This window comes from Thalassophryne amazonica, chromosome 1, assembly GCF_902500255.1.
Source record: "Thalassophryne amazonica chromosome 1, fThaAma1.1, whole genome shotgun sequence".
Taxonomy (NCBI): Eukaryota; Metazoa; Chordata; class Actinopteri; order Batrachoidiformes; family Batrachoididae; genus Thalassophryne; species Thalassophryne amazonica.
The window spans coordinates 172,365,784-172,436,644 of NC_047103.1; the positions used below are offsets into that span (position 1 = coordinate 172,365,784).

The following is a 70,861-nucleotide window of genomic DNA, read 5'->3' on the forward strand; positions in this document are numbered from 1 at the left end:
GGCACTAACACACCCCCATACCATCACAGATGCTGGCTTTTGAACTTTGTGCTGGTAACAGTCTGGATGGTCTTTTTTCCTCTTTTGTGCAGAGGACACAACATCCATGATTTCCAGAAACAATCTGAAATGTGGACTCATCAGACCACAGCACACTTTTCCACTTTGCGTCTGTCCATTTCAAATGAGCTCGGGCCCAGAGAAGGCGGCGGCGTTTCTGGATGTTGTTGATGTTTGACTTTCACTTTGCATGGTAGAGTTTTAACTTGCACTTGTAGATGTAGCGACAAACTGTGTTAACTGACAATGGTTTTCTGAAGTCCACTCAGTAAGATCCTTTACACAATGATGTTGGTTTTTAATGTAGTGCCACCTGAGGGATCAAAGGTCATGGGCATTCAATGTTGGTTTTCGGCCTTGCTGCTTACGTGTTGAAAGTTCTCCAGATTCTCTGAATCTTGATTATATTATGGACTGTAGATGATGGAATCCCTAAATTCCTTGCAATTGAACATTGAGAAACATTGTTCTTAAACGGTTAGGTATTTTTTAGGCAGTTGTTCACAAAGTGGTGACCCTCACCCCATCTTTGCTTGTGAACGGCTGAGCCTTTTGGGGATGCTCCTTTTATACCCAATCATGACACTCACCTGTTTCCAATTAACCTGTTCACCTGTGGAATGTTCCAAGCAGGTGTTCTTTGAGCATTCATCAACTTTCCCAGTCTTTTGTTCCACTGTCCCAGCTTTTCTGAAACGTGTTGCAGGCATCCATTTCAAAATGAACAAATATTTGCACAAAAACAATAAAGTTTATGAGTTTGAACATTAAATATCTTGTCTTTGTGGTGTTTTCAATTGAATATATGTTGAAGAGGATTTGCAAATCATTGTAATCTGTTTTTATTTACATTTTACACAACGTCCCAACTTCACTGGAATTGGGGTTGTAATTTAATTGTGTTTATTTGTTGGTGTTTTTGTCATTTATTTCATTCATCAAGTCATTTTTGTGGAATAAAAGTCGTCAGATTTGTGACTTGCTAGAGTTTTTCATCACTGCTGTAAACACATTACCTAGCAACAGTAACCATGGAAACAGAGTTTAGAATGTGAAATTCTCCAACCTTCATGTTTTAATGCGGCCTGCAGGTGATGAAACAAAGACGATAATAAACTGAACATTTCTTCAGGTGGAGGTCAAACGGGTCTGCAGACATTCAAGGAGGAGTTTATCATCTGGAAGTTCTCCATGAATCCTTCACCAGCTGCTTCTTTTAAAGCCTCACACAGAACTATCAGACTGCTCGCCAACATGGCGGCTGGGTGGCGACAAATCAGCGCCTGTTTGAATGTTGTGTTTCAGGAGTGACGGCGTGCAGCAGAGGCGCTGATTTAAGTGTCTGCAGAGCGTCACACGACACAGTCTGGTCCACCACGTGAAGGACGAACGCCACGAGGTCGACCACACTGAGGAACATGTCCAACCTCACAGCAGGACACTGTCAGCTGGGACACGCTGTCCATGTGAGGTGTCTGTCTGGACACGATCCAGCACATGGGCAGCTGATTGTCAATGACCTCAGCGGCTGGAGAAGGTCAACGACACACCCAAGTCTCACCAGGCTGCAGAATATAAATCGGTTGTCTGCTTCGGTGGTTGCCATCCAGGTCCCAGTGTAGCTCCCTGACCTGACGTGACCCCGCAGTCACAGCAGTTCGCATCAGACCATCAAGATGGTTGTGAACTAATCGAGTCCAGAGCTCCAGAGTACGTCTTCTCTTGGATCAGTTGCCTTCACAGTGTTTTCTCTGTACTGCCACCTGCTGGTTTGGAGAATATTGCATCAGGAAAGACATTTAAAGACAATTACAAGGGGACTGAAGTTGTGAGATGAGGAGTTCCTGGGTCCTGGAAGGAACTGGTAGGTCTGAACTGGTTTAGAGATACTGGGTGGCCTGAACGTCTTCGTCACACAGTGGAAACACATTAAGAAGACAAACGATGGCACAGACCCTGATGTTTATCCAGCAGGTTATTTAAAGAGAGAAGGGGGGGAGAGGGGAGGGAGAGATAGAGAGAAGGGAGAGAGAAAGGGGGAGAGAGAGAGGTGGGGAGGGGGAGAGAGAAGGGGAGAGAGAGAGGCGGGGAGGGAGTAGAGAGAGAGAAAGGGGGAGAGAGAGGTGGGGGGAGGGGGAGGGAGAGAGGAGAAAGAGAGGGGGATGTGTGCATGTATTCAGGGAACGCCAATAATTGGCTCATAAACCGATTTTGATTATCAAGGCCACTATTACTGGAGTTGCGCACAGAACTACGGTTGGCCCAGAGCGCAATACGGCGAGGAGCCAGGGATTGTCTGTGCCCATACAGGTGCTGCCCACACTGGGCTTCCTGGCAACAGGGGCATTCCAGGGCCGATCGGTCAGGAGTGTGCCAGTCAACTTTGAGCCGAGCTGAGCCAGCTGTGTGGAATGCAATCATCTGAATGTCAAATCAAATCAAATCAATTTTATTTATATTGTTGTGTGGGCCGCTGAAGAGGAGGTACTGCTGGCCCACCAACACCAGATGGCGCCCTGCTTGAAGTGTGGGCTTCAAGCATGAGAGGGCGTCATAGCAACCGGGAGTGACAGCTGTCACTCGTTATCAGCACCACCACCATAAAGGCCGGCCTGCAACTCCACCTCCCCGCCGAGAAATCAGCTACTATTCAGGTAACTTCTCTGCTGACTTAAAACTGAATAATAGTCTGAACTCTTTTGCAGCCGTTTTCCTGTGGTGTTTTCCTTATCTGTGGGATTGGCGTTTGGTGTGATCAGCGACGGCTTCGCTTCACACCCCAACCAGATAAGTGGTTAGACAGGAGCTGCACGAGTGTGTGATTGGAGGTGGAGGTGCTCCCTCCCAAAAGAACACAGACTGTGGGATTACTGAGTGTGCGAACTCGCACTCATCAATACTGTTTCTGTTCTCTCCCAGCAGTACCGGGTCTGACTGCTGAAGACAGTGGCCACCTGGGGCGCAGGGCTTGGCGGCTCCGGTGTTCTTCAGGTCCGTTGGTGGTGGAAGCTGTGTGGGATCCGGCTCTTCTCTCGCCAGACGTCTTCTATCTTCGAGCCTGCCCACACGTCACCTTGTGTATAATTGACATTCCACCATATTGTTATTGTCTGTACTTTATTGTGCAATTCACAACATTAAATTGTTACTTTTTGGCTTATCCATTGTCCGTTCATTACCGCCCCCTGTTGTGGGTCCGTGTCACGACACTTTCACAATATATATAGCGCCAAATCACAACAAACAGTTGCCCAAAGGCGCTTTATATTGTAAGGCAAAGCCTTACAATAATTACGGAAAACCCCAACGGTCAAAATGACCCCCTGTGAGCAAGCACTTGGCGACAGTGGGAAGGAAAAACTCCCTTTTAACAGGAAGAAACCTCCAGCAGAACCAGGCTCAGGGAGAGGCAGTCTTCTGCTGGGACTGGTTGGGGCTGAGGGAGAGAACCAGGAAAAAGACATGCTGTGGAGGGGAGCAGAGATCAATCACTAATGATTAAATGCAGAGTGGTGCATACAGAGCAAAAAGAGAAAGAAACACTCAGTGCATCATGGGAACCCCCCAGCAGTCTAAGTCTATAGCAGCATAACTAAGGGATGGTTCAGGGTCACCTGATCCAGCCCTAACTATAAGCTTTAGCAAAAAGGAAAGTTTTAAGCCTAATCTTAAAAGTAGAGAGGGTGTCTGTCTCCCTGATCTGAATTGGGAGCTGGTTCCACAGGAGAGGAGCCTGAAAGCTGAAGGCTCTGCCTCCCATTCTACTCTTACAAACCCTAGGAACTACAAGTAAGCCTGCAGTCTGAGAGCGAAGCGCTCTATTGGGGTGATATGGTACTACGAGGTCCCTAAGATAAGATGAGACCTGATTATTCAAAACCTTATAAGTAAGAAGAAGAATATTAAATTCTATTCTAGAATTAACAGGAAGCCAATGAAGAGAGGCCAATATGGGTGAGATATGCTCTCTCCTTCTAGTCCCCGTCAGTACTCTAGCTGCAGCATTTTGATTTAACTGAAGGCTTTTCAGGGAACTTTTAGGACAACCTGATAATAATGAATTACAATAGTCCAGCCTAGAGGAAATAAATGCATGAATTAGTTTTTCAGCATCACTCTGAGACAAGACCTAATTTTAGAGATATTGCGCAAATGCAAAAAAGCAGTCCTACATATTTGTTTAATATGCGCTTTGAATGACATATCCTGATCAAAAATGACTCCAAGATTTCTCACAGTATTACTAGAGGTCAGGGTAATGCCATCCAGAGTAAGGATCTGGTTAGACACCATGTTTCTAAGATTTGTGGGGCCAAGTACAATAACTTCAGTTTTATCTGAGTTTAAAAGCAGGAAATTAGAGGTCATCCATGTCTTTATGTCTGTAAGACAATCCTGCAGTTTAGCTAATTGGTGTGTGTCCTCTGGCTTCATGGATAGATAAAGCTGGGTATCATCTGCGTAACAATGAAAATTTAAGCAATACCGTCTAATAATACTGCCTAAGGGAAGCATGTATAAAGTGAATAAAATTGGTCCTAGCACAGAACCTTGTGGAACTCCATAATTAACTTTAGTCTGTGAAGAAGATTCCCCATTTACATGAACAAATTGTAATCTATTAGACAAATATGATTCAAACCACTGCAGCGCAGTGCCTTTAATACCTATGGCAATGACGCATTATGATTAATGTACATATTAAGTACTACCATAACTTAGCATATAGTAGTTGGCTAGCTAGCTGATGTTTAGCACAACCACTTACAATTATAAAATCAAAGTTATGTGAAAGGAGTATTTATCCTCCAAAATACTGTACTACATCTTACTGCAAAGTACATCTACATAAGCACATCTGTAGATGTGTTTTTAGAGCAGTTTATAGCTTGATACAGTATAAAATAGATTACAGATAATATGACAGGCACACATGGACAGGGATTTCCAAATCAAGTTATTTTTACTTTTGCTCCAATCAATTGTAATCTATTAGATAAATATGATTCAAACCACCGCAGCGCAGTGCCTTTAATACCTATGGCATGCTCTAATCTCTGTAATAAAATTTTATGGTCAACAGTATCAAAAGCTGCACTGAGGTCCAACAGAACAAGCACAGAGATGAGTCCACTGTCTGAGGCCATAAGAAGATCATTTGTAACCTTCACTAATGCTGTTTCTGTACTATGATGAATTCTAAAACCTGACTGAAACTCTTCAAATAGACCATTCCTCTGCAGATGATCAGTTAGCTGTTTTACAAGAATTTTTGAGAGAAAAGGAAGGTTGGAGATTGGCCTATACGAGGTCTGTTATAAAAGTATCCGACCTTATTATTTTTTCAAAAACCACATGGATTTGAATCACGTGTGATTACATCAGACATGTTTGAACCCTCGTGGGCATGTAAGAGTTTTTTCACGCCTGTCGGTTACGTCATTCGCCTGTGGGCAGTCTTTGAGTGAGGAGTCGCCCACCCGCTCGTCGTTTTTTTCATTGTTTAGGAATGGCTCAGAGACTGCTGCTTTGTTTGATAAAATTTTTTTCAAAACTGTAAGGCACAACTGAGTGGACACACATTCAAAAATTCAGCTGGTTTCGGTGAAAATTTTAACGGCTGATGAGAGATTTTGGTGTGTAAGTGTCGCTTTAAGGACGGCCCACAGCGCCTGACGGCAATCTGCGCTCTGAGGCGGCGTCATCTCGCTATTTCAAGCTGAAAACTTCCACATTTCAGGCTCTGTTCACCCAGGTCATCGTCAGAGAACAGAGAAGTTTCAGAAGAGGTCGGCATGAGGAGTTTATCCAGACATTCCACTGTTAAAGGAGATTTTGTAATGAAAGAACATGCGGGCAGATTCGCATGTCGGGCCAGACCCGACCGCGGGGGGTTGCGACAGGAAAAACACCTCCATTGGAAACATTAACGGACAAGCTGGAAAATGCCCAGCTGTTAAACAATTTCTCTGATACTCACTTGTTGAAAGCCATCAAAAGCCGCCTGAATTTTACAAATGGTTTTCAACACGGAGGTGTTTTTCCTGTCGCGGCGCAGACGGATTTGCGTCATCGTCACGGAACCGACTCAGCGAATTTGCCCGCATGTTCTTTCATTACAAAATCTCCTTTAACAGTGGAATGTCCGCATAAACTCCTCATGCCGACTTCTTCTGAAACTTCTCTGTTCTCTGACGACGTCCTGGGTGAACAGAGCCTTAAATTAGGATGTTTTCAGCTCGAAAGAGCCAGTCAGACGCCACCTCCGACCGCGCCGCGCCGATCCACTTTGTGAGCTGTCCTTAAAGCGAAAGAAACTCCACAACCTCTCATCAGCCGTTAAACTTTTCACCGAAAACCAGCAGAATTTCTCGAATAGTGTCCACTTGGATATCCCTCACAGGTCCTGAAAAAATTTTGATAAAGCAACGCGCGCCGTCTGCAGCAGCGTCTCAAAGGATTTCAGCCGAGGGGGCTGCACCAGTGCTCACTCAAAGCCTGCCCACAGGCGAATGACGTCACCGACACGCGTGAAAAAACTCACGCATGCACACGAGGGTTCAAGCATGTCTGGTGTAATCGCACGTGATTCAAATCCATATAGTTTTTTTTTTTTTATAAAACTGTCGGTTTCTTTTATAATAGACTTCGTAATTAGCTCTGAGCCCCCGCGCGCACACACACATACGCTCCCATTAACCTTTTTTACAGTTTCATGTTTATTCCATTTGGCAGGGAACCAAATAAACTATCCCAGCATGTCTCTCCATGTCTGTAGCTCACACTGTTTACTGTGTTCATGTTGACGGATCTGATGGAAGAGAATCCATAGCTCCCAGGGCCTATTTACATGAATTTGCATATTTAAATAGGGGCGTGGAAAGGGAGGAATTTGGTGTGTCTGCATGTCCGTTCAATTCCACGTTCAGTGGACTGTACAAACAGAACGTGCTTGGATCCATGCGTATGCACACTTTGATACATCTGGATGTTTTTGTGCCCCTGATCATCTCCCACTTGATGAAGTCATGCTAATTAACATTATTCCATGTTAACTAATGCTTCAGAATTATTTTTTGTTATAATTGTTTTCTGTGCTACCTAGTTGAAATAAATATGAAAATTAAGAGTTTTTCCAGAGGTGTTTTTATTGTCTGAGCTTTTAAAGAGTGTTTGAGGAACTGTTTGTTTGTTTGTTTTTGTGATCTGTCTTTTGCTCAAATGTGAATCTGGAGTCTGGAGGTGAATCGACTGTAGAAATATGAATGTCTTATTAAACAGTTCATGTTGCTGGATGTGTTATGTGTCGGACGCAGCTCGGAGAACCGACCAGCGTTTGAAGGACCCAGTATGAAATAAGCAGAGCACAGTACAAAGGCTAACTGAATTTAATACATAACAGTGATAATATAACAAAAAGGTGCGGTCTGGCGTGGTGCGCTCCCAGCAGCGCTAACGGTCCGGAGCCAGAAGCTGTTTCGGACCCAAGGACCCCGCCAACACCCCCCAGGTGGCCGCAACAACTGAGTCTGTGAAAGAAGGAACCATTATGTGAGTCCACACTCTACACACAGAACACTTAAAGGTGTACAAACAGCAAACACTTCCTGGCTTGATTACTGATCAGCTTCCAACCTGCAGGCATGGAACATCCCGTTCACAAAACTCCACCGCAGTGGAAGCTGATACATGACTAACAAACAGCTCAATACAATAAGGTGTGAGGGACACCACATTTACTGACTGTATAACTGTTAGTCACAAAATCTAACGTACCTCAGGAAGTGTGCTGACGAGCGTGAAACCTCACCCCCTCCTCTTTCACAGACTGTGCATCAAACCTGGACGTTCTCAGCGTCCGCTGCTGATGAGATGGCTCCCGAGACGACGATCTCACCCGTCTGGTCACAAGGTCAAGTCTCTGGCAAATACACACTGTGCACTCCAGTCTTAAATGCCAACATGCTCCAATCCATCCAGATGCACCTCAGCTGTGAGTCCTGACGAGTCGCAGGTGATCAGGGTGAGGTCCTGACAGCCTCAGCAACACAGCCACTCAGTCCCAAATGCACGCCACCTGGGAGGAAAACAAAAAGACAAACAAACCGGCAGCCAGGCCCCCCAGCCATATAACAGGATGTTCAACACATTTTTAACCCCTGATTGATTGATTGATTGATTGATTGATTGATTGATTCTCCAAGTTTCATTTCAATCGTGATGAAACACTGGCTGATGTGGGTTTTTTGTTTTTTTGTCTGTTCTCTTTTGTCCACATCAGTCTCCTGCTGTCTCCAAGGGATGTCAAAGGTCAGGCACTGACATTCCTAATAACTCTGAACAAACGCAGGAACAACAGACTGCAAAAAAGCAGAAAACAGTCTGATGTGTTTTGAACTTTGTTTATGAGCAATGAGAATAAAAACTGCAATTTAGCAACAGCAGTTAAGTTGTGAAGAAAAAATTATCTTAAAGGTAAAATTCATCTCACATTAATCTTGAGATCCCAGCGTGAAGATTTTGAAAGGATTAAACTAACTTAAAAAGGTTCATTTAACCTGACTTAAACTGACTTTCTTCATATCATTTTTCTCCTGATTCTCCACACAGTTAGATTACTGCATTATACATGGTTTTATAGTTGTGTTTAAAACATTCTGAATTGTCCAGTACAGTTTTAGTGTAAAGATAAATGTTCTTTGTTGTTATTTATTCTTCTGCATTAATGAAACAACAGGTCATGTGACCAGAATTGAACCATACTTGTGCAAGTTAGCAGTCATAAGAAAAACTGACGTCATATGACATAGTGACTCCTTCCCAAAAACATTTTTTACAAAGTGTTACTTATTTATTTCTTTTTCTTTTCTTTTTTGTCTAAAGTGTGTTTGCTGATGGAAACAGAAGAATCAGATGTGATTTTGTCATTATGTTCTGATGATGTTGAACCTTTTTCGTGGTTGCTGTCACCATGTGACTGTGACATTTGATGATATTGAGGAAGAAACCTTAAGCAGACAAAACTCAAAGGGGGGACCCTTTGCTTAGGTTAATCTAACAGTTACAAGGTTTTTACAGATTGTACAAGAGTTTCTTTACAAACAGAAAAAACAGAGTCTGTAATTGAAAAATTAAATTTATAAAGCAGTCCATCTTGGGTCTTTATCCTATGTGTGTCTGTGTCCAGTTCAGGTTACGTCCCGAAGACGTACGACTTCCAGTCACTAGTGCAACAGGTGTGGCATCCTGAGGTCAGTGTAGTGCCCTGGGGTGCAGGGCCAGGATCTGTCGAAGGTATCACCTAGTGCCTGTGACAGAGAGAAAAACAGCAGAATCAGTCGTCTGGAAAAACTTTGCCTAAGGTCTGAATTTACAGCAGCAAAACAGGAAAGCAGAGAAAATAGTAAGGTGATCGCGGCCGCTAGAACTGAGCTTCACTAACAGACCCAAAACTTAAAGCTGAGGCTGAGGCCTGTTCTGTACCTAATAAAATTAAGTTAAAAGGATAGGAAGCAGAGTGCCATACAATACCAGTATGCTAGCTGTACAAGTGGGAGAATGTGTCTAGTTTTACCCATTTGTCTCCTTTACTTTTTGCAGAAGTATTTTTTTTTTTTTCTTTTATTGTTGTTTATGCACCAATGACACCAGATCAAATTCCTTGCATCTGAGAACTTACTTGGCAATAAAAGTGACTGTGATTCTGATTTTTAAGTCGGTACTTGAAAGTCTCCACAGAATCTGACTGTTTTATTGATGCAGGGAGAGATCTGTGACCCGCAGACTTCTTATTCACCCGAGAGACACAAAGTAGTCCTGTACCCTGAGAACACAGAGCCTGGGCCGGTATGTAAAGTTTAATTAGGTCAGATTAAAGATTAAATAAACTTTATGCTTCATTGATTTGATGTTTGATTTTATGATTTTATGTGGTATGAAAGTCCAGGGAGGCGCACGGGGCGTCTCACCACAATCGGACGTGTCTCGCTCCCTCCAGACTTCCAGCTTTCACTCATACAGCCCCGCTGACCACTGGGGGACACAGGGGGGTTCACTGCCAGTCGGGCACGTGCCAGTCTGGGTGCCCGTGCCCTGCCTCGCTGGAGGAGTTCCATTCATCCAGGAACAGTTTAGGGGGAAATCCACACGTTGTGTGCGATTATGATTCAGGACTGAAGCGATTACACACACACACACACACACACACACACACAATAAATGTAAGTAAGTCCCTTCGGCTGCTCCCTTTTTTGTACTCGGGTCGCCACAGCAAATCCAGAGTGGAGCTGCATGTTGAATTGGCACAGGCTTTACGCCGGATGCCCTTCATGACGCAACTCCACATTACATGGAGAAATGTGGTAGGGGTGGGATTTGAACCGGGAACCACCCCCTACATACACACAATAAATGAATAAATAAAAAATAAAATAGCCTGATCTCGTAATTACGAAATCTTTTCTCATAATTACGAGATCAGCGGTCTGATTTTTTTTTTTAATCAAGTGAATGCAATACGCTTCCGTAGTAAATAATGACTATTTCTGGTACTTTTAATGTACTTGTACGTACAGAGCATAGACATTATGGAAGTGGCTATTTGCATGGCAACACTCTGGTGGTAAAACTTGGAACTACTTGTATAAACAAACATACTGCATCGGGGGCGGAGTTACCTATTTTCAGTGGTGCTCAAGCACCCCTAAAACTGGAAGTCTAAAATCGTCTCTGTACTACATTAAATGAGAGTTACGGACGCAGCCGCCGTTCGAATAGAGTCGGCCTTTTACCACCAGAGTCTTGCCGTCTATACGTAGACGCCTCATTGCTGCACGTAATCCAGCGTCGCCGCCATATTGGATGGGTCTCTTCACAACAGGCTCGCGCCAGTCAACCGGAGTCAATGGAGTGTGAACAAATTTGTTGGTATTTTATGCTGCTTACGGTTGCAATATCTGGCTCAGCACTCTGAGCAGGGTGGAGAAAGTAGTCCGGCGAGCTCAATCTGTGGGCGAGCAGCTATCCCACAATGCTAAAATAGCAGAGATGATCGGTCCAATGAGAGAGCGGTGTGCGTCACCGCCGCATATCGTCATCAGTTAGCTCCTCCCATCGCCAAACCTTTAAAGGACGTAAAGGTGCACGTGTGCAGTCATACAAACCGCGCGCACGGCCGTCAGGTGAAGCGGAAGTTGAACGTGACGTGGGGTCGTGGCGCGCGCTGCTCTCCCATCCGCCGGCAGCAACGCAAAGAAAAGTAAGTGTTTTAAGTTACATTTCTGTCTCGTTAAGTGTCTAAAAGGATAAAATGTAAAGTTCTGAGGTAAATTTATTTTTATATTCCTCTTGTTTTTCTCGATGTTCCAGTTTGACCGGTTGTTCCAGTTTCCAGGTGGTTTCGTCGCTGCTCAAAATAAACGTCCTGTTTATGTTACTGACCGGACTGACTACATACATCACGGGTGGTGCATGTTGTGCGAAACATGCGCAATTTGCAGTTTTGAGGCAGCCATGTTACATTTTGGGATGGTGTGAGTAGTTTGTGCAGTAAAAACTTCAAAATATTGATAGTTTGGATCAAATATTTAGCTGTGAAATTGGGATTTATCAGAAAGCTTTTCGAATTTGACCCAGTGTCGCCGACCGAAAGGTCCCCCCTAAAAATCGTCCACCCTGCCTTCACTGCGCGTGCGTCATTAGCTGCGGTTCACCGATTATCACCTGTTTCTGCTTCAAACTGCCTCCAGTCGTCATCTGTCTCAGCCATAGATATCTGAAGCTTTTCTACAACAATCCTTTCCACATAAATTCAGCATTATTTCAGAATAAAACTGTGGAAGTGATCAGAGCGCCGCAGCTACACGAGCTGGTAGCTGATGCATTCACTGCGCTCCATTTCAAAGTGTCACAGATTTTCACCTCCTTTCTGCTTAAAACCGACTTTAGAATCATTTAAGGGGTTTTGCTTTGTCATCTGATGGTTTATAATCACATTAATCCCTTTGATAGGTTTGGATGTAGAGAGTCTGACTCAGAGGAGCTGCTGTGGTTGCAAATGACACATGCACACTGAAGGCAGGGCGGACCAATTTTTAGGGGGGACCATTTGGCCTGCAACCCCGGACACGATAGGAAGTGATTGGCCGATAATATCAAACTGATATAAACATGTGACATGTTTTAAAAATAGATTTTGCTGATGTCACCATTTAGCATCTTAGTATTTTATAGTATTGGAGGCTGGGGCTGGTTTTTGACCTTCCTGTTTCATGGCTCTCCGAAGGCTTCGGTAGGTTTTTGAGTCTTGAATGTAGGCTCTCCGGAGGTTCCGGTAGGTTCTTGAGGATGTTCATATGGTCTTTTGGATCTGCATCAGTAAAACATGATTTAGCACTAAAGGCTGTAACTTTTCACTTGGTGTCTCTAAAATGTCTTCAAATAATGAACATGCCTTGCTAATGCTACCTGTTAGCTACATGGTGTTTCTTAGCATTGTGCTATGTGGCTAACAGAAGTCGGCTTTTTTTTTTTTTTAAGTTGGCTGCTTTTGCTACAATGGCTAAATGTCATAGCACTCGTCCGGGAGATGAACCATAAAACCTTGAAGCTGTTTTTAAAGACTGTAAAGAGGGTGTTTCATTTTGGGAAAAAATACGTTTCAGTGGGACTGAAGCAGATCTCATTTTAGCAGTCTGTTAAAGGAGCGCAGAGCGGTGACACGGCGGCTCACAGTGAGGAGGTCATGGCTTCGTTTAACCTTCCCAACAGTCCATGTCTGAAGACCTGCAGTCCGTCTGTGCACTGAGATGAACACAGAGGACATGTTCATTTTAACGTACAATGTCAGCCCGGATATTTACAAGGATGGTACACCGCAATACTTCAAATTTAAAAATGGAGCTGAGGGTACCAGCGGAGCCGTCTGTTATCTGATCAAAATGTATTTGTATTCCCTTTCTTGTGAATAGCTTATTTTTTATCTTTTAATGTTTTACTTGTCTTTTAATTGTGTATTTGAATTTTTTAATTTACTCATTCATTTTGATTTTGAACTGTTTGGTGTGAGGCGCCTTGAGGCAACTTTTGTTGTGATTTATGAATTGAGTAAATTAAATTAAATTTCTGTTCGTTTATTGCACCGGAAGCTGTCAAACACAAGAATCTGATCTCAACAGACTTTGATGCTTCCCGCATATCGACAGTTACACATCGCCCCCTCCTGTCAGTAAAGGAAATAGCGACTCCTAGTGACTGCGTGAGGTTGCGTTTGTAATGTAGTGACTCCTGTCACTGAGAAAAGTTGTAACATTGTTTCTTATTAACACTAGTGTTTCTTAACACCTGGGTGTTTTTTTGTTTTGTTTTAATAAAACCCCAATTCCAATGAAGTTGGGACGTTGTGTAAAATGTAAATAAAAACAGAAAACAATGATTTTCAAATCCTCTTCAACCTATATTCAATTGAATACACCACAAAGACAAGATATTTAATATTCAAGCTGATAAACTTTATTTTTGTGCAAATATTTGCTCATTTTGAATGGATGCCTGCAACACGTTTCAAAAAAGCTGGGACAGTGGTATGTTTACCAGTGTTACACACCAGGTGTGTGTCTGTGGGGTTTTTTTTTAGTAACGCCCATCCGTTAAGGTAAAATACATGTGAAGTTCGTCTGGTTTTCTGCATGTGGGTCATTTGAGCATGTTTTTGACTTTGTATTATGAAGATTTGTGGGCTTTTCTGCCAAACATATTTGATCCATGATTGAAATGTAATCCGTGTGTGGACTGCAAAAACAATTAAAATGTGACGAGAGGAAGGAGGGAAAACAGAAAAGTGACCAATCGCAGCCTTCGCGTATGGTGAGCCATGAACACCACAAATGCACCGCATTCACGCACATATCACCAAAACCCTGCCACAAAAAACTCAGTTTTGGTTATGTTTGGCTGTTTTTTGTACATGTACAACCCCTGGCAAAAATTATGGAATCACCGGCCTCGGAGGATGTTCATTCAGTTGTTTAATTTTGTAGAAAAAAAGCAGATCACAGACATGACACAAAACTAAGTCATTTCAAATGGCAACTTTGTCTTTAAGAAACACTAAGAAATCAGCAAAAAAAAATTGTGGCAGTCAGTAACGGTTACTTTTTTAGACCAAGCAGAGGAAAAAATATGGAATCACTCAATTCTAAGGAATAAATTATGGAATCATGAAAAACAAAAGAACGCTCCAACACATGACTAGTATTTTGTTGCACCACCTCTGGCTTTTCTAACAGCTTGCAGTCTCTGAGTCATGGACTTAATGAGTGACAAACAATACTCATCAATCTGGCTCCAACTTTCTCTGATTGCTGTTGCCAGATCAACTTTGCAGGTTGGAGCCTTGTCATGGACCATTTTCTTCAACTTCCACCAAAGATTTTCAATTGGATTAAGATCCGGACTATTTGCAGGCCATGACATTGACCCTATGTGTCTTTTTGCAAGGAATGTTTTCAGTTTTTGCTCTATGGCAAGATGCATTATCATCTTGAAAAATGATTTCATCATCCCCAAACATCCTTTCAATTGATGGGATAAGAAAGTGTCCAAAATATCAACGTAAACTTGTGCATTTATTGATGATGTAATGACAGCCATCTCCCCAGTGCCTTTACCTGACATGCAGCCCCATATCATCAATGACTGTGGAAATTTACATGTTCTCTTCAGGCAGTCATCTTTATAAATCTCATTGGAACGGCACCAAAAGTTCCAGCATCATCACCTTGCCCAATGCCGATTCGAGATTCATCACTGAATGACTTTCATCCACAGTCCACAATTACTTTTTCTTAGCCCATGTTTTTTTCTGTTTAGGTGTTAATGATGGCTTTCATGTAGCTTTTCTGTATGTAAATCCCATTTCCTTTAGGCGGTTTCCTACAGTTCAGTCACAGACGTTGACTCCAGTTTCCTCCCATTCATTCCTCATTTGTTTTGTTGTGCATTTTCGATTTTTGAGACATATTGCTTTAAGTTTTCTGTCTTGACGCTTTGTCTTCCTTGGTCTACCAGTATGTTTGCCTTTAACAACCTTCCCATGTTTGTATTTGGGCCAGTGTTTAGACACAAATGACTGAACAACCAACATCTTTTGCAACATTGTGTGATTTACCCTCTTAAGAGTTTGATAATCCTCTCCTTTGTTTCAAATGACATCTCTTGTGTTGGAGCCATGATTCATGTCAGTGCACTTGGTGCAACAGCTCTACAAGGTGTGATCACTCCTTTTTAGATGCAGACTAATGAGCAGATCTGACTGGCAGGTGTTAGTTTTGGAGATGAAAATTTACAGGGTGATTCCATAATTTATTCCTCAGAATTGAGTGAGTCCATAAACTGGCTTGCCTCTACTGGTGGTTGGCTCTCACTGCGGTATTGTATCACTTTCTGTTCTGGAGCACAGCGGTGTTTTGCTGTATCTGTTAGCTGTTTAATCTGCGCAGTTAGATTGATCTAGTTAACTAGATAACAATTTGTTTCAGTGTTATCTTCACGTGCCTTAACTAAAGCACTCCCTCTGCTGAATCACCTCTAAATTATTTACACATTATTCACTTTGTGTGTTTTTAGGAATCCGCTAGCTTAGCGCAGCTACTAGCTCTTAGCCGATTTAGCATGGCGGCTTCTCCTGCACTTTTCTGCTCTGGGTGTGAAATGTTTAGTTATTCCTCTGCCTCCTTTAGCAGTAATGGTACTTGTAATAAGTGTAGCTTTGGAGGCCAGGCTGGGAGAATTAGAGACTCGGCTCCGCACCGTGGAAAATTCTACAGCTAGGCAGGCCCCTGTAGTCGGTGCGGACCAGGGTAGCTTAGCCGCCGTTAGTTCCCTTCCAGCAGATCCCGAGCAGCCGGGAAAGCAGGCCGACTGGGTGACTGTGAGGAAGAAGCGTAGTTCTAAACAGAAGCCCTGTGTACACGCCAACCCGTTCACATTTCTAACCGTTTTTCCCCACTCGGCAACACACCCACCGAGGGCAAACTCTGGTTATTGGCGATTCTGTTTTGAGAAATGTGAAGTTAGCGACACCAGCAACCATAGCCAGTTGTCTTCCGGGGGCCAGAGCAGGCGACATTGAAGGAAATTTGAAACTGCTGGCTAAGGGTAAATTTGGTAAGATTGTAATTCATGTCGGCAGTAATGACACCCAGTTACGCCAATCGGAGGTCACTAAAATTAACATTGAATCAGTGTGTAACTTTGCAAAAACAATGTCGGACTCTGTAGTTTTCTCTGTGCCCCTCCCAAATCGGACCGGGAGTGACATGTTTAGCCGCATGTTCTCCCTGAATTGCTGGCTGTCTGAGTGGTGTCCAAAAAATGAGGTGGGCTTCATAGATAATTGGCAAAGTTTCTGGGGAAAACCTGGTCTTGTTAGGAGAGACGGCATCCATCCCACTTTGGATGGAGCAGCTCTCATTTCTAGAAATCTGGCCAATTTTCTTAAATCCTCCAAACTGCGACTATCCAGGGTTGGGACCAGGAAGCAGAGTTGTAGTCTTACACACCTCTCTGCAGCTTCTCTCCCCCTGCCATCCCCTCATTACCCCATCCCCGTAGAGACGGTGCCTGCTCCCAGACCAACAATAACCAGCAAAAATCTGTTTAAGCATAAACATTCAAAAAGAAAAAATAATATAGCACCTTCAACTGCACCACAGACTAAAACAGTTAAATGTGGTCTATTAAACATTAGGTCTCTCTCTTCTAAGTCCCTGTTAGTAAATGATATAATAATTGATCAACATATTGATTTATTCTGCCTTACAGAAACCTGGTTACAGCAGGATGAATGTTAGTTTAAATGAGTCAACACCCCCGAGTCACACTAACTGCCAGAACGCTCGTAGCACGGGCCGAGGCGGAGGATTAGCAGCAATCTTCCATTCCAGCTTATTGATTAATCAAAAACCCAGACAGAGCTTTAATTCATTTGAAAGCTTGACTCTTAGTCTTGTCCATCCAAATTGGAAGTCCCAAAAAACAGTTTTATTATCTATCGTCCACCTGGTCGTTACTGTGAGTTTCTCTGTGAATTTTCAGACCTTTTGTCTGACTTAGTGCTTAGCTCAGATAAGATAATTATAGTGGGCGATTTTAACATCCACACAGATGCTGAGAATGACAGCCTCAACACTGCATTTAATCTATTATTAGACTCAATTGGCTTTGCTCAAAATGTAAATGAGTCCACCCACCACTTTAATCATATCTTAGATCTTGTTCTGACTTATGGTATGGAAATTGAAGACTTAACAGTATTCCCTGAAAACCCCCTTCTGTCTGATCATTTCTTAATAACATTTACATTTACTCTGGACTACCCAGCAGTGGGGAATAAGTTTCATTACACTAGAAGTCTTTCAGAAAGCGCTGTAACTAGGTTTAAGGATATGATTCCTTCTTTGTTCTCTAATGCCATATACCAACACAGTGCAGAGTAGCTACCTAAACTCTAAGTGAGATAGTGTCTCGTCTATAGTTTTACATCCTCATTGAAAACAACTTTGGATGCTGTAGCTCCTCTGAAAAAGAGCTTTAAATCAGAAGTGCCTGACTCCGTGGTATAACTCGCAGCTTAAAGCAGATAACCCGTAAGTTGAAGAGGAAATGGCGTCTCACTAATTTAGAAGATCTTCACTTAGCCTGGAGCAAGTCTGTTGCTTTATAATAAAGCCCTCCGTAAAGCTAGGACATCTTACTACTCATCACTAATTGAAGAAAATAAGAACAACCCCAGGTTTCTTTTCAGCACTGTAGCCAGGCTGACAGAGTCAGAGCTCTATTGAGCTGAGTATTCCTTTAACTTTAACTAGTAATGACTTCATGACTTTCTTTGCTAATAAAATTTTAACTATTAGAGAAAAAATGACTCATAACCATCCCAAAGACGTATCGTTATCTTTGGCTGCTTTCAGTGATGACGGTATTTGGTTAGACTCGTTCTCTCCGATTGTTCTGAGTTATTTTCATTAGTTACTTCCTCCAAACTATCAACATGTCTATTAGACCCCATTCCTACCAGGCTGCTCAAGGAAGCCCTACCATTAATTAATGCTTCGATCTTAAATATGATCAATCTATCTTTGTTAGTTGGCTATGTACCACAGGCTTTTGAGGTGGCAGTAATTAAACCATTACTTAAAAAGCCATCACTTGACCCAGCTATCTTAGCTAATTATAGGCCAATCTCCAACCTTCCTTTTCTCTCAAAAATTCTTGAAAGGGTAGTTGTGAAACAGCTAACTGATCATCTGCAGAGGAATGGTCTATTTGAAGAGTTTCAGTCAGGTTTTAGAATTCATCATAGTACAGAAACAGCATTAGTGAAGGTTACAAATGATCTTATGGCCTCAGACAGTGGACTCATCTCTGTGCTTGTTCTGTTAGACCTCAGTGCTGCTTTTGATACTGTTGACCATAAATTTTATTAGAGATTAGAGCATGCCATAGGTATTAAAGGCACTGCGCTGCGGTGGTTTGAATCATATTTATCTAATAGATTACAATTTGTTCATGTAAATGGGGAATCTTCTTCACAGACTAAGGTTAATTATGGAGTTCCACAAGGTTCTGTGCTAGGACCAATTTTATTCACTTTATACATGCTTCCCTTAGGCAGTATTATTAGACAGCATTGCTTAAATTTTCATTGTTACGCAGATGATACCCAGCTTTATCTATCCATGAAGCCAGAGGACACACACCAATTAGCTAAACTGCAGGATTGTCTTACAGACATAAAGACATGGATGACCTCTAATTTCCTGCTTTTAAACTGAGATAAAACTGAAGTTATTGTACTTGGCCCCACAAATCTTAGAAACATGGTGTCTAACCAGATCCTTACTCTGGATGGCATTACCCTGACCTCTAGTAATACTGAGAAGTCTTGGAGTCATTTTTGATCAGGATATGTCATTCAATGCGCATATTAAACAAATATGTAGGACTGCTTTTTTGCATTTGCGCAATATCTCTAAAATTAGAAAGGTCTTGTCTCAGAGTGATGCTGAAAAACTAATTCATGCATTTATTTCCTCTAGGCTGGACTATTGTAATTCATTATCAGGTTGTCCTAAAAGTTCCCTGAAAAGCCTTCAGTTAGTTCAAAATGCTGCAGCTAGAGTACTGACGGGGACTAGAAGGAGAGAGCATATCTCACCCATATTGGCCTCTCTTCATTGGCTTCCTGTTAATTCTAGAATAGAATTTAAAATTCTTCTTCTTACTTATAAGGTTTTGAATAATCAGGTCCCATCTTATCTTGGGGACCTCATAGTACCATATCACCCCAATAGAGCGCTTCGCTCTGACTGCAGGCTTACTTGTAGTTCCTAGGGTTTGTAAGAGTAGAATGGGAGGCAGAGCCTTCAGCTTTCAGGCTCCTCTCCTGTGGAACCAGCTCCCAATTCAGATCAGGGAGACAGACACCCTCTCTACTTTTAAGATTAGGCTTAAAACTTTCCTTTTTGCTAAAGCTTATAGTTAGGGCTGGATCAGGTGACCCTGAACCATCCCTTAGTTATGCTGCTATAGACGTAGACTGCTGGGGGGTTCCCATGATGCACTGTTTTTCTCTTTTTGCTCTGTATGCACCACTCTGCATTTAATCATTAGTGATCGATCTCTGCTCCCCTCCACAGCATGTCTTTTTCCTGGTTCTCTCCCTCAGCCCCAACCAGTCCCAGCAGAAGACTGCCCCTCCCTGAGCCTGGTTCTGCTGGAGGTTTCTTCCTGTTAAAAGGGAGTTTTTCTTTCCCACTGTCACCAAGTGCTTGCTCACAGGGGGTCGTTTTGACCGTTGGGGTTTTTCCGTAATTATTGTATGGCCTTGCCTTACAATATAAGGTGCCTTGGGGCAACTGTTTGTTGTGATTTGGCGCTATATAAATAAAATTGATTTGATATTTTTTCCGTCTGCTTGGTCTAAAAGTAACCGTTACTGACTGCCACAATTTTTTTTTTCTTGATTTCTTATATTGTTTCTTAAAGCCAGAAAGTTGCCATTTGAAATGACTTTAGTTTTGTCATGTCTGTGATCTGCTTTTTTTTTTCTACAAAATTAAACAACTTAATGAATATCCTCCGAGGCCGGTGATTCCATAATTATTGCCAGGGGTTGTATGAAGGATAAAGTATATGTGGAATGCGATTTGACTCTAGCTGGTGGTTAAAAAGCAGAAGTAATGCAGCAAAAAGAGCGTTTGACAGGACTTGTTGTCAGTATACCACTCTGACTTTTCATATGGTGGTTGTTTGTGTTTTGGACTCGGTGCTCTGCAGCCCGGAGCGGTTCTGTCCATGTGCTTTGGACTAGCTGAGGTTCTGGACATCATGTTTGTGCAATGTGCTGCTGCTGCAGGCTGGTCATCCATCAAAACAAAAGCTGCTGAATAAGCATCAGCTCTCCAAACGCTCGAGTCTCTGCACCGACACCACAGCAGCTCTTTCAGATCATCCGTTTCATTGATGACTATGTTTTCTCAGGGGCAAGGTGCACGTGAGTGGGACAGTATTTGTGTGGACTTACATGTGGACAAGCATGCAGTAGACATGCTGGATGTCACTGTTGCAATGTAACAAATTATTCATTCATTCATTATACCTGCTTACTTCAGTTAAGGTTCATGGGGGTGGAGCCTCTCAGCAATCACAGGGCAAGGGGCGGGCTGTGCCCCGGGCGAGGGGGCCAGTCTGTCACAGGGACATGTTCCAATAGTGAATCATTTTCTGGACAAGTACCAGCGACCTAGTGGTTATCAGCCTCATGTGATTAGCACCAAGGTTCCAGGCGTCGGGCCACTCTGTTTTATGGTCATTGTTGGTGTTTAAAGATACTAACGTGACCCAGAATAAGAGCTTCACTGGTCCTCACCTGGATCTATCAAAACCCAGAGTTTCAGAGCTGAAGGTGCAGCAGACGGTCAAAGCCGTGGATCCTGCTCACTAAGGGTTTTTTTTTTTTAAACATCCAAGTTTCTGATCCGTACAGAAGGACTGTAAATGCGAGGTTTTGTCCAGTGGTTGTCTCCTGATACTGTTGATCTCTGGTTTTAAATTGCCTCAGAATACAGACTGATGGACTCTGTACTTGGACAGAAAAAAAAACTTGATCTCAGCACTTTTCTTTTTATTAAATTTAAATATTTTGTGGAACCACATGTTTGGAGTTTTGCTCCAGTAGCCTTGGGTTTAGCTGTTTGTGTGTGTAGATGTTAATACTAACACCTGGTCATGAAATGGCTTCATGTTTGTCCAGTTATATTTGGTCCCTAAATGTACATGACCCAAGATCCTGACCGATATATCGGTTGGCTGATAATTTTGTTAGGTGATATGAGACTTTATCCAACATTCGTATCTGTCATTTTTGTTGACATGAAAACTTTTGTTTTACTGAAGAAACTGTGGACATACTGGAAATGGTGTCATTGCATACTTTTCCAGCAGAGGGCACTCTGACACCATTGTTTATAGTGCTGCTGAACATGGCTGGGACCCCATCACCCCTGGGTCACATCAGTTCCAAGAGATAGAGGCAAAGTGACCACAATGTGCTTTACAGTCACAAGAGACAAGTGGACACTGCACCGCTGTATATTGTATCTTTATTACCTCCGCCAAGGAGGTTATGTTTTCGGTCGCGTTTGTTTGTCCGTCAGTAGGATAACTCAGTTTTGAACGGATTTTGATGAAATTTTGTGGAGTGGTTGGAAATGACAAGAGGAACAAGTGATTAAATTTTACTGGTGTTTTTTTTTTTTTTAAAGGATTCTTCACCATTGCGGGATAGGGGGAATTTTGACATTCTAGTTTCTAACTCCACAAAATCAAGGCAGAAAGGCTTGAACAAAAATTAGGGTGTAACATAGTCAAATGTTCTATCAAACAACAAAGTTTGGTGATGATCTGATCTGGTGATCCAGAATATGCAAAAATATAGGGAAAATAGAAAATGTCAGTGTGAGGTGACAAATGAAGCTAGAGATGCACAACTAACACCAAATTGTAGCTGAATCTGTACTGATTCAGTAAGGTGTCGTCAGATTTGATGTAGCGTCAAATGTTATGGAGCTAGATCCAGAAGAAAACCGCCATTACCAAAAAATTGTTTTTATACAATAACTTTTGAACTAAAAGACATAAGTGATTCCAAGTTCTAGTGGTATGTTTTCGTGGTCAAGGATGTCAAATATAAAGGAAAAGAAAAGTGTATGTATCATAGTTTTGGTTGTAACACAGAATTGTTGAATAGATCACTGTGCCAAGGAGGGAATCTCTTTAGGGTCAGTGACCCTATATAATAATATAATATCAGTGCTCAGATGACAGTAGCTTCTGGGAAAGGTGCAAGTTGCAATAAACTGTGATGCGGAGCACTAAGGATACATGCTATCCAGTCACAGCAGATGAAACTGTTTTTACTACTGAGCAAACATCATTGTTAGACTTCTTAGGTTCAGTGATTCCACGGCATGTAGATGTTATGGCGTCAGTGACCCCATGGCCTTGGCGGGGGTTTGCACTCTGAGTGCTTCTAGTTTTATTTTTTAAACTCCTGAATATATGTATCGGCCTAAAAAATGACCCCATTCATTCCTGTGGGTCCAACCATTAAGACACCTGGGAAGATCTTGTGTAGTCAGGAGATCAGAGTTGTATGCTGATATCTCTGCAGGAGAATGAAGGTCCAAGTCTTTAGGGTTCTGCTGCTTCCTGTCTTACCATCTCATACTTGGACTTTAACCAGTGTCCTAAGGTGAGGACTGGATGTCTTTGGTCCCAGGTCTCTGTGGAGGATCTTTGGACTTTGTGTCCAAAGAATGTTTTCTTACTGAGACTCAGACAAGGAGGATCACTGACGCTGTGGGAACATCAGACACATTTAGTCCATGTGGTGAGTTTCTCTGGACATGATCCAGGACACAGGTGTCTGTGTTCAGGATGCCAGAGACTGCGGAAGGTCAAGGACACACCCACATTTTACCTGGCTGCAGCAGCTGGATTGTTACTTAGACGGGTGGGGATGGAACTGCTGTCTGCCTGGGTGGTTGTCATCCAGGACCTCAAACAGCTCTGTGGTTGGATAGTTGGTGACTTTGTCCCGTGTGAATGTCTGCTGCTGATCCATGTGTGCAGTGAACAACCCGATCCCCTCCAACCTGAAGTCTGAGGTGAAGAAAGCTGCCAAGATCCTCCGAGAGTTCACAGAGATCTCCAACAGGAACGGACCGGACAAACTCATCCCCGGTACAGAACATAAGAACACTTTAAGGTTGGTTCTGGTCCAAACGAGAATGCTGAAACCTGTTTGTTGCAGCTCATGTGATCGCGAAGGCAGAAGGTCTGGCCATCATCTCTGTCATCAAGGCCGGCTTCATGTTCACAGCGAGAGGAGGCAGCGGCATAGTCATCGCCAGGCTGGCCGACAGACGTAAGACTGTTCAAAACCCGTCCAGAACCACAGTGAATCCACACCAAAGTCAATGAAAACCGTCTCCAAGCGTTTGCTTCTCAGGTTGTTTCATGAACTGATTTCAGCTAACTCCATGACAAAACCTTTTGTTTGTTTTTTGGGTTTTTTTTTTAGGCTGGTCAGCACCTTCTGCCATTGGCATCGCTGGTCTGGGAGGAGGTTTTGAGATCGGAGTCGAGGTGGGTCAGCGCACGCAACCTTTAAGTCATCCCAAAGACAGACTATATAGGTGGAACTGTACTGAACAGTTAGGGTTAGGGTACTGAACAGTTCCACAGGATCTAGAAATGGTTCCTTAGTCCTCCATAAAACAGTGACTCGGTTCCAGACCAGGGTCCTTGTTTCTCAACTGTTCATATGCACACGTGTTTAAACAGAGTACCAGCACTTCTACACTGTGTATAACCTACCAGCGCGTACACACAGCATCTAGTGGTAGAACAGGGGAACTGCAGCTAGGAAGCATTGCTGCCGTCAGTGCACGATCTCGTTTTTCACTGATCAAATTTCATTAAAGATTTTATCTTGATGAAAACAGCAGCATGGTAACATCACAGGAGTGCAAAGGATTCTGGGACAACAGTAACCGTTAACTGTCTGCTCATTCTGTTAACTGGAAAGTTTGTTCTTGTTTTTGTTGAAGTTCATTAAAACTGTCCGGATTTTTGATGTCTAAATTAACAACCTGACACTGACCTTCAAACTATTGGTGATAGCTCATCGCCACCTAGTGGCACATTTGGGGTTTTTTGTCTCTGTGCACTCATAAAAAAACCTCGAGCTCCATCTCACAGAAGTTGATTTTTCTCTTCCGTTATTCCGCTGAGGAACAAAAGCAAATATGTTTTTTACCATATATGGTTAATTGAGGGCGTTTCAAAATACAAATGAACATACACAAACACGTGGGATTCATCAACAGCTGATATAGGCTGATCTGCATATGAATGCCATCTGTTTTAATAGATTTTTATTCTTTGTACTTTGACACAGACTAAACTTTGTTCATATGATGGTGTTTAGAACTTTTTCTATGTGCAGTTTGATCGATCAATCAATTTTTTTATATAGCGCCAAATCACAACAAACAGTTGCCCCAAGGCGCTTTATATTGTAAGGCAAGGCCATACAATAATTATGTAAAACTCCAACGGTCAAAACGACCCCCTGTGAGCAAGCACTTGGCTACAGTGGGAAGGAAAAACTCCCTTTTAACAGGAGGAGCCTGGTTCTGCTGGAGCCCTGGGATAAACGAGGGCTCTGGATTAGAGCATATTTTGGCTCTTTTCCATTGGGGGATGGACCACTTTAGACATTTTGGATCATCGTGCCTAAAATAGTTCTTTGAATAAGCAGTAAAATGTACATGGAGTATCTGTCAACTGAGAGTACTGTGCAGTTTTGGTGTCTGGGTGTTCTCCCTGGTGTCTGTATTTGGTGTCTGGGTGTCCTCCCTGGTCTGTTTTTGAGTCCGGCCTCCTGCAGACAGATTTACTGGTTGTATTTGTTAAATATTCATGTGTTTAATAGAAAACTGGCTGAACTATTTTGACACGTTTCAGTTACTACCATTTTGCAGGTTTGTGTTGTTGTAATTGAAGTATATATTTTTTTGGGGGGGGGGTTAGTGTGTGTGGGGGATGTTTGGAGAAATCAGCTGCTCTGCTCTGTCCTGATCTTGCATCAGGGAGGGCATCATCTGGTGTAAAACTTGTGCCAAATCTGCTTGATCCCAAAGAAAAAGCAAGTGATGTTTGGAGAGACTGTTTTTCTGTCACATTTAGTTTGTGAAATGTGTTGGAGGTGTTTTGATGGTTTCCTGTCATATTTCAGACAACTCAGTTTTTCCAAAACAAAAACAAACTCTGACCGGTTGAGTGAGGACTTACTGACTTGACATCTTGAACTTTGGGTGCTGACCCCTGGTTTTGGATTTTGGCTTTCAGGTGTCGGACCTGGTGATCATCCTGAACCAGCGCCGAGCCATTGAGGCTTTCACGAAAGGTGGGAACCTGACGCTGGGCGGGAACTGCACGGTGGCGGTGGGGCCGGTCGGCAGGTGAGCCTTTTATCAGCAACATGTTTGAGTTTTATTATGAAACGCTGACGCTTCGTGAGCAGGATGTAAATTTAGAAAGAGAAAAAAAAAATATATACACACACACACACACACACTTGTGTAATGGCCTACATGATAGTGCAACATTCAGCAGTAAGTGTCCAATCAAAGATAAAGTGACCAGTGATGGGGGGCTCTGTCTTTAAGGTGGGGGGCTGTGGGAAAGAAGGTCTTGAACCTGGTGGTTTTGCATCTGTCCTGAACCTGTGGCCCACACAGTAGAGCTGCTGTACCACACAGTGATGCTGGTGGTCAGGACTGACTCGATGCAGCTGTAGAAGTTGCTGAGGATCTTGGGTGCCATCCCAAATTTCCTCAGCTTCCTCAGGAAATGCAGCCGCTGCTGAGCCTTCTTCGCCACCTGTGTGGTGTTGGATGTCCAGGTGAGGTCATCGCTGATGTGGACCCCCAGGTACTTGAAGTTCTCACCCTCTCCAGCTCAAGACCTCAGATGAACAGCAACTGGTGAGGCCTCCTCTCCTTCCTCATGTCCACTATCATCTCCTTGGTCTTGTCTGTGTTGAGGGTGAGGTTGTTACCAGACTGTCCACCTCCCTCCTATAGGCCGCCTCGTCGCCGCCAGTGATGTGTCCTATCACGGCGGTGTCGTCAGCAAACTTGATGGTGTTGTTGGGGTGGGAAGTATGAGTGGGTGTAGTCTCAGGTAAGGAGTGGGCGTGGCCTCATAACATGTTCACATAAAAATCTCACTTACTCCTGACTTGTCATGATGTCCAGAGCTGTCACCCCCATTACAGAACCAGACTTCTTTCTTACCGGCTGTACTGCCAGGAAGTAAAATACTCAGAAACTGAGTCACCTGGTGGAGAGGCGGGGCTTAAAGTAGGGCTGGGTGATCTTTATCTTTGCAAATTTTATTGTTTTGACTTTGAACAGTTATACTGTATTTGGACAAAACTGTTTAATAAATGTAACAATGTAACTTACATGTTGACATGCACGACCCGCTCTTACCGCTACCGAACAAGGTGTCTAACAAAGTGGGGGGAAAAAGAATTGAAGTGGTGAAATGAGTGAAAATACTGAGCATGAACTCGCATCATCCTCTAAAGATGAGGGTCTTCTTTTTTCTAACCGTGAAGTGCAATTCCCCAAAATAAAATGCAATAAAAGACAAAAGTTTAAGGAACAAACGCTCAGGATTCACTCATCTGGATTCTCTTCAAATTGGCTGCATTATGGAAATTATATGCTGATAAATTGAAATATTGTATCACACAGCCCTCGTTTAAAGCATTAAAATCAGATTGAAAGTGGGCTCAGGATTCTGCCTTGTGGAATGCCACAAATGTTATCATTGTGCCTGCTGTCTGGCAGGAGCGTGGAGGCTGACGTGGCTCTGCGCAGCACGGCGGCGGTCTTCACCTACTGCAAGTCCAGAGGTTTGTTTGCTGGAATTTCTCTGGAGGGATCGTACCTGATCGAGCGCAAAGACACAAACCGCAAGTGAGTGCGATGGCCTCTGTCTGTTTGTCTCCATGTCTTCGAGGTTGGCAGTTTGCGGTTCTCGACCTATTAAAGCAACATTTAAGTAAACGTTGGCCTCGTCACATTAAGAGGTGGTATTTGTGGCCTGTTGCAGGTTCTACTGCCAGGATATCCGGGCATCTGCTATTTTAAATGGTGACGTGGAGCCGCCGCCAACGTGCTACGACCTGTACCACATCCTGGACATCTACACCGAGGCCTACACCACCGACTGGACCAGCAAGAATCTGCGACCATTGGTGCTCAACATTTTGTGAGATTTCAATATTGAACTTAATTTTTTTTTTTTCCTGCTGTTTACATGTCTTTTGTTTTTGTAGGGTTCTTTTCCTCCTGCCAGACCACCACCCATTCAGAGAGCCCCGCCCCCTCAGAGAGCCCCGCCCCCTCAGAAAGCTCAGACGTTTGACTCCGGTAATTGATTACCCATAACGGATGACGCTGGTTTTGTGCTGCAGATGTGTGATGTTGTCATGTGGTGTGTTCAGGTGCCAGTAAACCCGTCCTCTATCCCAGTCTGTCCCTCTACAAACCCCAGACCTCAGGTGACTCAGTGTTCTTTCTACATTTCCTTCACTTTTCCTTCCTTATCTCCTACTTTATTTCACTTTTGTCTTTTAACTCTTTTGCTCCCTTGTTGTTGCTGTTTCCTCTTCCCTACCTCCTTGTTCTCTCATTTCTGTCCTTCTTTGTCTCCTCTCACCATTTCTCATTCTTTATATATTTAAACTTTCTCATTTTCAGTTACTGTTATTGTTCTTTTTGCATTTCCCTGCTTTCTTTCTCTCTCTTTCCCTCACCTTTCTCCTGCCTCCTAACAGTTTTTTTTTCTTCCTCCTTTAGCAGCAGCTCAGTTTGTCCTTATTTGACGGACGCTGTTTATCTCATGACCTTGAGGATTTGTCCAAAGTCAACGCTGCAGGTCTTTAAACAGGAAGTTTCGTCCTGTTAATGTTCAGCCGGTTGCACCCTCTAGTGTTTACTGCTGCACACCTCAAAGGACTGCATTGGGTCCTGACTGTCAGTGTGCAGATGGTTACTGAGGCTGCGAACGCACAGACTCTCACACATGTTGGGATTTACTCAGTCAACTGAACGTGAGACTGGATGTTTCCACACACCAGCTTCATTTCAGACGTACGTCTGTTTCTGCTACATTTGTCATTTTGCGTGCCACTGAAATTATAAGTATTTGTTGCCCATCGTAGTAAAAAAGCCATTATTTAAAATCATTCATTAATTCCATTTTCTTTACCCGCTTACTCCAGTTAAGGGTTAACCAGGAACCAGAGCCAGGGCCGGTTAATGTATGGCCTAAACAGAACCCAGTTCAAACCTGCTGTCAAGTAACAGACACAATATTAAAAACATAAATGAGATTAATTTCTTAACCAGTTCTTTTAGTGAGTCACTGATATTTTTGAGGTGTTTGTTGATGGATCTCATCAATGCCACAATTTCCTCTTCAAACTCAACACAGCACCTGAGAACCCGACCTGTCGGAGGGACCTCAGCATGGGGGGGGGCAAAGGGAGGAGCCAGAGACGCCAGAGGGGCGGGGCTGGAGAGAAGGGTCCGACTCAGTGTGCAGTGTTGATTGGAGCAACATTCATCCTTGACCCAAAATACATAAGTGTGTGTGTCCGTAAAGTATCGTACCTTTTTATTTTTTCAAAAACTGTGGATTTCATTCATGTTTTTACGTCAGACATGCTTGAACCCTCGTGCGCATGCGTGAGTTTTCCATGCCTGTCGGTGACGTCATTCGCCTGTGAGCACTCCTTGTGGGAGGAGTGGTCCCGCCCCCTCGTCGGATTTTCATTGTCTGGAAATGGCGGAATGAAAAGGACTTTAACTACAGGTTTAAGGACCCCTTTAAGGACGGTCGGTGCGCCGCGCTGCGAGCTGTGACGATGCGGCACAAACCACTGGATCATTTCTAAGCTGATGGCTCTGTGGATACGAGACCGTCGTGTGCTCTTTCTCTGGTTATCACAAGACCTGGACATCAGCCATTTTCTGGCAGATTTCACTTTTAACAAGAGATTGTCATGGAAAGCCGCGCGGAGGCTTCGCGCGTCACGACCGATTCGCTGATGAAGCGAGACAAAGGAACACCTCCGTTTCGGAGTGTTAGAGGACAAGTTGGGACATGTCCAGCTCTCCACAAGTTCTTTTATACTCACTGGACTGGTAAGCACTGAAAGCCGAGATAGACATGTCCCAACTTGTCCTCTAACACTCCGAAACGGAGGTGTTCCTTTGTCTCGCTTCATCAGCGAATCGGTCGTGACGCGCGAAGCCTCCGCGCGGCTTTCCATGACAATCTCTTGTTAAAAGTGAAATCTGCCAGAAAATGGCTGATGTCCAGGTCTTGTGATAACCAGAGAAAGAGCACACGACGGTCTCGTATCCACAGAGCCATCAGCTTAGAAATGATCCAGTGGTTTGTGCCGCATCGTCGCAGCTCGCAGCGCGGCGCACCGACGGTCCTTTAAAGGGGTCCTTAAACCTGTAGTTAAAGTCCTTATTCTCTGTGAAGCCCGTAAAATTTTCACTGAAAGCCAGATAAATTTTTCGAATGGTTTCTAGGTGCCAGTCTCTAACAGCTTCTGAAAAAAATCTGATGGGGAAAAAAGTCCTTTTCATTCCGCCATTTCCAGACAATGAAAATCCGACAAGGGGGCGGGACCACTCCTTCCACAAGGTGTGCTCACAGGTGAATGACGTCACCGACAGGCGTGGAAAAACTTGCGCATGCGCACAAGGGTTCAAGCATGTCTGACGTAAAAACATGAATGAAATCCATAGTTTTTGAAAAAAATAAAAAGGTACGATACTTTACGGACAGACCTCGTATGTGTATGTATATATGTGTGTGTGTACTGTGCATTGGTTTCACTTTGACTGGGATCTATGAGTGAAATCCTGTTCATGCACATTTTGATCAATCTGAATCTTTATTTTTATTTTTTCCGCATATGCAATTTTCTGACTGAGTTTAAGTTTTTAGTCTGAATTACATGCAGTTAGTAAATGAGCCTACTGGTTCTTTATCACCATAGCAACAGTCTGCTGTCATCGGGTCAGGTGTGGGCGTGTCCTTGGCCTGGTCCAATCACTGGTGGATCAGGACCTGGTGTTGAAATGTTACACGGAACGGTAGCGTCTCAGTTATGAAACATGGGACCAGCTGTGACCTTAAACGCTTGTTTGTCGTCAGGCTGCGAGATCCAGAAAAAAAATGAACCATATAAACGCCATAAAATCGAGGTGCTGCTTCTTGTCCCATCTTCAGCTGCTCTCTTTAAGTGCTTCATATTTAAAATACTGCATTTGTTCAGAATGACTTTTTTCCATTCTGTCTCAAGGTGGCGCCAGTGGACTGCTAGTTGTCACGGCAACCCATCCGTTCACAGGTCAGCAGCCCGGCGACCTGAGCTTCGTCCCCGGTGATCGCATCACCGTCATCACCAAGACGGACTCGCAGTACGACTGGTGGGAGGGGCAACTGCCGGACGGACGGGTGGGCATCTTCCCAGCCAACTTCATCACGTACTGAGTGCTCCCTCTGGTGTTCAGATGGAGAAACTACAGGAAGCCAGAATGGTCAACACAAGATTTATTTGTAGGATTTACTCATTTTTAATGCTTTACCTGAAAATAAGTCATAAACTTCATCTAGACACATAAATGAAAATCTAACTAAAATCTAAAATGGATTTTTAAATATTTAAAAAGCAAATGTATATTTTTACATCTACACTTTAAAGACTGGTGTCACACTGAACGTAGTTTTTGAAGACTGTTCTTACACTTGGTGTTTAGATTTTGGGTTCTGTGATTTTTGAACAAAACGTTAAATTATTGAAGTGCACACAAATCAAACTCTGCATGTGACTAAAGTTAGACTTGTGAGGAAATCTTTCACAATTTAAAATGTATTGTTTTCTTAGTATTTAACTTGTTACTGTTAAACTCTGTAATGTCTTTGCTGCAATAAAAGGAACAACTTTTACATCGGGTTTTTCTTTATCATTTTAGGTGCATTGCCCGTGTCCCATAATTGGACTAAGCAGTTGTGTGTGTGTGCATGCGCGTGTGCCGACACGCTGCTGTTGACTGTGTGTACGTGGGAGTGGTATTTGCACTTGAATTCCAGATTTCAGTCATTATTTGTCTGAATTTAACGTTTCTGTTGTTGGAGCTTTAGTGTGGCCTTCAACTATCCAGAGGGTTTGGCTAATATCACCCGGGAACGACATGAAACCAAATTAGCAGCAGGACTGGAATCTTGTCTGTACCAACTCGAAGCTGGACGATGGAAAAATGATCCCACACAATGGCCACATGTTCAGTATCCTGACATTTATTCCTCCTTCAGACACCAGGTATTCATGAAGGTAACTTGTATTTTACGTCATGTTTGCATTGTGAATTCTTCCCTGTCCCAGGAGGGGGCGTGCTGCAGGTTAAAGTAACATGATACTGATGGATGTGATGCAGAATCCTCTTGTCTTTGTCATGTTTTCTGAAATGCTGCCCAAACTTTGGATTCTGTTTTTTTTTATATTGATAAATGCTTTATTGATCCTTCACAGGAAATGATGCTGTTGCAGCAGCTCACAGACATAAAGTTCATACATCTGTCATTAACATATAAAATCAAAGTGCCAAATCGCAGATATCATTTTAATAGTCGATACGCATCAAACAGCCTAACAGCAGCTGGGAGGAAAGTCTGTCTAAAATGTTCTGATTTGTCACCAGCCTGTGACTGAAGGTGCTGCAGAACATCACCTTCTGGTCATGGAGGGAGTGAGAGATGTTGGTCTTTCTTTCTGCCTCAAATCGTCCAGGAATTTAAAAAACAAAGTAGTTAAAATGTGTAAAAAAAAAAAAAAAAAACCTGGCCCGGATGTGCCAGTCACCAAACCAAAAACATGTCTCCGATTTCAAACTAGCGCCCAAATTGGCCACTTGGTGCTGTCGTCTGTCTCAACAAAATTGATTGAGAATCGTTTATTCTTTAAATCTGAGGCAGAATGTAAGTGTGAAAGTAACATACAGAATTAAGATTTTGTTTCCTGCCAATTTATTTGACTGAGATGGCTGGTGTCGGCGCCCATTTCAATAAATATTTCATTAAAATTCACATCCTGAGCAGCTTTCAAAATTTACAACAACCTATGTTCAGGCCAAGACTTTGCCTTAATTATATTAGTGATGGTGAACATGTTAGAAGAAAACGAGTCATGTCCGCCCCCTGCTGGAGCCCACGGACTGTGCAGAAATGCAAAGGTCGTGACGAATTGCTGTCAGTGCAGGATTATAGCGCCATCCTGTGTTCAGTCCATGCATCCCAGCTGCTTTGAGTTTGTCACACCTGCGTTCTGTGGTGGAATTCCTGTCCCGGCCCTGCAGCCGCCAGAGATCCAGCCGCTGGCTCGGCAGTGATTCGAGGTCATCTTCACGAGTGGACCAGCACCCGGCTGGGAGGACTCCTGAGTACTGCTGGTACCTGGGACATGTGCTTACTCAAAACTCCTGCAGGTCCCCAGTTCCAGCAGGACCTGAACTGTGGTCCGGTATGACTTCAGTCACCTCCTCTCTGTTTATGCAGTAAATGCATAAAAAGATTTGCAGAACTATCAGCAGGAGCTGATCCGGGTCCACGTGCAGGTTTGAAGCAGAACCTGAGGGGCCCTGAGATCCCGAACTGCAACAAAGGAAAGAAAATGGTTTTTATTATTCAAATGTTTGAAACAATTACAAAACAATATAATTAAGTTACAATAAAATGTAATAACTGACACAAAATACTTCAAAATACAAAAGAACCTGCTGTGAAATGTTTCCAGGAACGTCTTCCTCCGACAGTTTTACTGAACTCTAAAGTCAGTCTGCCATCCCATCATGCTTTGCTGCTAGCGGAAGGCCAGACGTCCATTACCACTGTGGCTATGGCTGAAAGGGGTGTGGCATAACTGGACGCCATGTTTTGTAACCCGGCAACCAGACACCGCCACGTGAATCGCAGCGCCCTGCCGACGTTCTGTTGAGAGAAGAAAAGCGGGTTCAATTTCCGACTGCTGAGCAAGGCACCAACAGGAGTGCGCCTCCTGCGCTCAGGAGCGGACCGGCGTCTGTCTGCTGTGTCCTTTGTGGTCTAAGGAGTCGAGTCATATAAAACCTATGTGAATGTTGTCATTAAATAAAGACTCGGTGCGAAATTCTCACTTTTTTTTTTTTTTTTTTTTTTTGCCTGGCTTAATTTCTACAGGAGCGACCTTTGACCTCAGACTGCTGTAAATAGTAGGTCAGGTGACTTTTTTTTTTTTTTTTTTTTTAAACTTGCAGCCTTTTTCATTTATTTAATTGGCTGCTTGTGGTTTCTTGGACTCGGGTCCAGATTCCAGCAGAGTCTGGTTCTGCGTTTGTCTGACTCCTTTTAGTCATCGTTTATTTCCACAGTCGTGCTGATAAACTTCAGTGAGGTCAAAGGTCACTGCTGAGTCAGTGATTAACAGAAGCACAGAAATATGGACTCAAACCTGCAACCTCACCAGAGCAAGAATGCAGAATTTATTTTACTCACATTTTAATTTCTATTTTGTATTTAAGACAGAACTTTTTAGTCATAATTTAACTGACGTATAAATGATCATAAAGACACAAACATTTTAGTGTTTTTAAAAACTACATTAATCGTTTTTACATCAGACTAAAGTTAATTTTGTATTTTATATAAAGTTTATTAAATGTGCTGCATTTTTTTGAATGTTATTTTACAGTATTAACTTATGTAATCTTGTCGTCATTTATGAGTGAATTGGTTTAATTTCATGGATTTGATTATAGCAGCACATTATTTTCTATAATTTCTAAAATCATCTTTAATCTTGTTTTTCCGAAGATAAACTTCCGTTTGTTGATCAACATGCAAACAATCAAGAAAACTTTTTAAGTAGAAATTAAACTTCAGAATATTAACTTTTCCACGTTTTGGTGTCGCACCCAGTCAAAGGTCATCTGTGTGTCTCCTACCTTTCTGTACTTTTTGTATCTCTCCTGCCTCCTCCTGCGTTTCTCTTCCTTCCTCCTCGTCGCCTCCTCGTTCTCCTGCTCGATCAGAGGTTCGTATTTTTCCGACAGGATGGCGAAGTGAACGTCTCTGGAGGATTTCTTTGACTTCGTCCTGGCTGCAGACGGAGCGGTGTCCTCCTCGTCCATTCAGACGGCTTCACCTCACACGTCCCCTTCTTGGGCAGGAGGACCTTTGGAGTGAGGAGGAGTCCCACGTGATGAGTCACCCGGAGTTCCTGCAGACAGTAAACAACCCAAAACTACGACGCCGGTACTTCAGTCTGCACTGGTTTTAAGAAATATAAATGATGGACTTCCTGTCTGGTTTGTAAGACATCATGAGGTCATGTGGACTGTGATCACTCTGCTCTACACGCCGCAAAGGGAACTTCCAAAGGATTTTCCAGTTAGGTGCTGGTCAGCGACTGGAACTGTCTGGATTCGGGTCTAAGAACTGGTCCACTGACAGCGAGCCGGCATCACGAGGACGCACAATGTGAAGACACCTCCTCAGACAGTCCATCAACCAGTGGTCCACTTTGTCGTCATCACTACCACTAAAGGGGGCTAAAGGACACGTCCAGCCTCTGTAAACAGTGACCTACACAAACGTGTGGGGGCCAATCAGGGGCCAGTGAAGGATCAGACGGGGGTTAAAATGTAAACAAACTACACCACATTATTTGTCTGATTATAAAGAATCCAAAAAGGTATAGTTTGGACTGTGTGAATTCTGTGGAATAATGGGGCAAAAATGGTGACAAGGTCAATTTCAGTTTGTACAGGGGTCAAAGGTTAATGTTGCTCCAATTTCTGTAAAAAAAAAATATATATATATATATAACAGGATTAATAAACTAAATAGTTTTGACTGTTTACAACAACACTACCTCTAACCTTGGCAACATGAGATTTGGGGTTCCACACGGGTCTGTCTTAGGCCCCCTGCTTTTCTCCCTTTATATAGCACCCCTTGGGCACATATTGTGGTGTTTTGGGATTACCTTTCACTGCTATGCTGATGATACTCAGTTATACATGCTGATAACTGCTGGTAATCTCATCCACAAAAAATCCTTAGAAGATTGCCTTGCATCAGTGAGAAGCTGGATGTCTAAACGTCCTACTTTTAAACTCTGAGGAGACTGAAATGTTGGATCTTGGTCCAGTGGGACATCGGCATCAATTTGACCAGCTAACACTCAGCCTAGGCTCGTGTGTCATACACCACACTGACAAAATGAGGAACCTTGGGGTAATTTTTGATCCTACGTTGTCCTTTGGCCTCCACATTAGAAATATTACTAGGACTGCTTTGTTCCACCTGCAAAATACAGCAAAGATTCTTCCCATCCTGTCTATGGCTGATGCTGAGACCCTGATTCATGTGTTTCTCTTCTAGATTGGACTACTGCAATGTTCTATTTTCTGGTTTACCGCAGTCTAGCATTAGGGGTCTCCAATTGGTTCAAAATGCTGCAGCCACACTTTTGACTGGAAGCACAAAGTTTAACCACATTACACCCATTTTGGCATCTCTTCACTGGCTTCCTGTCCCAGTGAGATCAGATTTTATAGTCCAGTCATTTTATGAAAAAAAAGGGGTCAACCCAGAACAAATTGCAACAGAAATGATTTTGGTGGCATTTGAACCCTGAAACTGTTTTATAAAACATACTAAAAGTGTAGAAAGATAAAAAAAAAATCGGGAACACTCCCAAAATCCAAGATGGCCGTCCGAAAACATGCAAAAATTTAGTTTATCCAAAATAACTCAATATCAATATTTAAGCACATAAATGTATTGATGTTAAATATAAACTTGGGTATTGTGGACATTTTGACACCAAAATTAGGTCTCTATCTGTAACAGTTCTTGAGATACAGCCTATATGTAGTTTACATACACTCAAGGATAGCAATTTGGTTTGTGTCCTATTACGTTAAAAATATTGCAGTTAAGGCCCATAAAAATATTGAAGTTGAATATAAACTTGTGCATTGTGGACATTTTGGCACCAAAAAAATAGCTGTAGCTATTACAGTTTTTGAGATATGGCATAAAAATACATCTACACTCGACAAAAATTGATGAAATTGAGCATTATGTTGAAAACTAAGTACCATTTCTGAAATGTTCATCTAAAGAAGGTAATCTTTTTGAGTCAATATTTCACTGGAATATGAATAGAGAAGTTCCTCTTATATATAATAGAGTGGATGTCAGTGCACAACCAGGGCACACTGGTGACACCACTGCTGTGTGGACAACCTGGAGAAAGCCTCAATTCTCTCAGATACAGGCGCTTTTGTGATAAGGTTGCAACAAAGACAACTCATGTGCAGCCACAGTGTTTGCCACCAACTTGGGCAGCTGCCAAGTTTCATAGTCTGAGAGTTTACTTGCAAGTTCAGGAATGGAAAAGTGAAGATGAAGGTGACAACATGCCATTGCAAGAATGGGGATGGAAAGTTTCTGATAGTCAGGTTGTCTCAATCATGACTGACTTGTGAGCAGCACCAGATTCTCTTCTGCATGCTGAGATGTAACTGCAGTACTGACTGTAGTACTCTGTGATGTACATGTCACAAACTTAACTTAGATTGCTCAGCAGCGTGTGGCAACTGCAGAGGTACAGGGTGTACAAATGCAGGCCAACTCAATGATAACCAGGATGATGAGACGGAAATTTGAACAAGTAAAATTTCAAGTGTCATGATGTACACAATACTGATTTCACCTGAACTTTTATTATCATGCTTCATTGGTTTTACTGTAAAATTAGTGTGTGATTACATCTGTCATTAAAACAGTTAGTGCAGCTGACAAGACTAAGAATATTATTATTACATTCTTTAAATGAACATTTCAGAACAGTTACTTGGTTTCAACATAATTTCACCATTTTTAGCCAAGTGTAGATGGATTATGTGCTGTATCTCAAAAACTGTAAGAGCTACAGCCATTCTTTTGGTGCTAAAATGTCCACAATACACAAGTTTATATTAAACTTCAATACATTTCTGGGCCTTAACTGCAATATTTTTAACGTAAAACAAATTTTTGCATGTTTTCGGACGGCCATCTTGGATTTTGGGAGTGTTCCCGATTTTTTTTTATCTTTCTAGACTTTTAGTATGTTTTATAAAACAGTTTCACGGTTCAAATGCCACCAAAATCATTTCTGTTGCAATTTGTTCTGGGTCAAACCATAAAATGACTGGACTATTAAGGTTCTGCTACTAACCTATAAAATTGTTCACGGACTGGCACCTCCCTACCTAGCTGACCTAATTAAACCCTACGTACCGGCCTGGGCTCTGCGTTCTCAGGATGCAGGACTACTTTGTGTCCCTAGGGTGAATAAAAAGTCTGCGGGTCACAGAGCTTTCTCTTATCATGTCCCTGTTCTGTGGAATGATCTCCCTGCATCAATAAAACAGTCAGATTCTGTGGAGACTTTCAAGTCCAGACTTAAGACGCACTTATTTTCCCTTTTGTATGGCAGCATACTGGCATAGTATGTTACTATGCTTTTTACTCTTTTAATTTCATTTTATTTGTAACATAACAGGTCTCAGCCTCAACTTTATCTAAATTCTGGATCTGTTAGTGAAGCTTGCGCTCATGGCCAGTGATCAACTTCGTAATTTATCTGCTTTCCTGACCACGAGATGCCCTGCCTGAAGCTGACTCAGCACATTGCAGTCTGCATTTGGAATATATTCTACCAGGTGACAGGCCCACTGATGGCATGATGGATGGACGCTGGCCCTGCACCATAATTTGCTGCACTTTGGTTTTGATGTTATTCTGATTTTTGTTTCCTTAGCTTTGCTAAACTTTGTTAAAACCTTGTAACTGGTAGCATGGCCCAAGCAGAGGGTCACCCCTTTGAGTCTGGTCTGCTTGAGGTTTCTTCCTCAAATCATCAGAGGTTTTTTTCTTACCACGGTGGCCTGTGTTCTTGTTCTGGGGGTTGGTAAGGTTAGACCTTACTTGTGTGAAGCGCCTTGAGGCAACTTTGTTGTGATTTGGCGCTATATAAATGATTTCTGTGTAGGCTCTCAGTTGTCCAGGTGGTTTCCATAGTAGAGAAACTTGAATCTTCGACTGGACTGGGTTGCTTGACGCGAGGACGTTTCGCTTCAAATCGCAGAAGCTTCCTCAGCTAAAATTCTTGCTCTGGTGGTCTGACTTCTGTCTTAACTCTTGTAGAGAAGAATAATCAAGAAGTCACAAAAGCTGGAGTTTTAAACCTAACCAGACCCCTCCTACCGAGACGCAGACTGCTGTGAGCTGGTGACTAAACAATAGCTCTAATTAGCACCTATTGTGCTCTAGTTATCACCCTCCTAATGACAGGGCAGCTGTCCCTCTCCTGATGGCTCTCTTGACCACTCTGCTGATGACGTGAATGACTCATTACCATGAACAAACGACTGAAACGGCTTTGACCGGAGTACCCCATTGTAAACAGGGGACAAAGCGTGTCTCAGACCCCCTCCCCGGTTTACAATGTCCTCAAACGTGTTAAAGACACTAACCACACGTTTGAGGACAAGGAAACGTTTGAGGAAGGAAGTTAAAATATTAGCCAGAGAGAAGAAATGGTTTGACAGGGGTCAAGGAGGCATTCTTTGTGAAACGCTTGAAACCCAGCCTTAACGGGGGAGGGGGTCTGAGACACGCTTTGTCCCCTGTTTACAATGGGGTACTCAGGTCAAAGCAGTTTCAGTCTTTTGTTCATGGTAATGAGTCATTCACGTCATCAGCAGAGTGGTCAAGGGAGCCATCAGGAGAGGGACAGCTGCCCTGTCACTAGGAGGGTGATAACTAGAGCACAATAGGTGCTAATTAGAGCTATTGTTTAGTCACCAGCCCATAGCAGTCTGCCTCTCGGTAGGAGGGGTCTGGTTAGGTTTAAAACTCAAGCTTTTGTGACTTCTTGATTATTCTTCTCTACAAGAGTCAAGACAGAAGTCAGACCACCAGAGCAAGAATTTTAGCTGAGGAAGCTTCTGCGATTTGAAGCGAAACGTCCTCGCGTCAAGCAACCCAGTCCAGTCGAAGATTCAAGCTTCTCTGCTATATATATGAAAATAAATTGCATTGACTGTGTTGGTCTCCAAAGTTGAGGTCAAACAAGGTCAACATCAGTTGGAGAGCACTGCCAGGGATTTTGGGCCCCATGAAAAGAAATCTTACTGCAGATCCCGAGCAGCCGGGAAAGCAGGTCGGCTGGGTGACTGTGAGGAGGAAGCGTAGTCCTAAACACAAGCCCCCTGTACACCACCAACCCGTTCACATCTCTAACCGTTTTTCCCCACTTGGCGACATACCCGCCGAGGATCAAACTCTGGTTATTGGCGACTCTGTTTGAGAAATGTGAAGTTAGCGACATCAGCAACCATAGTCAATTGTCTTCCGGGGGCCAGAGCAGGCGACACTGAAGGAAATTTTACACTGCTGGCTAAGGCTAAGCGTAATTTTGGTGAGATTGTAATTCACGTCGGCAGTAATGACACCCAGTTAACTTTGCAAAAACAATGTCGGACTCTCCAATCGGACCAGGAGTGACATGTTTAGCCGCATGTTCTCCTTGAATTGCTGGCTGTTTGAGTGGTGTCCAAAAAATGAGGTGGGCTTCATAGATAATTGGCAAAGCTTCTGGGGAAAACCTGGTCTTGTTAGAAGAGACGGCATCCATCCCATTTTGGATGGAGCAGCTCTCATTTCTAGAAATCTGGCCAATTTTATTAAACCCTCCAAACCGTGACTATCCAGGGTTGGGACCAGGAAGCAGAGTTGTAGTCTTACACACCTCTCTGCAGCTTCTCTTCCCCTGCCATCCCCTCATTACCCCATCCCCATAGAGACGGTGCCTGCTCCCAGACCACCAATAACCAGCAAAAATCTATTTAAGCATAAAAATTCAAAAAGAAAAAATAATATAGCACCTTCAACTGCACCACAGACTAAAACAGTTAAATGTGGTCTATTAAACATTAGGTCTCTCTCTTCTAAGTCCCTGTTAGTAAATGATATAATAATTGATCAACATATTGATTTATTCTGCCTTACGGAAACCTGGTTACAGCAGGATGAATATGTTAGTTTAAATGAGTCAACACCCCCGAGTCACACGAACTGTCAGAATGCTCGTAGCACGGGCCGAGGAGGAGGATTAGCAGCAATCTTCCACTCCAGCTTATTCATTAATCAAAGACCCAGACAGAGCTTTAATTCATTTGAAAGCTTGACTCTTAATCTTGTCCATCCAAATTGGAAGTCCCAAAAACCAGTTTTATTTGTTGTTATCTATCATCCACCTGGTCATTACTATGAGTTTCTCTGTGATTTTTCAGACCTTTTGTCTGACTTAGTGCTTAGCTCAGATAAGATAATTATAGTGGGCGATTTTAACATCCACACAGATGCTGAGAATGACAGCCTCAACACTGCATTTAATCTATTATTAGACTCTATTGGCTTTGCTCAAAAAGTAAATGAGTCCACCCACCACTTTAATCATATCTTAGATCTTGTTCTGACTAATGGTATGGAAATTGAAGACTTAACAGTATTCTGTAAACCCCCTTCTGTCTGATCATTTCTTAATGACATTTACATTTACTTTAATGGACTACCCAGCAGTGGGGAATAAGTTTAATTACAGTAGAAGTCTTTCGGAAAGCGCTGTAACTAGGTTTAAGGATATGATTCCTTCTTTATGTTCTCCAATGTCATATACCAACACAGTGCAGAGTAGCTACCTAAACTCTGTGAGTGAGAGAGATTATCTCGTCAGTAGTTTTACATCGTCATTGAGCACAACTTTGGATGCTGTAGCTCCTCTGAAAAAGAGAGCCTTAAATCAGAAGTGCCTGACTCCGTGGTATAACTCACAAACTCGCAGCTTAAAGCAGATAACCGTAAGTTGGAGAGGAAATGGCGTCTCACTAATTTAGAAGATCTTCACTTAGCCTGGAAAAAGAGTCTGTTGCTCTATAAAAAAGCCCTCCGTAAAGCTAGGACATCTTACTACTCATCACTAATTGCAGAAAATAAGAACAACCCCAGGTTTCTTTTCAGCACTGTAGCCAGGCTGACAAAGAGTCAGAGCTCTATTGAGCCGAGTATTCCTTTAACTTTAACTAGTAATGACTTCATGACTTTCTTTGCTAATAAAATTTTAACTATTAGAGAAAAAATTACTCATAACCATCCCAAAGACGTATCGTTATCTTTGGCTGCTTTCAGTGATGCCGGTATTTGGTTAGACTCTTTCTCTCCGATTGTTCTGTCTGAGTTATTTTCATTAGTTACTTCATCCAAACCATCAACATGTCTATTAGACCCCATTCCTACCAGGCTGCTCAAGGAAGCCCTACCATTAGTTAATGCTTCGATCTTAAATATGATCAATCTATCTTTATTAGTTGGCTATGTACCACAGGCTTTTAATGTGGCAGTAATTAAACCATTACTTAAAAAGCCATCACTTGACCCAGCTATCTTAGCTAATTATAGGCCAATCTCCAACCTTCCTTTTCTCTCAAAATTTCTTGAAAGGGTAGTTGTAAAACAGCTAACTGATCATCTGCAGAGGAATGGTCTATTTGAAGAGTTTCAGTCAGGGTTTAGAATTCATCATAGTACAGAAACAGCATTAGTGAAGGTTACAAATGATCTTCTTATGGCCTCAGACAGTGGACTCATCTCTGTGCTTGTTCTGTTAGACCTCAGTGCTGCTTTTGATACTGTTGACCATAAAATTTTATTACAGAGATTAGAGCATGCCATACGTATTAAAGGCACTGCGCTGCGGTGGTTTGAATCATATTGATCTAATAGATTATAATTTGTTCATGTAAATGGGGAGTCTTCTTCAGACTAAAGTTAATTATGGAGTTCCACAAGGTTCTGTGCTAGGACCAATTTTATTCACTTTATACATGCTTGCCTTAGGCAGTATTATTAGAAAGCATTGCTTAAATTTTCATTGTTACGCAGATGATACCCAGCTTTATCTATCCATGAAGCCAGAGGACACACACCAATTAGCTAAACTGCAGGATTGTCTTACAGACATAAAGACATGGATGACCTCTAATTTCCTGCTTTTAAATTCAGATAAAACTGAAGTTATTGTACTTGGCCCCACAAATCTTAGAAACATGGTGTCTAACCAGATCCTTACTCTGGATGGCATTACCCTGACCTCTAGTAATACTGTGAGAAATCTTGGAGTCATTTTTGATCAGGATATGTCATTCAATGCGCATATTAAACAAATATGTAGGACTGCTTTTTTGCATTTACGCAATATCTCTAAAATTAGAAAGGTCTTGTCTCAGAGTGATGCTGAAAAACTAATTCATGCATTTATTTCCTCTAGGCTGGACTATTGTAATTCATTATTATCAGGTTGTCCTAAAAGTTCCCTGAAAAGCCTTCAGTTAATTCAAAATGCTGCAGCTAGAGTACTGACGGGGACTAGAAGGAGAGAGCATATCTCACCCATATTGGCCTCTCTCCATTGGCTTCCTGTTAATTCTAGAATAGAATTTAAAATTCTTCTTCTTACTTATAAGGTTTTGAATAATCAGGTCCCATCTTATCTTAGGGACCTCGTAGTACCATATCACCCCAATAGAGCGCTTCGCTCTCAGACTGCAGGCTTACTTGTAGTTCCTAGGGTTTGTAAGAGTAGAATGGGAGGCAGAGCCTTCAGCTTTCAGGCTCCTCTCCTGTGGAACCAGCTCCCAATTCAGATCAGGGAGACAGACACCCTCTCTACTTTTAAGATTAGGCTTAAAACTTTCCTTTTTGCTAAAGCTTATAGTTAGGGCTGGATCAGGTGACCCTGAACCATCCCTTAGTTATGCTGCTATAGACTTAGACTGCTGGGGGGTTCCCATGATGCACTGAGTGTTTCTTTCTCTTTTTGCTCTGTATGCACCACTCTGCATTTAATCATTAGTGATTGATATCTGCTCCCCTCCACAGCATGTCTTTTTCCTGGTTCTCTCCCTCAGCCCCAACCAGTCCCAGCAGAAGACTGCCCCTCCCTGAGCCTGGTTCTGCTGGAGGTTTCTTCCTGTTAAAAGGAAGTTTTTCCTTCCCACTGTCACCAAGTGCTTGCTCACAGGGGGTCGTTTTGACCGTTGGGGTTTTTCTGTAATTATTGTATGGCTTTGCCTTACAATATAAAGCGCCTTGGGGCAGCTGTTTGTTGTGATTTGGCGCTATATAAATAAAATTGATTTGATTTGATTTACTGGGCCACACCCCCCATATTATTTTGTCAGTATTATAATTGTGTAAGGGGCCTCTCTGGGCCCCTAGCATCCTCTTCCTTATTCTCCCCTTTTTGGCACCTCTGCCTCTGACCTATGTTACTCCGTAACATGAAGACTAAACATGACAGATGGGGCAAACTAGTCCATTCTAAAACTGCATGAACTCAACCTGAATCATGTGGTTCCTGTGACACCACATGAGGGTCGAGCCACGTTGGCATTTGTGGCACAGCATTAAAGTGGTTGAGTTCCTATCTAATGAACAGAACATTTTCTGTCATGAGAGGTGACTTGTCCTCCTCTGCTGCAAACTTGTCTTGTGGAGTACCCCAGGGTTCCATTTTGGGCCCCATTTTGTTTTGTCTCTATATGTTACCACTGGGCTCCATTATGGAGAGACATAACATGTCTTTTCACTGCTATGCAGATGACCTGCAGATTTATCTGCCAGTGTCTTCAAATACAAATGACGCTATCAGACGTTTGTCAGACTGCATGGCTGATAGAAAGCTGTGGCTACAGCAAAATTTTCTTCATTTGAACGAGGACAAAACTGATTACATTTTGTTTGGTGACCCTGCTCTTCTAGGTTCTGGTTTGTTGTCTGCGTCTTTGAAACCTATAGTAAGAAATCTTGGGGTGGTATTTGACAATTCTTTTAGATTTGACAAACAAATTGACAGCGTGGTAAGAACAATTTTTTATCAGTTTCGTCTTTTATCGAAGGTTAAACCATTTTTAAACCACACTGACCTTGAAAAAACTATCCACGCTTTTATTAGCTCTAGAATTGACTGCTGTAATGCCCTTTATGTCGGAGTTCCTCAGACATCTCTGAGTTGTCTCCAGCTGGTGCAAAATGCTGCAGCCTGATTTTTAACAAACATATCAAGACGTCAGCACATCACCCCAGTTCTTTTTAATTTGCACTGGCTTACAGTCTCTTTTAGAGTTGATTTTAAAATTTTGATGTTTGTCTTTAAAGCCCTTAATGGCCTGGCTCCTCCCTATTTGACTGAGCTTTTGCATCCTTGTGTCTCAAACAGGTCTTTGAGGTCAGTAAATCAGCTTTTACTGGAGGTGCCCAGGTCCAGGTCTAAATGCTGGGGTAATTGGGCCTTCTCTGTTGCTGGGCCCAAACTTTGGAATAAATTGCCCCCTGAAATGAGAATCATCTCTGACTTAGAGCTTTTTAAGTCCAGGCTCAAGACGTATTTGTTCAGGCTGACTTTTAACACTCAGTAGCACGATGGTGCTTTATTTTATGCTATTAAATGTTTTTATGCACATTTTATTTAATTGTTTTTGTAATGGTTCTGCTGCTGGATATTTGTTTTTATCATGTTTTGTTTTTAAATTTTGTTGTAAAGCACTTTGGTCACTTTGAGTGTTGTAAAGGGCTCTAGAAATAAACTTGATTGATTGATTATTTACTTTAAGACTCAATAAAATGTTGTTCAATTTCAATTTAATCAGCTTATAAAGCACCAAATTACAACAAAAGCTGCCTCAAGGTGCCTCACACATAAATAAAAAAAAATAAAAAAATCAAATACCTAATTGAAACAGAAGTAAAAAAAATAAAACATAACAAAATAAAAACTACTCATAAGAAAGAGAATAAAAATAGGTTTTAAGTCTTGACTTAAAAATGTCCACAGACTCTGACTGTCTCACTGAGGGTCATGTACTGACTAACCCAGAATGAGATTGTCCACTCAACAAACGTCCCCAGCCTTCTGGACATGATGAAGGGACTTGGACTGTCGTACCTGGTTTTTCCCCTTTGGGTTCCCCTAGAATGGACAATTTTTAGCTTGAATTTTCAAAAGCTTCCCCCTTCCGCACCCCCCGGTCGCTTCGCTCCCTCGACATTACCGCTACGCTAAATTTTTATCCTAACTAGAACCCTGTTATCTGTATATAATATTTTTTTTTCTTTGAAACGAAGTCGTCCCTTCACGCACAGCGACATGACGTCACCTAACCGGGCAAAATATTGACGAAGTACCCGGATGTTAATGCATTTTCAATGGAGATCCGCGACTGAACACACTCAGAAAAATGCTCACAAAATACGTGTTAAAATGCCATTTTGACCTGGATATCGAGCCAGTAAAATTAAATGACATTAAATTATGTCAGGAAAGTATTAAACTTACTCTGACACACACACATTCCCAAATATTAGTGTTGAAAGTTACATGGATCTGCGCTGTTCAAGCTGCTGAGGCGTCACCATTATAATACATTTATATATATATTATATTTTTACACAGTTATCCTTTATTGACCGAGTTTCATTCATGGTCAGTGGTGTGTGTGTGTGTGTGTGTGTGTGTGTGTGTGTGTGTGTGTGTGTGTGGGTGTGACTGTGAGCGGCACAGCGCGGGTCATTATAATCTCATTATTTTAAGGTGCAAATTTAAAAAAATCCCCAGTTTTGTCAAACAATTTTAATCACTAACAACAAGTATTTTATCTAGACATTGGTCTAACAGTGGAAAATATCAACTAGACATAAGTGAAGAGTTAATGGTTCGTGTCATCGGGCGACACGTCAGGAGACATACAGCTGTTTATCATCCAAATATCACGGACAAAGTGACAAGAAGAACCAAAACCACTTACTTATGGAAGGAAATATTGTCTCCCTTGTTCCTCCGTTTGTGCCTTTGCCAACATGTGCAGCTTTCCGGCATATTCCACCTGTTTCTTGAACTTCTATTCACACAAATCACTAACTTGCCCGGAATTAAAATGGCGACCACGCCTCCTTACTGACAGGATTTACTTAATGGTTTTCATGATGCTGCTGTTCTTATTTTGAAAGTTCAATAAGTGGACTGATATGTTAAACATGGTGCGAATTTACTGAACAAGTAGTAGACTTTGTTTTGTATATTGTTCTGCCACTTTTAATTACAAATTCATCCGCACACGCCTGAGTTTTCATTATCCTTCATTTGTTTGGCATTTTTTGTTGAAAATTTAGCAGGTGAACACTGGGTGTGTTTAAAACAATATTAATTCATAATGTGAAGTAAAACAGAGCATGCCATGGAAAAGAAACAGTTTGATTTTTGCTTAATAAACAGTACTATGTAGTCAAGACTTTATATTTAGTTTCTTTTGTCTGTATTAGCATATTTGATATTGGAGTAATCCAGAAGTAACCGAAAGTAATCAAATTACATTACTTTAATATTATGGTACTTGGATTATGTTACTGATTACATTTTTCAACAGATAACTAGTAACTGTATCGGAATACATTTTTAAAGTAACCCTCCCAACACTGTTCATAGATCCAAAGGATCCAAAAGACCTAGGATAGAATTTCGCCAAACACGTAGGGGTGGTGGCAAAATGGTTAATGCACTTGTTTCAGTGCGGAAGGTTCCCAGTTCGAATCACACCCCTACCACATTTCTCCATGTAATGTGGAGTTGCGTCAGGAAGGGCATCCGGCGTAACATTTGTGCCAATTCAACATGCAGATCCACCTTGGATTTGCTGTGGTGACCCCGAGTACAAAACAAGGGAGCAGCCGAAGGGACTTACGTTTGTATGTGACAACAACATACTTTATTATCACAATCAACATTTTTGTTTAAAAAAATATCACTCAACACAACTTAAAATCTCCTGAGGTAGAGGGCTGACTCAAGGACAGCGCTGAGTGGGCAGACCAGGCTGAGCCTGCCTGTATGGCTGTTGGCTGGCGCAGCTGAGCCACATGACGGCGCAACAACAAAAGACCTGAGGGGGGGAGGGTGCGCTGCTCCGTGTTGTGTGACACAGAGCAGTGCTGTTCTTACAGACAGAGAATAGACCTTGATGAATCTGCGTGCGCAGCAGTCAGTGCGTGCAGGACAGAAAAAAAGCTTGACTATTGATCTTTTTACACGAAGGTCATTCAATATCAATACCAGTGTTGGTATCGATATTATTGATATTAGGATCGATCCGCCCACCTCTAATGTTTGGTATCATAATCATGTTCATTCTGACTGAACGATAATTCTTTGTAAAGTACATTTGGAGATTTAGTTGTAAGAATGCTCCTCATCAAGTTCAACAATGAGGCTGTACATCGCTCTTTTACCTTAAGCCACGACAGTGTGTTATGCATCCAGTTCACATCAGTTCTGAGTGGACACTGAAGCTCACATCGTGCGGCTCTGTTTTGGACCAGTTGTAGGGTATTTATGTGTGTTGTAGCAGCACAAGACCAAATCTCAGAGCAATAATCCAACTGTGACAGAACAAGAATTTTTACCACATCAGCAGTAATATTAGAAGGTAAGAGGTGGGAGCATCTTCCCACTGGTGAAAGACCCCTGTCCATCCTACGTACTACTCTACTAATGTGTTTGGACCATGATAGTTCAGAGTTGATTTCAACTCCAAGCAGTCTGGTCTTGCTGACCTGTTCAACAGTTACATCTTTGACAGCAAGCCTCAGCTTGGATTCAGTCAGCAACATGTGTTTGGTAACTTTTTGTCTTGCCAATATTTAGAACTAGCTTATTATTTGTGACCCACTCTAACATAGATTTTAGAGCTTCACTAAGAACAATTTTGAGTTCTAGGACATTAGTATGTGATGAATAAATAGCTAAGTCATCAGCATACATTGATATTTTGGCTTTCTGTAGGACTAGCGGCAAGTAATTTGTGTATATAGAAAACAGGAGAGGTCCTAAGCAGCTTCCCTGTGGAATACCACAACAAACGGTTTTCTCATCTGAGAGTTTTTCCATGAAAAAAGACAGTTTGCCTCCTGTCTCGTCGATAACGCTTAAGCCAAAGAGATACTGCTGGACTGAACCCATAACATTGCATTTTTCCTAACAAGAGGTTATCCACAGTACAGCTCCTGTTAACCTTTTATTATCTAATGTGATCAGCCAATCATTTGTCATCTGGGCCATAGCTGTAGATGTTGAATGACCTGCCCGGTATGCATGTTGAAAATCAGTATTTAAGTTGTTATCTGAAAAATATTTTTGAATTTGTTCAAAGACAATTCTCTCCATAATTTTGTTCAGAGCAGGTAACAGACTAATCAGTCTACTGTTCGGGCCACAGAATGGTGCAGCAGCACTTTTTGGCCATTTTCCATGCTTGTGGATAGACAAACTCCTCAAAACTTACACTTACGATGTGAGCCACTGACAGCAATTGACCTTGCAGCAAATTTCAATCATTTTGAATCAATATTATCAACACCTAACGGTTTTTCTTTACATTCTAAAAGCAATTTTTCTACCTGGGCCACAGTAACATTGATAATTGTCCCTTAATATTGTCCCTTAATGAAACTTCTGCTTTTGTGTTATTAGTTTGAGCCATATCAGCCCAAAGCTTGTTAATTTTATCATAAAAATAATTATTTTGTCATTCATGTGGTTTTTCAGTCCCAATCCTCTTGTTTTGACCTACATACGATCACGTGACACTCTCACCCAATCGGAATCCTTTACTACCTAGTCATGTGACCAGCAGCGCGCGCTGTCTTCCTTTGGGTGATTACTATCATTATTTCCGACATGATGAACGAAAATGGGAACTTTAGGATAGCCGACTGCGTATTTTACTGTATTACAAGCTTTATCTGAACGACTGAGCCCATGACGTCTTTACCAAACCATGACGTGCTTTGATATATATATATATATATATATATGTGCTTTCAATGAAAATATTATAAATATATGCTTCCACTGGCTTAATTAAATCATGGAGCATTGAAATGTTATATAAAAATATATTGTTTAATTATTTAAATAATTTTGTTAGAGTTATTTTTTATTTTATTTTTTTTTACTTTTTTCGGAACTTTTCTGCGGCGGGTCACAGCGCAGCACGGAGCCTTCACTGTGGAACACCGGGGTCAATGTGCACTCGTTTGACCAAAGTAAGTCCAGATATAAGACTTCAAAATAAAAGCGCCAACTTAAACTGCTTAACTGTCAACATCAAGTATGTTTCAAGTATACTTCCAGTTTACTTTTATACTACTTTTTAGTACTATTTTTTAGTAAGGGTTTGATTCACACACTTGCATCATTGTGATGATCCCACCTGCTGTGTTCCCAGCCGGCTGCCGTGCTTTGTTACACTGCCTGCCATGCGCTCTATGCTACACTGCATATATAAAATAATTATTTCGTAGTGGATTAATCATTTTCTCTGCAAGTTGTCTGTTGAAATGGCTCTAATCACTTCCTGAATCACAGAGGGCTGCTCCAGTAGCGCCGTTCGTGCGCTGAATGAGCTGAAGAAAGCATTTGGAGCCGTCTAAAAAGGTAATTATTTGTCATGTTTACATTGTCATGGCTTGGTAAAACAGTTGCATTTTCTTTTCTTCTTGTGTGCAGCTGTTAAAGTATGTTATGAGAGATTTAACATCTTCAGACAAGCTGCACTCTGATGAAACCCGCTGACGCAACCACTCGCTCTGTTCACGAGCTGCACGTCGTGTTGGCGAGCCGATCACGCCACGTAGCACGACATTTATGCGTGAAGGATTTTTTTGACATTTCAAAATTCTCTTGGCATAATTACATGTGCCAGCGCCCCTCTCACATTCAGTCTGCACCCGTTAAAGACGGGTTTACTCTCCTGCACAACACAGGTCATGCAGGTGCGTAAATCAAAGTCATGCTTGTGTCAGGGGGCCCTTACTCTCCTGGGGTCCAGAGTTCCCAAACTGGGTGGGAAAAATAAAAAATAAACCCCTCAACACATCACAAAGAATCACTCACTTAAAAATACTGAGAATTACCTCATTAAATCTACTTCTAAATCTCATTTTACCATAAAATATCACAGTAACTGGTACATTTTGAGAACAGTTAAAAAAAATGTAATTGTGAAAGTAAACTAGAGAAGAAAGAGAAATATGAAGATAACACTAGAAATATTTTAAATTACTTTGAAATAAAAGAACAACACAAAACGTTTCTGTATGAAATTGAAGATCGATAGGCACGCTTGGGTCGCTTTAATTTGAAAATCAAAACAGGAAGTTATTACCGGGGAGAGTTTTTTTTATTTAACACCGCGTGGCTGCTCCTGCTCGTCAGTTCGGGTAAAAAAAAGAATCTGCAGTTGAAGTTTAAAAATCGGTCTGTTTATTATCGCTGTCAAAGTGTTTTGTTCGCGTCTGTTTAATGTTGTAAATCTGTTTTTTTATGGGTTACAAGGAACTTGACTTTTAAATAGAAAACGGAAGTGTTTTCCCAGCATTACACACTCAGTGACGTCACTCCGAGATTTTACCGCAAAATATAAAAAAAATTACGAATTTAAAACTTGCGAGTTTTAACGTGTCAAATTATTGTAATTTAAACAGCGTAAAATTGAATTAATTGGGACTTGCAGATTGATGATTTGACAGTGACTTTGTCCCACCTCTGTCTCCAGGGGTTTTAACGTCCACAAGCCAAAAAGTCCAAATGCCCACAAATACACCAAAACGTCCACAGTACTAGTAGAGTACACAGTACTAGTAGAGTACACAGTACTAGTGCTCTGTAACCTGTATTATTACTGCAAAAATGTTATCTTGTCAGATACATAAACTTAATAAAGTTGAAAATTGGAATTTTGACTGAAAATAATGGTTGTCTGTTTTATTTCATGTATTTCCACAGGTCACTATTTTTAATTTAACAAATACATACAAATAATATTATATTTATTATATTCTATTGCTGGTAAACTGTGGATGTTTTGGTTTGTGGACGTTTTGACTTGTGGACCTTATGACCAGCACCCCTTCAGGGTCCTGGAGCTTCCTGTCTGTTGTGTTCTTTAATCACAAATGACTGCTGTATTCTTTATCAATTGAGAAAATGTATTGAAAACTTAGACTCATAAAATAACAGGTGCTGAATACAGAGTTCTTGAGCGCTCTTCACCAGGCTGCAGCAGATTCCTGACTTCTTGATGGAGTCCACATCCTCTTTTAAGATTTCCTCTTCACACTTGGAGACGTGTTCAAAGGAAGATAACTTTAAAGTTTTCAGGAAAAACAGCTGAGCTCATCACATCCTGTCTTTGTTTTCTTATTGCTAATATGGACATTTCATTTAAGGGCGTGCACCGCCGACTCGCGCACCAGTGACTCACACTCTGCTGACTCACATACGCTGACTCATGAGGAGGATCACTGACACTGTAAGGGAATATCAGACACCACATTTAGTCCATGTGGTGAGTTTCTTTGGATGTGATCCAGCACACAGGTGTCTCAGTGTTCAGAACCCCTGAGACTGGAGAAGGTCAAGGACACGCCCACATTTCACCTGGTTGCAGCAGACAGATGTTACTTTGGAGAGCTGGGGTGTTAAGCGGTTGTCTGCCTGAGTGGTTGCCATCCAGGACCCAAGAGTTTTCTGTAGTGTGCTGGATGTGGTGACAGTGTTTGATCTTCAGTCTGACTTTTGATTCAAACCAGTCCAAAAGTCTAATCTTCAGTTTTGGGTCATTTTAAAGGTGACCTCTGTACAGAACAGTTTAAGTCAGACCGTCCTACCTGAGCTGTCCCTCTCCTTCATGCACAGGAAGTCTGTCTGACACCTCCTGGTTTTCATTCCCCTTCTTTACAGAGCAGAGCTCCACCTCCACAGGGTCACCTCAACTTCATGATTTCATCTGGAAACATCATGGTCCACACAGGGACGGGCTGCTGTCTGATCTGAATATGAGGTTTGTTTATGACGTGAGTGAGACCCTTCAGCTGCTCCCTTTTTTTGCACTCAGCGGTGCCATAGCAAATCCGAAGTGGATCTGCATGTTGATTTGGCACAGGTTTTACGCTGGATGCCCTTCCTGACACATCTCCATATTACATGGAGAAATGTGGCAGTGGTGGTGTTTGAACCAGGAACCTTCCACACTGAAACCAAGCACAATGACGTTATTTGTGTTGTGTGTCAGAGGGTACAACACAGTGACTGATCATATGATGTCTGAGTGTCAAATCAACCCTAAATGTGACTAAATGAGACTCTAAAAATATAAGAAGTCCTCCTGTGTTCTGTCTTCTAGGATCTTTGCACCATGTGGACGTGAAGATGAAAAACACTGAAGAAATTTCTTGCCCATAAAAATACCATGGCCTCACACATCAGAAGGACACCATCCTTCTTCAGATATTGGACATGTAAAACTGGATTCCAGCTGGTCCGGTGCAGCAGCAGCTTGTTGCAAACCTTTGAGCAAGGCAGTGGTCAGACTGGGCTGATCTTGCAGTCCCTGTCCACTGACATCCACCAGAACCTGGCTCTGGAGGACTGGATTGATACCAACGTGAACCTGCAGCAGATGAGCGTTCTGCTGCTGTGGAAGAACCAGCCAGCTGTAGTCATTGGACGGCACCAGAACCCCTGGATTGAGTGCAACCTACCAGCTATGAGAAGGTCAGGGATCCTCCTGGCACGCAGGCGGAGCGGTGGTGGGACAGTCTTCCATGATTTGGGAAACCTGAACATGACATTCTTCACCTCCAAGAAGGGCTACAACAGACACAGGAACTTGCGGGTCATCACTGATGCCCTGGGGCACCTCTACCCGGGACTGGATGTCCACGCCACAGACAGATGTGACATTTTATTGAATGGACACTACAAGATCTCAGGTAGGGAGAGAAACATTGAATAAATGAAATGAGAATACACTGACTTCCTACAAGTGTCAGTTTGTTCACATGGAAGTTTGTTAGTCATTTGTCAGATGTGTGTATGATCAGGTCAGGTCTGGGAGAATTCCACACATCTCCACAATCACCAGTGACAACCACCCAGGCAGACGAGCAGTTCATTGCCACCTCTCCAAAGTAACCATCTATCATCTGCAGCCAGGTGAAATATGGGTGTGTCCTTGACCTTCTCCAGTCTCTGGGGCTTCCTGCTCAGAGTGCTGCTCTCATTGGACAAACATCTCTGCTATTATGGAATTGTGAGATAGCTGCTCACCCACAGATTGAGCTTGCTGGACTGCTTTCTCCACCCCGCTCAGGGCGCTGCTCTCGTTGGAGCAACACCACGCAGAATGTGTCTCTTGTCTTTCAGTGCAGCTTCTTGTTCTGACTTTAACACCAAGTTAAAACCCAACTCTTTCATCTCCAACTGTAAACGGTCATCAAAACATTCCAGTCATATCTTTCTGAGCTCTTCCACATCAAACTCCATCGTGTCAACATTTACAAAAATCTTGAGTGATAACAGGTGAAGTTGAACATAAACTTTAAGTTTCTTAAATATTTATTACAGCCACTCTTAAAACCAGTTATCTTTACTGGTAAATTTTAGAATTGATTTAGATGAGATATACTCATTATCTCACACGAATATATCACAATTATGTGGGAACTACTTTTTGCGCAGGAATTCATCAAGCACGTGGGCCGCGGGCGCGCACTGACACAGAATACACAGAAACTGGACATAATGAGAGCGTCCACTTTTAGCTTGTCATAACCTAAACGAGTGGCACTCGTGAGAGTGCGTCTCTGGGGATCCTGTGTCCTGGATCACGTCCAGAGAAACTCACCATGTGGTGTCTGATGTTCCCTCATAGTGTCAGTGATCCACCTCCTAAAGCCCTGGTCAGACCCAATAATAAATCCACAAATAATGAGCCACGTATATGATGTTCTTCACCTTCAGTTGAAATGAACGTCTCATTATCCCGGGAGGTAATGTGCAAATAGAAAAGAATGAAATGACCTTCAGGGTCACTGGACAGAGTATTGTCATAAATTAAGCAATTGTCAGAAGATAAAATAAGTCATTTTTAGTAAAGGTTGTTTCCTGCAGGCAGTGCGTCTCGCCTGAGCAGAAACTCCTCCTACCATCACTGCACTCTGCTGTACTCTGCCGATTGCTCCACCCTCAAAGCAGTGCTCCGATCTTCAACCCCTGGTATCCATAGTAACGCCACTCCCAGCATCTCCTCACCTGTTGCCAACCTAATAGACCACACCCCCTTGCTTCAGTGGGAGGAGCTGCTGAACGCGTTGGTGGCCCAGTACAATACAGGTAATCTGCTGTCATCATCTTCTGTCTCCGTGTTCTACCCTCGCCGGCCTCGTTTTAACACTAGGTTGTCTGCACAGCAAATGTGCCTGATTGGGATTAAAAAAATTCTTAAAATATAAAGAAACACTAAACAGTTAAAAAAAAAAAAAAAAAGGGAAAAAAAAAACCCACCGGAAAAATCTAAGTTGTTTAAATTTGAGCTTTTTGTGGTCTCAGAAGTAACAAAAAAAGATGTAGCTTTATTTGGTAAAAATAAAAATTGAACCATTTACAAATTAAAGCGTTCACTCAGCTCAACTGTACTAAAAGGCTAAGCTAATGTTAGCCAAGCAACGTTTTATGTTCTCACCTCAGACTAAGCTGCAGAACTAAAGGCCTCTTCACACATACTGTGAGTTTGGTTGAAGTACACCTGTTGCTACAATTATTTGCGCACACCAGCGGCTGACAGACAGAGTGTGCGCTGTGCGAGCCCATCGATCCCTCTGGCAGCAGGTGTTGGCCAAATTCCAGTTGACACACACAAACATCTAACAGCGCTCGCGTGGCACTTAGAAAATGTGTGGCCAGTCGCACTATCATCACAAAAACAGCAGACAATCATTGTCGAGGTGGATGTGAAAATTGTCTAAATGCCCCAAGACGAGTTGCCAAGTGCACGTGTGATGTGCCAGACTGTCGGCTCCCGTGCATGCGTGTGGTTCGCGCACCCCCAGCAGGGGAGGCACCTGTCATCTGATCACAGAGTGACACCTTGGTCTGTGCACTAAACGGATGGGGGCGTGGCAGTTGTTGACAACTCTGGTCCTGGACATCAGAGCTGCGCGCTTGCTGTCTTCACATCAAAATACATAAAAACATTTATTGCTTCTGCGATGGGCTGGAGAGTGTGCACATTGACAGGTTGTTCCAGCTGGAGCAGACCGCCAGTTCATGTGAACATGCAGCAGGTGATCTGAATGTCAGGTCTGTCTGACAGGACAATGAGCAGCACACCGCAAGACCATATGACGGGCAAACAGTACGACAAATACAGTCACATATTAGCAGAATTACGCCTGACCAAACAGGGTTTGGTCAGTTATCACAGCGGATTTTTTTCTTTTTTAGAAAATACATTTATCTGATTGTTGATTTTAACCATTTCACGCTCCTGTTATGAGACAGTGATTTTGGCGCAGTGGTAAAGTTTCCGTCTGGTAATCAGAGCGTGTGTGTTCAAATTCCGTGAGTGGCATTTTTTTTTACCAGGGTTATTTAACCGTGGGGTTCTGTATTGTGTCTCCTTTTATGTATTGTTTCTATCAACCCAGTGATGTTCACTAATTATACAGCTGGTTTTTATTTTATTTTCCTTCACATCAGCAGCACAATGTGGTGCAGCTCATCCCACAGAGCGAGCAGCTGCAGCTGCTCGCACTGTGTTCCTGCTCGAAAGACACCCTTGTGTGCACGAACCGTCATACCGGGATCATACACGCCTGCCTGTCTGCACGATGTATTGTGGTGCGCTAATTCAAACTGTTTCGCACTGTTTAGCCGTAATTCGACCAAATTCGCACTATGTGTGAAGGGCCCCTAAACTCTGTTGGTCAAACTGGGTGTTTGTATATATCCAAAAGTGAGGAATTTTGGATCGAGTCAGTCTGCTCCATCATCCCGACTACCTGTCTCACTCTGCCCAGGGATGAGACCTGAACTCCGACTGCTCTATGTGGCTCTGCTTGCTGTTGCGGTTCGATCGATCCCACCAAGTTTTCACTCCTCCCTCAGCTCGGCGTTACTCTGAAAAGTAGCTGGAAAAAAAGCTTCTCCCAGCAGAATGATGGGAGACTCGTTCTACTGCTGTTTTTTTTTTTTTTTTTTTACTTTTTTGTGGTTCAACAGACACAAATCCAACATGGTGATCGCTCAGCTTTTGGAGTTGTGGAAAAACCCAGAGTGTGATGTAGCGACCCCTGCCCCCTTGCCACGTTGAACCCATTAATGCCCCCAAAGCACCTGACACAACCAGACACATTAACTGCGTGGCTGACACTTGCGATGTGTGGCACTTTACTTTTACTCACCCGCCTGCTCTTCTAATATTATATCTGTATTGTATTGTTCTTTATCAAACTGAGTCATTAATAAATGGACGTCATTAAAGTAGACCTGCATTGAAATAAATGTGGTCAGATTTTAGAAAGAAATAGCTGATATGTATTTATAAGACCCTTGTGAATGCAGTAAAGTAAATCTGTAAGCCCAAATTTGTAATTCAGCGGAGAAATCTTCGTTTAAAAATGACAAATTTGCAGCTAAAATTTAGCTCTCTGTGAAAACAGTTTGTACAGCCGTATCATTTCCATGACGTCAGGGACAAGACGACGCGCTCCCACCTTCAGTCCGATCCCGCTTTGAAATTGAGTTTATCTGTTAGTAATGTTACTTATACACGTCCTGGTTTCAACATCCAAAAGTAAGCTGCAATGAATGTGAGATACAGATCTGTGTGCTCAGATCAGCAACGACATCGACAGCGGGCGCCATTCTTCCTCTCCTGCTCTCTGCCTCCGCTGTGTTTATTAAGTCTGCGGGCTCGTTAACGAGCTCGTTAACCGCCGACGCGAGCCTCTCACACCGCCCGTGTCTGCTTTGCAGCCGGCATCACCTCTCTGTCTAATGAATGGAGCTGCAGCACACTTGGCACAAGTCCTGAGATTACACTCGCTGTTTTAATGCGAAGCGGCCGGTACACCTGTTGCTGCAAGGACAGACTTCTTGCTGCAAAATCCACAGCACCACACGTCTCGGCAATCGGAGCCCCAGAGCTCCATGGACGCTGAGAGAGGTTTATATATTTTTAATGACTGGGATTCTTTGCGGGTCTCACCTCCATATCCCGCGATGGTACCGGAGGCTAAAGACAGTAGATTTTCAATGCGACATCACTCAATCAAACGGGCGTATGAAAAAGTCCCCCAAAATAATTTTCAAGCACAAATAAAAGAAATGTGTACTCACCAAACGTGCCGCAAGACAATATGAAGTTTTAAAAAAGTATAAGACAAGAAAAAGGTGCAGATGCAAACTGACGTAAATCCACAAATTACATTTGGCGCAATGTATGCTGGGAGAGGGTCTTGTCCGTGAGGTCTCGGCAGCGTCCATGATGAGACGGACAATTTGCGGAGGGCTAAATGTTAGCTGTAAATTTGTCATTTTCAAATGAAGATTTCTCCGTTGAAGGACAGATCTGGGCTTGTAGATTTACTTTACTACATTCAGAAGGATCTCATGTGTAAATGTAAGTCATTTTTTGTTCAAAAACTCTGACTGCATTTTTTTCAATGCAGGTCTCCTTTAAATTCTAAGGGGGCACGTCATAAAGGGGTGGAGCCAGCACATCTTATTCAGTGTTTTACTGGATGTTGTGTTCTGTGCATGTTGCTTTGATAATGTTCTGATCTCTGGTCTGGTTTGGATCTTCTCACCCACAGAGTTTGGTTTCAGTGCTCCTGTGACCTCGATTGACCCCACCAATGAGGTCGTGTTCCCTGGCGTCACTGCCACGGTCGCTGAGCTGCGTGGCTGGGAATGGACTTTTGGTAAAACACCAAAATTCAGTATCCAGACTGTTCTGGACTTGACGGACTGTGAGCGGTCTGTGCGAAGCTCCGCCCACCTGCACATGGAGGTGAAGAATGGCCTGATTGGCAGCTGCTTGCTGGATGTTCCGACAGACTGGCTTCCTGATTGGCTCAGCAGGGAGCTGAGCGGCGTTCTGGTTGGAGGACGCTTTTGTTCGCAGGATGTGGCTGCTGCCATCGCCGTGCTGCTGCGGACGCAGAGCGGCGTCCTGCGAACCCGACTGCACATCCTGTGTGACGCCGTTGCTGCTGTGATGTGACGAAATAAACAATTCAAAGCAGAGAATGTGACTTAGTCACATTTTGAATGTTTGGGTTCATCACGTTTGATTCCTTAGAATTAAAAGATCAAGTGTCAGGTTTTTACTGCAGGTTACACAACCGTGACGACACCATGATTCATGATGCATCGGGTTGGGTTGAGCTGCAGGTCCGACCCAGAACCAGTGTGCCCTCCCTGACTCGACCCCTGACCTCCCACTCCATGACCAGATGCACCCACATGCACATCACAGACTAACGCCCCTGCAGTGACCCGGGCTCTGAGGTCCTTGAACTCTGGATCACTTACTGACAGAAGGAAGTTCAGATTTACAAGTAAAGCCACCATCTGCCATGTTGCCACTCCTTTTGTGTCATTTTATGAGTTTTGAACCATTACAGCAAATGTTTTCAAAAACTTTAATGATGTAATCAGTTTATTATAAACTAAACTTTAAATCATCCAGTATAATGTTAGTGTGCAGGTTTATTTAAAGTAGTTATTATACGAGCGAAGCGCCGCGCGAAGCTCGCTCTGTGGTAGACGAAGGCACAAACCGGAAAAGGCACAAAAAAATCTGCCCAGTGGCAAAAAAGCCACAAACCGGAAATGACATGGTGAGATGGTGAAGTGCTTCGCTCATTCATGTTTGTGACATATACTCACCATGTCATTTAGGTCCTTCAGACTTTTTTTTGTGTGTGTGTAAATGCTTCAGGGGAGCATTAGCATGGCTAAAACCTTTTAGCTTCTGGGGAGCTTTGCTCCCCCCCCTGCCTTTTTAAGCATTTTTCTTTATTTATCTCTCACATGCCTGGAAAAGCTCCTCACCATACTTTTTCAGTAAAATGGTTCTTGGGAGCATGACTGAAACCTTTCACCTTCACATCCCCTGCCTTTTTAAGCTTTTTTTTAAATGTAGATGTAAATTAACATTCAGTTTTCAGCTTGTTGACAGTATGGCCAAATGATCGTATCTCAATATTATCATATCAATATGATATACAATATGACTGATTTGACACAAAGTGCAGCAACAGTGAAAATTAAACCTTAAACAAAACAGTAATAATCCCACACTCATTTTACACTCCTCATAAGGTTAGGATACTGTGCCCTCCAAAAGTATTGGAACACTTGGATTTTCACACATTTTAATTTGTTTATGTCATTTTAAATACAAAAAAATAATAAAAATTTCTAAAATTATCTTCCTCAAACTGAAAGCAAATCTCTAAAACTTGATAAAACTGTAAATAATAATCAGTTTTATTGCCAGTTTTCTTTAGACAAGTCAGGGGATGGAAATGAACATTTCCAAGTCACTGAATAACCCCAATTCCAATGAAGTTGGGACGTTGTGTAAAGTGTAAATAAAAACAGAATCCAATGATATTCAAATCCTCTTCAACCTATATTCAGTTGAATACACCACAAAGACAATATATTCAATGTTCAAACTGATAAACTTTATTGTTTTTGTGCAAATATTTGCTCATTTTGTTTCCCTGTCCCAGCTTTTTTTGAAACATGTTGCAGGCATCCATTTCAAAATACACAACGTCCCAACTTCATTGGAATTGGGGTTGTATGTCTTGGACTTACATCATTTTTGAAGAAATACAAAAGTTTATTTCACCAAAACATCAAATCTAGTTTTTCATCTCAAATGTACTTTCTGTCAAATTGTCGCTGAACTTTCAGGTTTCTTTTGAAGAAAATCCTCCTTTACACCACTTCATCAGGAAGCTGGGTTTTAGATTTTTAATTCATTTATATCAAGTTGTAGAGATTTGCTTTCAGTTTGAGTTAAGGAAGATAATTTTAGAAAAAAAATGTATTTGAAATGGAATAAACAAATTAAAATGTGTGAAATACCAAGTGTTCCAATACTTTTGAGGGCATTTGAGAAACAGGAGCAACATCTTACATCTCATATATAGTGCAGCAGATAAGAGAATATTTAGAATGGAATCCTGCAAATGGAGATACAAACATCACATTCAGCACAAATAATCCATACACAGGAACTCTTTCAAAAAAAAAAACTGAATTTTCAATATGCAGCCAGGTTGGGGTCAACTGAAGAATTACACAGGGGTCAAAATTAAAATATGCTCCAATCATATAGAAAACTACACCACATTATTTGCCTGATCATAAAGATTCCAAAAAGGTATAGTTTGGATAATCTATGACTGAATGTTATGGAGTTATGAGGTAAAAACAGCAAGAATGGTGACAAAGGTCAGGTTCAGTATGTACAGGGGTCAACAGTTAAAGTTGCTCCAATTGTGGTAAAAAAAAAAAAAAGTGCAAATTATTGGTTGAGTTAATCAGGTTTAGTAACAGTTTGCACCATGTGTCACGCTTAGTTCATGTTACAGGGTAACATATGTCACATGTCATAGAATCCAATAGACATTGACCTTGTTTGACCTTTACTTTGGAGACCAAACATTCAACACTATCAAAACTATTCCATTTATTTATCCTATTAGCTCAACCAATAATTTGCATCACTTTTTACCAAAACTGGAGCCACTTTAACTTTTGACCCCTGTGCAAACTGAATTTGTCACCATTCTTGCTGTTTTTACCCCATAACGCCATAATATTCAGTCATAGATTGTCCAAACTATACCTTTTTGGAATCTTTATGATCAGACAAGTAAGGTGATGCAGTTTTCAATTTGATTGGAGCATTTTTAAATTTCGATCCCTGTGTAATTCTTCAACTGATCCCTACCTGGCTGCATATTGAAAATTCACGTGACCAGTCGTCTTTTCCAAAAGTGTAGTGTCTAAGCTGTATTTGTGCTGAATTTGATGCTTGTATCACCATTTGAAGGATTGTTTCAGTTATCTGCTGCACTAATAAGCCAACAGAGCATGAACCAGCTCCTGTCTGTTAGTTTAAACGTGTATATAAGGCCACCTGAATTAAAGGAGAAATGCTACTTTTAACAACCTGGACCTCATTTCTGGTTGTTTACTCACCAATATAGGTTTGGTATGATTAAAAGTCCATAGTTCAAATGACGTGTTCAGTTCAAACCTGGAGCAAACATTTTTCTTCTTCTACTAAGGTGGATTTGAACTTTTTGTGGTACACAGCACCAACTACTGGACAGGAGGACCTTAGCAGTCAATGTGACTGATTTCAAAATGCTGCTCTTTCAACCAGAAGTGTGGTGCTGTGACATGTCAATCATCTGTGTCCAATCAGATTTCAGGGGAGTCCAGTGAAACCCCGGCCTCCGCTCTAGCTCCACCCATGCCAGGAACTGTTCAACATATCACATTTCCTGTTTCACTGTTGACTCAATTTGACACTTCCTGTTTCAGTGTGAACTTGCCAGTGAGTTCCCGCAAGATTCCATTGGATCTTGTCTGTCAATCCAGGAAGTTTGACATTTGAACATTTCCTGTTTCACTGTGGATTCAAAATTTGGCACTTCCTGTTTGGACCATAGTGTACCACGAGTGAGCTTTGCGCTGCTTTGCTCATATAATCATCAGTTGTTAGTGAATGTCGACCAGTTTAAGAGTTTCACTTCTGAAGGTTCAGGATCAGCTGGTTCTTCGCTCAGCATCTGAAGTTGCTGCAAAGCATCTAAGTAAAGCACCTCATAAATAATGACATTTCAGCCGCTGGTTTCCACACCAAGTTTGTGAAGTTCGCAATGACGTAATAACAAAAGCTGAAGGAGAAATTCTTTCAAAATGAGTTTGTTACTAAGGGAGTGGTAAGATGGTTGCTCTGGGGCACAGGAAGTGGCTCTGCAGAGTGAGTCCTCCTGTTTGTCAGGTTCACGATCTTTGATGTGAGCTGCAGTTTGTGTCTCCAGTCTGAGAACGAACCGAGCCGGACAGTAGCGGCACGATGGGCAAGAAACAGAAGAAGTCCGGGGAGGACAGGTACCGGCAGCGTCAACTAGGATCCCACGGACCCGGTCCGTGGAGGATCCTGTTAGCTAACCAGCTGGCTGGTGCTAACCACGAGTGTTAATGTGGCCCGGTTCGGCCGCTCACAGTCGCCTGAAGGAACCAGAACCTGTCGGTTCTTTAAGCGGGAACTTCCACTGTTAAAGGGGTTTTTAATAATCTCACTGACGGACATTAACACAGACAGAAAATGTCCTGGTGAGGTTTTAAAGTCCGTCCGCTGGCTCGTGTGTTAGCAGCCAGATGCTACATGCTAACTGTTAGCTAGTTCCAGCTAACGTGTGCTGCTCGAACCGAACAGGTTCGACGTGCGTGGTTCCGTCCACTTAACACGTGTGTCTCACCATTACCAGTGTGATAAAAGTTTGTCATAATTATAACGTATGAAGTCATGGTTTGATTCCCGACGGACTGCGTTTATAACGCGCTTTTCCATCTGATCCAGAGGCTCAAAGTGCTTTATAATGAGCCCTCACATTCACACACTGATGTCAGGGTGCTGCCATTCAGAGAGGTCACTACACACCGGGAACAACTCAGGGATTAAGGACCGAACCCAAGGACCTTTAGTGGTTATCTTGTTTGGCTGGTGTTTAAACTGACGATCCTCTGGGTTCAGTCAAGCCCACCGCTTATCCACTAGACCGTCACCTTCCCCTCTCCTAACTTAAGGCCCTGTCACACCGTGACGATTTAGCCAGTGTATGTTAACCATATTAAAATTTTCTAAGTTAAGAACACGTTGAGACACGCTGAAGCTTGCTGATGTTCGTCCTGATATTTTGGACATGCTGAAAATTTTCAACTGGTGCCAGCATGTGACTCACACGTCCCACACATGTTGGACGTAAGCTGTAGGTAAGTTATGTGATTGTTGGCACGCGTTTCTTGTAATTTACTTATAAGTCTAAATACATCCATTAATGCTGGTCACTGATTGGCTGAAAGACGCGGTCCGTATGCAGAACGAATGTTTCATTCACACACGGAAAAAATATAAAGTCTGACCTGTTCATTTCTGTCCAATTCACCATCACAGACAGACACGAATCCATATAAAGCTCCTGACTTTTGAAAATGACCTCAGAAAATCCTTTAATTCCTGGCTGGAAAAGTAGCGTTTTAAATAAGGATCCACCTATCCACAATCTTGCACTTCCGATCCGATCCCAATACCTGAATTTGGATATCTGCTGATACCGATACATTTCCGATCTGATACCAGAGCTCTGTTTTCTTTAATATTATTATTATCATTATTGTTGATTTTCTTAAAAAGGAGACCTGAAAGTTGAGATACAATTTGCCAGAAGGTGCATCTAAGATGAAAGACTAGATTTGATGTTTTGGTGAAAGAATTAAGTACTTTTATTTTTTAGACTTTTATAGACTTAAAGAGAAAAGACAGCACTCTCTCTGTCTGTCTCTCACTCGCTTTCGCTCTCCCTCTCTCATTTTTTTTCCCTCACTGTTTTTGTGCTTTGCAAACTTCGAACTTTTGGGAAACACGAAACCTTTCAACTATTTAAAAAAAATGCATCATCATCTATGCTCGCACAGGATTTTAATGGAGCCTTTTTCCCTTTCAGCGGACAGAATCTCTGTTCGCTGTCCTCCTCGGCTGCACACTGAGCTGCTTTTCATTGCGTTTTACAGCCTCCGGGCAGTGATACCGATCCGGGATCAGATTGTTCCCATCCCTAGTGTTAAAGCAAGTCCCTCGGTGGTTTGTTCTGCTCCAGGTGTGTTCTCATGCCGGTGCTGCGCTCTGAACACATAGAATTGCTGTAATGATTTAAACTTTTAAAGCGCCGTTGTTGTGGTGTGATCATCAGATGACCTGATCAATCGATCAGGGTGATCACGCCTGATTAATGCGCTGTTTAATCATTTAAAGTGCCATGGCTGTCGGTGATCACCAACAGATCACAGAGCACTTCATTCAAATCACACCTGATCACAGTCGACTGGCGCTTTAAAAGTTTAAATCATCACAGCGTTTCATTATTCAGGTCTGTGATGACCTGATCAGAAGCACCTGGCGCTTTCAACATTTAGAGAGACAGCGCTCCATTCATTCATTCACGGCAGCGTTTCCTCACAGCCAGTCCACTCATCAGCGTTCTGTACACAAAGAAAATGGTCCACCAAGATAAGAAATGAAAATAAAAAAATAAAGTTATGTTAAATTACTGTTTCTGACCCACATCACACCGTGCAGTACCAGTCAGATCCACTGGGTTGAAACGGGGCTGTCAGCGTACCTGGTTAATCATCAAGGTGTGACAGGGCCATAAATAAATATCACTCCAGTTCTGCCAGTGGGAGGACGGTTGGCGTCTGTGTTCCACCTGCGGGAGTGCGGTTGGCGTCTGTGTTCCAACTGCGGGAGTGCGGTTGGTGTCTGTGTTCCGTCGGTGGGAAGACAGTTGGCATCTGTATTTTACCGGTGGGAGTGAGGTTGGCGTCTGTGTTCTGGCGGTTGGCGTCTGTGTTCCGGCGGTTGGCGTCTGTGTTCCGGCGGTTGGCGTCTGTGTTCCGGCGGTTGGCGTCTGTGTTCCGGCGGTGGGAGGGCGGTTGGCGTCTGTGTTCTGGCGGTTGGCGTCTGTGTTCCGGCGGTGGGAGGGCGGTTGGCGTCTGTGTTCTGGCGGTTGGCGTCTGTGTTCCGGCGGTGGGAGGGCGGTTGGCGTCTGTGTTCCGGCGGTTGGCGTCTGTGTTCCGGCGGTGGGAGGTGCGGTTGGCATCTGTGTTCTGGTGGTTGGCGTCTGTGTTCCGGCGGTGGGAGGGCGGTTGGCGTCTGTGTTCTGGCGGTTGGCGTCTGTGTTCTGGCGGTTGGCGTCTGTGTTCTGGCGGTGGGAGGGCGGTTGGCGTCTGTGTTCCGGCGGTGGGAGGTGCGGTTGGCGTCTGTGTTCTGGCGGTTGGCGTCTGTGTTCCGGCAGTGGGAGGTGCGGTTGGCATCTGTGTTCTTTGACATTATTTCTGAGGTTTTAGTCCAGTTATGAATCAGTTAATCATGTTTGTGAGAACCATCATTAGATTTGTAAGTAACAACTCAGATAATGGAACACTCAGAATTAAAGGTTGAAACAAATTTTTCTCATAATTCCATTATAGTTTTGTTTTGTTTTTGTTGTTGTTTTTTTTTTAGAAGTTTTGAGGCTGCTGATTGGCTGTCAGTCAGTGACATCATCAGCCAGTTGAACTGTTGATGTCAGCAGTATTTGCCTGGGGTCAGTTTGACGCTGTGGAACATGAAAGGGTGAAAAGAGAGTGTGGAGTCAGGGGGGCTGTGGTTTGTTCTTTGGTTTGGTGCTGGTGGTGTTTCAGTTTAGTTCCTGTTTCTGTCAGGCAGAAGATGTTCTGAATCACTGAAATTAATTTTTCTTCAGCAACAATGAAACTTTTCCACATAAAGTTTGAGTTGAACCTGAAGCTGCTCTCTGACCTGGTGTCGCCAGCTGAACAGTCGCCCTAAAAAAAAAACCTCTTCACCCCGCCTTCACTGCACATGCGTCATGTCGGAGCCTCAGCAGCAGATTTATCGCCTCGTTTCTGCTTAAAACTAACTTTAAAATGATTTAAGAGGCTTTAAGTCATTATCTGATGGTTAATAATCACATCATTCCCTTTGATGGCTTTGGGTGTAGAGAGTCAGACTCAAAAGAGTCAGACCGTCTTTTATTCTGAAATAATGCTGAATTTATGTGGAAATGATTGTTGTAGAAAAGCTTCAGATATCTGTGGCTGAGACACATGATGACTGGAGGCAGTTTGAAGCAGAAACGAGGTGATAATCAGTGAATCGCTGTTGATGCTCAGAAGTGACACATGCACAGTGAAGGCAGGGGAACCGTTTTTTAAGGGGGGGGGGGGGGGGGGCGTTCGGTCAGCGATACCGGTCCTGTTACTGATCATTGTTGATTTATCCTCAGTGCCAAAGATGACGGCGTTGATATCGACGCTCTGGCAGCAGAGATTGAAGGTGCTGGAGCCTCCAAGGAACCCAAAGGGAAGAAGAAGAAAAAAGGAGCAAAGAAGGATGAGTTTGAGTACGACACTGTTCCTCCTCCTCCTCTTCATCATGGCTTCTTTCTTCCTGCCTGTTAAAGTTTTCTTCTCCTCTGCAGCCTCCTTTTTCTCCTCTTACGTGGGCTGTCTGTAAAGTATCGGTCCTTTTTATTTTTTTTTAAAAACTATATGGATTTCATTCGTATGTTTTTACGTCAGGCAAGTTTGAACGCTCGTGCGCATGCGTGAGTTTTTCCACGCCTGTCGGTGACGTGATTCGCCTGTGAGCACTCCTTGGGAAGGAGTGGTCCTGCCCCCTCATCGGAATTTCATTGTCTGGAAATGGCGGAATGAAAAGGACTTTTTTTTCATCAGATTTTTTTCAGACGACATGCCTATCTCGAAATTGTGGAGAGCTAGACATGTCCAAACTTGTCCACTGACACACCGAAACGGAGGCGTTCTTTGTCTCGCTCATCAAGCGAATCGGTCGTGACACGCGAAGCCTCCGCGCGGCGTTCCACGACAAAATCTCTGGTTAAAAGTGAAATCTGGCGGAAAATGGCTGATGTCCAGCTCTTGTGATTACCGGAGAAAGAGCACACGACGTCTCGTATCCACAGAGCTATCCGTTTAGAAATGATACGGTGTTTTGTGCAGCGTCGTCACAGCTCGGAGCGTGGTGCACCAAGCGTCCTTAAAGGGTCCTTAAAGCGACAGTTAACAGTCCTTATTCTCTGTGAAGCCCACAAAATTTTCACCGAAAGCCAGATAAATTTTTCAAATGGTTTCCAGGTGCCAGTCTCTAACAGCTTCTGAAAAAAATCTGATGGAAAAAAGTCCTTTTCATTCCGCCATTTCCAGACAATTAAATTCTGACGAGGGGGCGGGACCACTCGTTCTCAAGGCGTGCTCACAGGCGAATGACGTCACTGACAGGCGTGGAAAAACTCACGCATGCGCACGAGGGTTCAAACTTGCCTGACGTAAATACATATGAATGAAATCCATATAGTTTTAAAAATAAAAAGGTACGATACTTTACGGACAGCCCACGTATTTTTATTTTTCATCATCACCTCCTCCTATCAACATCACCACTTCCTCTTCTAGTTCTCCTTCATGTCTCTTCCTTGTCCATCTCACACCTGCTTCTTATCCTCGGTCAACCCCCCACCCTTTTCTTTTTGCTCTTCCTCCTCTGTTTCTCCTTCTCCTCCCCTCTTTCTTTTTGCTCTTCCTCCTCTGTCTCTCCTCTGCTCCTCTCCTCTTTCTTTTTGCTCTTCCTCCTCTGTCTCTCCTTCTCTGCTCCTCCCCTCTTTTGTTTTTGCTCTTCCTCCTATGTTTCTCCTTCTCTGCTCCTCCCCTCTTTCTTTTGCTCTTCCTCCTCTGTTTCTCCTTCTCTGCTCCTCCCCTCTTTCTTTTTGCTCTTCCTCCTCTGTTTCTCCTTCTCTGCTCCTCTCCTCTTTCTTTTTGCTCTTCCTCCTCTGTCTCTCCTTCTCTGCTCCTCCCCTCTTTTGTTTTTGCTCTTCCTCCTATGTTTCTCCTTCTCTGCCCCTCCCCTCTTTTGTTTTTGCTCTTCCTCCTCTGTTTCTCCTTCGCTGCTCCTCCCCTCTTTCTTTTTGCTCTTCCTCCTCTGTTTCTCCTTCTCTGCTCCTCCCCTCTTTCTTTTTGCTCTTCCTCCTCTGTTTCTCCTTCTTTGCTCCTCCCCTCTTTCTTTTTGCTCTTCCTCCTCTGTTTCTCCTTCTCTGCTCCTCCCCTCTTTCTTTTTGCTCTTCCTCCTCTGTTTCTCCTTTTCTGCTCCTCCCCTCTTTCTTTTTGCTCTTCCTCCTCTGTTTCTTGCATGATTCTCTCAGTGATGTCAGCAGGTGAACCTGTTTCTGTGCACACGTTTCTCCTCCTGCAGTGAGGATGACATCCTGAAGGAGCTGGAGGAGTTGTCTCTGGAGACCCAGGGAGGGAAGTCTAAGGTCTGACTAACTTTTGCAAGCATTTTTCATGATGAATTACTTTCAAAAGTTGTTTATTGAGTGGAAATGTCGTTTCCTGCATTGTTTAGTTTTTGCAGTTGAGCGCCGTGGTTGCTGCGTGTTGCCTTTTATTTTTTTTTTTTTCAGGCCCTGTGGTCATTCTGAGGTGCATTTTGTGAAAAAATGTGAAGCGCTCAAAAACTAAAGTTGAGCCACGTGCTCATTATTCATGTCGTCCCGCCACTGTCCTGCTAAGTTCACGTGCAAACACCAGGCTGTGGTGGACGAGCGGTTAGTGCGCTTGATCCAGGTTCAAGACGTATCAGTATCCATGTAATACAGAGTTGCATCAGGAAGGGCATCCGGTGTAAAATTTGTGCCAAGTCAACATACAGATCCACCTCAGATCTGCTGTGGCACCTCGGAGTTGGGCGGAGAAGCTGAAGGGACATACATTTCAGTCCAGACATCCTGGTAACACATGTCCACACAAAAGGCGCCCGGGCCAAATGTGGCCCAAAGGCCACAAATTAGCAGCCCTCGTTTCTGTGCGGCACAGCGGGCGGCTAACAAGCTGCATTAGGACAAAACAGTACGTAGATCGCATTAAGAATCTGATAGTTTTATGTTTGATTGACACTTTGCCTTCAGCAGTGAAGCTGTCTGGTGTGAAACAGGAGTTACTGAGAAGGACTTTAAACAGCACCAACAAACCGCATGAACAGTGAAAAACCTGTATGGTGTAGAAATACATTCTGAGGTGGAAGTCGTGTCCAACTTTTTTTCTTCATCTGTAGGCGTCAGAAGGCTGTTTGTGTTTTTGTAGATGTCAAATTCTAACATATGATGCCGTCTGTTGAAAGCTCTGACATCGGCAGGAGTATTTGACGTTTACTGCTGTTAGATGGAAAAAGATAAGACAATCAGTGTGCGGTCAGATCACTAAAACATAAAAAAATATATATAGACTTTTATACAAAATTTAAAAAATAATAAATCAGTGCACAGTGTCACCCGTAGTAAATAAAAGTGTTGATTTTTACAGGCAGTTCTGTTTTCTTGGAGAATGAGGCTGTAAACCCCTCAGCTAGAAGCACAAAGGAGATTTGTGAGGGAAGCCACCAAGACACCTTCAGTGGCTGAGACTGAAGAATCTGTTGCTTCTCCAGCCTCACGATCAAGCAGAACACTGAATAAAAAATAAATAAACCAGGGTCCGGTTTTGTGAAGCAGTCTGATCTTGTTTAGTCAACTAAACTCACTTAGAGGACTAATCTTTTGACGTTTGATGTTACACAAAGCGCTTAGTTGGTTTTTAGACTGGTACAGAGGATGCTCATCTTATTTTAGTTAAACAAAACTTCAGTGTCTTGCTTTAAAAAAAAGGTGGCTATTATGTATCACCACCTGATGGAGCAGGAAAGGAAGGAGAGACTCGCAGCGGGAGTCGGTCTTCTGGGACCGGAATAATCCATTGGAGATGTTTACGGACGACAAGGTCAGGAGTGCTTCTCCTCTGCTGCGGTGGACTCGGCTGTGTTTGTAGCAGACGGACCAACCAGGAAGTAAACAAAACTCACTCATTGAAGGCGTTTCTTGGCAATGACACTCACGAGGCCGCTATGACTGTGAAAATCACAGACTAATGTAAACGTCTAATCTACAAGTTTAGCCGTCGATGTGAAACAGAGATTAAACGGATAATGTTGGGCGACTAAGTTTAGTACACGAAAGGATTAGATGCTGTATGAAATCAGACCCTGATGTTGAGTCCAGGCTGGCGTGTTCGTCACGTCTTTGGACATACTTGAGCCTCGGCTATCTTTATTGTTGTTCTGGTAACGTGTTGGTGTGGTCGTTCACGGATTTCTGTCTCTTCGTAAGCAGAAATCAGATCCTGCAGAGGATGTGGAACTTGTTGAGCCTCCCAAACCAGAGAAGAAGAAAACCAGGAAAGGGAAGAAGGGTGGAGCCGGCCTTGAGGATGAGGGTGATGAGGGTCAGGGTCGAGTCGAAGGTGACAAGAATGGAGAGCTGACAGACGAGAAGGTGAGGATCTGGTTTAAATAATCTGGAAGACATAATCTAAAAAATTAATTAATTCATTTTCTGGTGCTTATCCTTGTCATGGTGACAGCAGACCAAGCAGCTCATCCCACACTTCCCTATCCTTGGCCAAGTCGTGGAATTCTTCCTGGGAGAACCTGAGGTGTTCCCAAGACAGATGGCTTGGGAACACCAGTGTGCCCTCCACTGTGTCCTGGGTCTTCCCCCGGGCCTCCTCCCGGTTGGACATGCCAAGACCTCCCTCTGGAGACGACCAGGGGACATCTTCACCAGACACCTGAACCACCTCAGCTGGCTCCTTTCAATGCAA

General features: G+C 42.8%; 4 protein-coding genes and 1 long non-coding RNA gene across 7 annotated transcripts in view; 3 read left to right on the forward strand and 2 right to left on the reverse strand.

Annotated features, from left to right (window-relative positions):
* The first annotated feature begins 11,237 nt into the window (after positions 1-11,237).
* On the forward strand, positions 11,238-31,236 carry sh3yl1 (SH3 and SYLF domain containing 1). 2 transcript variants are annotated; one of them, XM_034179668.1, is made up of 11 exons: positions 11,238-11,317; positions 11,428-11,591; positions 23,254-23,364; positions 23,435-23,548; positions 23,705-23,769; positions 25,537-25,649; positions 27,048-27,176; positions 27,313-27,457; positions 27,539-27,632; positions 27,707-27,763; positions 30,590-31,236. In XM_034179668.1, the coding sequence occupies exons 2-11, from the start codon at positions 11,489-11,491 to the stop codon at positions 30,778-30,780; spliced, it is 1,122 nt and encodes a 373-aa protein (XP_034035559.1). In that variant the 5' UTR covers positions 11,238-11,317; positions 11,428-11,488; the 3' UTR covers positions 30,781-31,236. The 2 variants fall into 2 exon arrangements, with proteins under 2 accessions (XP_034035559.1, XP_034035565.1); XM_034179674.1 differs by lacking the exon at positions 27,707-27,763.
* Positions 31,237-32,987: 1,751 nt separating this feature from the next.
* On the reverse strand, positions 32,988-34,950 carry LOC117518533 (uncharacterized protein C1orf115-like). The gene is made up of 2 exons (XM_034179682.1): positions 34,266-34,950; positions 32,988-33,273 (listed from the first exon to the last, which is right to left on the reverse strand). The coding sequence occupies exons 1-2, from the start codon at positions 34,449-34,451 to the stop codon at positions 33,133-33,135; spliced, it is 327 nt and encodes a 108-aa protein (XP_034035573.1). The 5' UTR covers positions 34,452-34,950; the 3' UTR covers positions 32,988-33,132.
* A 17,306-nt stretch (positions 34,951-52,256) lies between these two features.
* lipt1 (lipoyltransferase 1) lies at positions 52,257-58,843 on the forward strand. 2 transcript variants are annotated; one of them, XM_034179646.1, is made up of 4 exons: positions 52,257-52,331; positions 52,674-53,262; positions 54,443-54,664; positions 58,147-58,837. In XM_034179646.1, the coding sequence occupies exons 2-4, from the start codon at positions 52,740-52,742 to the stop codon at positions 58,554-58,556; spliced, it is 1,155 nt and encodes a 384-aa protein (XP_034035537.1). In that variant the 5' UTR covers positions 52,257-52,331; positions 52,674-52,739; the 3' UTR covers positions 58,557-58,837. The 2 variants fall into 2 exon arrangements, with proteins under 2 accessions (XP_034035537.1, XP_034035546.1); XM_034179655.1 differs by lacking the exons at positions 52,257-52,331; positions 54,443-54,664 and having other exon boundaries at positions 52,655-53,262; positions 58,147-58,843.
* Positions 53,958-59,526, reverse strand: LOC117518542. Its single transcript, XR_004563016.1, has 3 exons — positions 59,515-59,526; positions 58,302-58,311; positions 53,958-54,064 (listed from the first exon to the last, which is right to left on the reverse strand). It is a non-coding gene; the product is annotated as an uncharacterized LOC117518542 (long non-coding RNA).
* Positions 59,527-62,323: 2,797 nt separating this feature from the next.
* The window catches only part of eif5b (eukaryotic translation initiation factor 5B), a 37,424-nt gene continuing 28,886 nt past the window's right edge, over positions 62,324-70,861 (forward strand). Inside the window, 4 exon segments of the mRNA XM_034179590.1 lie at positions 62,324-62,479; positions 66,439-66,555; positions 68,421-68,484; positions 70,372-70,533. Of these exon segments, the coding sequence (XP_034035481.1) occupies positions 62,445-62,479; positions 66,439-66,555; positions 68,421-68,484; positions 70,372-70,533 (378 nt within the window). The 5' untranslated portion in view covers positions 62,324-62,444.

Excerpts from the sequence above, each read along its gene's own strand:
- sh3yl1 (XM_034179668.1), top strand. The coding sequence starts at position 11,489 with ATGTTACTGACCGGACTGACTACATACATCACGGGTGGTGCATGTTGT. Across the intron at positions 25,650-27,047 it reads GCGGTGGGGCCGGTCGGCAG|GAGCGTGGAGGCTGACGTGG; the intron begins GTGAGCCTTTTA and ends GCTGTCTGGCAG. Across the intron at positions 27,764-30,589 it reads CTACAAACCCCAGACCTCAG|GTGGCGCCAGTGGACTGCTA; the intron begins GTGACTCAGTGT and ends TTCTGTCTCAAG.
- LOC117518533 (XM_034179682.1), bottom strand. The coding sequence starts at position 34,451 with ATGGACGAGGAGGACACCGCTCCGTCTGCAGCCAGGACGAAGTCAAAG. Across the intron at positions 33,274-34,265 it reads GATACAAAAAGTACAGAAAG|AACGTCGGCAGGGCGCTGCG; the intron begins GTAGGAGACACA and ends TTCTCTCAACAG.
- lipt1 (XM_034179646.1), top strand. The coding sequence starts at position 52,740 with ATGGCCTCACACATCAGAAGGACACCATCCTTCTTCAGATATTGGACA. Across the intron at positions 53,263-54,442 it reads TGGACACTACAAGATCTCAG|GCAGTGCGTCTCGCCTGAGC; the intron begins GTAGGGAGAGAA and ends TGTTTCCTGCAG. Across the intron at positions 54,665-58,146 it reads GGTGGCCCAGTACAATACAG|AGTTTGGTTTCAGTGCTCCT; the intron begins GTAATCTGCTGT and ends TCTCACCCACAG.